At 42.3% G+C, this 72,089-nt stretch overlaps 4 protein-coding genes across 4 annotated transcripts; all 4 read right to left on the bottom strand.

The window, feature by feature from the left end:
• Positions 1–6,093: 6,093 nt before the first annotated feature.
• Positions 6,094–7,047, bottom strand: LOC105901037 (olfactory receptor 10G4-like). Its single transcript, XM_012828429.2, has one exon. It carries the CDS (start codon positions 7,045–7,047, stop codon positions 6,094–6,096), a length of 954 nt encoding a protein of 317 aa, XP_012683883.2.
• A 26,380-nt stretch (positions 7,048–33,427) lies between these two features.
• LOC105905381 (olfactory receptor 10G4-like) lies at positions 33,428–34,372 on the bottom strand. The gene has a single exon (XM_012833384.2). It carries the CDS (start codon positions 34,370–34,372, stop codon positions 33,428–33,430), a length of 945 nt encoding a protein of 314 aa, XP_012688838.2.
• An 18,683-nt stretch (positions 34,373–53,055) lies between these two features.
• LOC105905391 (olfactory receptor 10G4-like) lies at positions 53,056–59,554 on the bottom strand. Its single transcript, XM_031571788.2, has 2 exons — positions 58,605–59,554; positions 53,056–53,325 (listed from the first exon to the last, which is right to left on the bottom strand). The coding sequence occupies exons 1-2, from the start codon at positions 59,552–59,554 to the stop codon at positions 53,277–53,279; spliced, it is 999 nt and encodes a 332-aa protein (XP_031427648.1). The 3' UTR covers positions 53,056–53,276.
• An 8,766-nt stretch (positions 59,555–68,320) lies between these two features.
• On the bottom strand, positions 68,321–69,274 carry LOC105905370 (olfactory receptor 10G4-like). Its single transcript, XM_012833372.2, has one exon. It carries the CDS (start codon positions 69,272–69,274, stop codon positions 68,321–68,323), a length of 954 nt encoding a protein of 317 aa, XP_012688826.2.
• Between the last annotated feature and the right edge of the window lie 2,815 nt (positions 69,275–72,089).

Below are 72,089 nucleotides of genomic sequence, written 5' to 3'. Positions count from 1 at the left end.
TCTTCACTTGTTTTATGGGGTTTGTTGTAATGTAAGTTGAACAAAAATGGTCAAACGATGTGCATGGGGTAGATACAACACTTATACGAGGTATCATGAGAGGATAGGCAATGGGGTATATTTTATCCCTTTTCCCAAACTAAAACAAGGCAGAGCCAAATGTCTCCAGTGGAGAAGACCACAGTCAACTCTACGTTCATTAGCTATCTGCCATACTCTTGTTAGGTTGGAATTTTTCTCTGCTAAAGCAATCAACTAAGCCTACATGATCATAGGTATACCCATTATTCACATTATTGTCATTGACAGTACCGGCTTACTTTCACCACTGATGTTAGGCTTAGGCAAGTTATCTCTGGCTAAAACGGTTAAAACTAGCTAACGCTAACGTTAGCTATTTACTAGCTGCGCTAGCGTAGCTATGTCAGTTATCGAACAGTTTGTCAAAAATCAGCCATTCTATTAAACAATCGATATGCACACGTCAAGTATACATAAGTTTAATAATGAATTAACATGACAATGTGAACATTTGCCGATAACACACGCATGCCGGTTACGATAGCTAGCTAGACAGTTAGGACACTGTCCTGTCAGGGGCAGGTTAATGCTAGTTATAATAAACGTTGGTCTACATCTCAGTGCCTCTCCAGATTAGTTAAATTAACTGAAGGTAAATTCATTTAATCTTTCCATGCGGTGCATGAACAATGCTGGTACTGGATGTATTTATCTGCAATCGTGATGACCGTGAGATGAGGCTTCTCCCTCTTGCATAGTGATCTGTACATTTTCGCCTCAAATTTAAGCTTGTTATCCACCATATCTAGTTTTAAATTTTATACATATCCCTCCATTGCATAATGAAGTCCCTTTTGAAGGCTTCTAGACGAAATCAGGTTCTTTTGTCTCCAAAAGTTGTGTAGAGCCTCTTGGGATATCGTTTTAACACTGATAGCTGCCATTGTAAACTCTAGTCAGCTCTGATAACTTGTCCGAGTTAGCAACAGTAACTAAGGGGGGCGGGGCTTAGCCATAGGTCAAATTGGATACATCCAGAACCAATCAGAGCAACGTAGTATGACCATAACGTAGACCATGGGGCCAGCTGATACATTAAACTTTTACCGGATCCCGTAGGAAGGACGGCAAAAACATCTTTTCGATCGACAAATGCCTTGATCGCGTTTCTCTGTTCCTCTTTCAAAATGAATGTGCTGTCAATGTCTTCTAAAACAGACTCGAATTACCACATTTCAGCTCTCCAACGGCAGCCATGTTTGTTGAAAACGAATTCACCCCAAAAGCTCTTTGGTGACGTGGTTGATTATCTGTCCATCATCGTATAAAGCCCGCCTTGACAATTTGATCGGTACGGCAATGTCTGTACCGCAGATAATTTCTCCTCAATGGAGTAATGCCAGACCGAACTTCCCAACCAAAAAATGTGTGGGCGGGGCTAAGTTCGGTCTGGTATCCAGGCTAATGAAATGGGGTTGGTCAGAGCCAATGTGTGACCATGTAAAGTATTTTTGCATATTAATACTCTCATGATGCTCTCACTTATGTGAAATTGTACTTCAACGATTTATTACAATGTCAACATCATTCACAACAGAATTGGGTTTCTTTATTTAAGTATCTAATTAATTTAACTACTGTTTCACTGTCCTACTGTTTATTCAACTGTTGATCTTGCGTCTAGATGGCATTTCAAAATAAAAGCCCATTCATAAATCATGTATAGGGTAATTTGAGTGAGTAGAATTTCTGTGAAGTTTTCTTTAAACTACAGTACAGGATTAATCACCACTATTCCAAATGTTCTTGTTAATATTCAGAACAGTAGAGTTCAAAGGTTCAAACCAAGGCATGACTTTTTTTTCAATTTATTTTCAATAACATTCTAGTATGGATGAAATAACCATATAAGTATGATTGTGAGAGTTGTCAGAACTAAGAAATCAATCTTACTACAGTCTGACTACAATTCTATTCAGGAAATATTTACCTCAAACCACCTCCTATTGAATTGAAGCCATTTGTTTCCCCCCGAAAAAGTGTTTTGCTGTTTTAAAGACACGACCCCCGTGTTCACCTATCTCTATTTAGTCCCTAGCTGTGAGGATGTGTCCTTACTTTGTAGTCCACTTTTGACTTTGTAGTCCATTTTGAGTAATCACACCTACCAAATTCTGTCGGTAACGAACTACTCAAAGCTAGCTACTCAGTGCATACATCCAACGTCACTAGTAAATGGCTCTGAGACTGAGGGTTGCATGGCAATTATAATGTTAAATAGCTATTACTAGGTAAATAACTAATAACTAGGTAAGTACCCAGATAGCAAAGAGACACTGGGACGGACCTGGACCACACCTATCTTACCTGACCCAGGTCCACCAAACAGATCCGTTCTTCCCATATGGAAAAGTTTAGTAAAAAACACATGTGATTCTTATCTGTTCTAACAGAATACCGTAAAGGGCCATATATGGTGCTAAAACCACATACGCTATTTGCACAATATTAATGTATTGTCAATCATGTATGTCCTACATGCAACTAAAATGTTATAAATGTACATACTGCAAAAACATTGCCAAATAAGACTATGTACTTAGGTATGAATATTCTTCTCAGTCTCAGTCTTTACAGGTCCACCTCTTTCTTGGAAAGCATATTTATCATACGTAAGTATTTTTCTAATAAACAGATGATTATGGGATTCCTGACTCCTGTGTGGTGTGTTTCAACCTGTGTTTCAAAGGCTGGTGTGCCTAATTGGGCTGTAGTTTAATATTCTCTGGGTGAAATGCCCAGGGTGGCGTAGTCTGGCTATTTAGATAGTTAGTTGTGGGGCTCCCCCTTACAGCTTATGTCACATAGACATACAACTGATTGATGGATTCTTAGAAATTATAGGGTAACATTCTGTATTTGATTTCACAGTAGGAGTGTGTAACGGGACCGAGCTGTGTCACCGTGTGCGGGTGGGTCTGACCAAAACCCAGAGGCAGAGTAGGTTTAAAGAGCTTTGTATTTAATTAAAGCTGGACAAAAATAATCAACATTACCAATTCATTTTTTCACCAGTGAAGACAAAGAAAATAACAAGATTCACAAATGTAGAAAAAAATCATCAACTGTACTCAAGATACCAATCTGCTTAGCCTCACCCAACTAGAGGACAAAAATCAGCAATTATTCTGACACCTTTCTCTATCAGAGTAAACCAAGACTCCTTACATTGGACAAGACACAAACATAGACACCAGGGACCAACACCATATACACCAGGGACCAACACCATTACAGACACATATACACCAGGGACCAACACCATTACAGACACATATATACCAGGGACCAACACCATTACAGACACATATACACCAGGGACCAACACCATTACAGACACATATACACCAGGGACCAACACAATTTACAAACAGGGGGTAGGCCTACACTTAACAAATCAACACACAAATGACAGGACAGAATCTGATATAAAAATATGATATAATGCCCGGATGGTGTACTGCAAACGGTAAAAAAAATGCATTGTAAAACGATGGAGACTACTCGCCCTAAACGGGCGCCATCTTGGCTACGTAGCAGAAGAGGAGGAGCCGTTTCGGCAGCTTTTCAGTTTGGAAAGTTGGCTGACTGACGCCTCGCAAATCACTTCAACCATTATTGCTGGTTACAATAACTGTGTTATCTGATAGTACAGTGTCTATTTCTTGGTAACTTTAAAAAATCTAAGTGAGAAAACGCCAAAAAGATGTACATTTACATACAAAACACGGCCGTCAGCTGAGTTTGGTCCGCCATCTTTGTTTAAAATGTCCAGTTGGCCGGCGGAAGCTGGTGCAAGATTTATGGGTAAAAGGCTTGCACATTTTCGTCAGTCAGTGTTCCATTTGAGACAACACTAATCAGCGACTGAACGCACTACAGATGTAAGTGCACTGTATTGCAGTGCACTGTATTGCAGTGTACTTCGTAAAGTGTTCGGTAATAGACACACCTATGGATAACAACGACAGGAAGCTGCCGGTAACTCCTTATGCTATCTAATTTATCTTGTTATCAGTTGGTGCACCAACCGTCCCACACAATAAATGTCTTTACAACATAACAAAATAGTCTCCGGTATGTCTATGTCTGTTGCAATACGTTGGAATTTGAATGTCTGTGTATGGTGTGTTTGTGTATAGTTAGCAGTTCACAATGGCTAGTTTGTACCGGAATGGCACCGTTTCTGTGCGGTCTCACCCAGACCGTCACAGAGTGACTGTGCTATATAGGTGAACCATAGTCAGTTTGGAGGAAAAAGTCTTTCCAGGGACTTCTATGGTAACTTTTTTACTACATTATTTCTAGGTAGTCATAAACATATAGTTTCATTGTTTGAAGGTGTGGTATTAATGGTCTGTCTGACATTTCTCTGTGGAAAGGAGTTTTGGGGCAATCTGTTTTGGAGGGTTTGTAAGCTTGTCAAAAAGAGTGCAGGTATTGATGATGTTCCTTTTAATCATCTTAGAGAAATGTAGCTGTCCAGCCCTGCATAACGAAAAAGTTCTACAAAAGTCTATTTGTTTATAGAGGTCATAGTGGATTTGAAGTTCAGTTTTTATCCATTTGCGTTCAGCTTTCCTGCATTTTCTTTTCAGGGGTTTTACCGGCATGGAGGTTCCCCATGGTGCTTTCTGTTTCCTGAAAGATTTCTTGACATTTACTGGTTCAACAACATCCTTGACATTCTGAATTTTCAAGTTAAAGCAACTGTCTCTGCACTCACGCTTGATGACATGGCTATGGCCTCCATAAACTGAGCACTAGGACTCTCATTTATGTACCTTTTCTTAACAGAAACAGAGCTTATTTGAGTATGCTCAAAGAAGACAGAAATAATCAGAAAGGGCCAAGTCCTTAACCATAACAGAAGAAATGTCGAGGCCTTTAGAAATAACCAGATCTAGAGGATGGCATTGAGTGTGCTTAGGCTCATTAACATACTGCGAGAGACCAATAGTGGAAAAAGTTATTTTCCATTATTGTCCATGTTATTATTTATATGGATAATAAAATCCCATATTAGGATAAAAAAAAAAAAACAGTTGTAATAAATGGAGACAGCTGATACAATTTGCAGAGTATCTTGGAGGGCTGTAAATGGCTAAACATATTTTTTTTAGGAGCACCCTTCAATATGAAATGTAGGTATTCAAAAGAAATAAAATTAGCAAGTGTAATCTCTGATGTGATGCTGGGAACAAATTGGACTGGTTTACCCCATTAACTGAATGCACTCGACTTGATTATTTCTGACTTCTTCACCAGATAAGAAAGCCTACTTTCATTAGTAAGTGGCCTGACACACTAATTCACCATCTAAAGGTTGTCAGCTATGACTACATAGAACACTACACATGTACATTTTCCCTTATCTTCTTTTCTGTGGTTTTGTTTACAAAGACAAATGTATCGCGTGTTTTTGTGGTTTGTTTAAAAAAAAAAAAGAATCTGATGACAGATTTGTCTTAGTTAAATTAATCAGATACTTAAATAAAAAGAAGCCCAGTTCCCAGGTCCAGATCGATCGATTCATCACTGATATTATTTATTACTTAGTGTCTGTGTGGTACAGATAAACAAGCTGGACAATCACTGATAACTAGCCATTCTAGACAGTATTTCAGATAACTGAGAACATCATGAGATGTACTTTCACACAGTCACACACATTTTTCAGTCAACAGGTTTATCAGCCGTGTCCTCAGTTTTATATAAAAAGAATTTAGGAGGATTCTATTGATTCATCACTTATATTATGTATTACTATGTGTCTGTATGGTACAGATAAACAAGCTGGACAGTCATTGGTAACTAGTCATTCTGGACAGTCAGGTACACATGTTGTTTTTCACGTATTTGTTTAAAAAATGCAATAAATGAAATCTTATGTGTTAGTATGAATGATGTTGACATTGAAATGAATCACTGAAGTATAATTTCAGATAATTGAGAGCATCATAAGAGTATTAAGTTACTCTGTGTGCAAAAATACAATATGCTTTCACTCAGTCACTTAATCGCCACACGGTGTTTAGTCAACAGGTTTATCAGCCGTGTTCTCAGTTCTTTTGTTGTCAGACAGTAAGTTACAGAGTTGATGAGAGGTGGCACCACTGAAGCCACAATAAGCAAAGCATTTCTTTCAGTCAGGTTAAGTTGCACACCTATTCTAGTGAGCAGCACAGATACTAATTTAGGTGCGAAGTAAGTGGAAACCACAATGATATGTGAAATACAAGTACTAAACATTTTCTTCCTGCTTCCTTTTTCTTTGAGTCTCAGAACAGTGAAGATAATAACAACATATGTCAAGAAAATCAGCGTAAAATGTCCAACCAAAAACCACAGCCACTTGAACACGGTTATAGGAATCTGAAAATAAGGCCCAGGGTCCACACATGCAGCTCTTATCATTGCAGGATAGTCACAAAACACATATCTTATTATGGGTTGACAGTATGGAATGCTCTCTGCTAGTACTGTATCATAAACCATTGATCCCAATCCTATTATCCAGGCAGCCATAATGAGCATGATACAGCGTGTGTTTGTGAGGATGCTGTTGTACCTCAGAGGCAGGCTAATTGCAATCATTCGATCCAAAGCCATCAAGGTTATCGCTAGACAAGAAGTGACATCCCCAAGATGGTAGATAAACATACTAGTGATGCACGAATTGTAGGAAATGGTTTTCATTTCTGCAAGAAGCGCAGCTATCATTGTTATGCAAGAGCTGGTGCTAAACATGATGTCCACAATGGCTAAGTTGCAAATGAATATGTACATTGGTGAGTGCAAACGTCTGTCTGCAACCACTATACTCAGATTTATGCTGCAAAAAAACAGTATGAGAACATAAGCAATAAGGATGATGGAGCCAAGCAGTTTCTGATATGAAAGGTGATCAAAGCCTGTTATGATGAACTCAGACACCCTCACAGCTGTGTTATTTTCTGCTCCCATGTCTGGATGAAGGCATAATGAAGAAATTACATTCAAGGATGCTAAAATGGTATCCTTTCATTTCATCTCACCACCTCTGTCAGAAGCCAGTAAGTCCTCAGTATGGTGTGTGGTTAAGTCTTGAGTTCTCTTAGCCGTTGTGAGTAGTGTTGAGTGTTCTCTTCTGTCTGCAGACCAGACAGTTTGGTGGCTTTTATATCACTTGGCCCACAGGGTTTACCACTGGGATTTGAACCAAGAGGTATTCAATGGTAGCAAAGGTAGCAGCCATAATTGACTCAGTGTTATCCATCAGTTATTATATAAAAACATTGATAAAACCCACAAAAAACAATCCACAAATGTGTACCATGATCCACAAGTATTTAACTTACCACAAACAGGTATTTTTTTTATTTGTGTAAAATCATATCCCCAAAACTAACGTGCAGTTTTTACATGTCAATCCAGTTTAGCACATTTGTGGATCGCTTCCTGTGAATTTGTGGGTCATGTGACTTTCCTTCTATTAATTTGCAGGTTTTTGTCCAATTTGTACCGCAGAAATATCCACAATCCACAAAGGTGTATTTTTTTTTTGTGTTGTGTAAAGTCCTATCCACAAAAATACAGAGTGATTGCAAATATCATAATTTATTCTGTAAAAACGTATTTTAATTTCACATGTTAAGTGATATTTATGCATTTGTAGATGCATTTCTATACGTGAAACAGGTTTTGCTCGTTTGTGGATGGCTTTCTGTTTTATGGGCCACGTCACATCTGTGACTTCCCAGCTATTTATTCCACTGGAGGGATGAAATGGGGTTGGTCAGAGCCTATGTGTGACCATATAAAGTATTTTTGCATATTAATACTCTCATGATGCTCTCACTTATCTGAAATTGTACTTCAAAGATTAATTACAATGTCAACATCATTCACACTAATACACATGTTTTAACTTATTGCATGTTTACATTTCTACTGTCCACTGGCTGCGGTCATTTTTGGACATATCTTACATGGAACTGTCATCTGCCAGAGTTAATAATGCTCAGCCACATACACTAGCAATATGGGAGAATTTGATATCCAAGCTGAAGGATCTACTGTTGATGTAGACATGATTTGTCTGTGACTGACTCAATGCTCTGTTTGGTGGTGTGGGGGGCTGGAGGGGTTGTGTATTTCTATATCTATATAACATGTTTCCTGATGTGTTTGGTTGTATGTCTGTGATATGGAAATAAAAAATGAATGAGAAAAAAAAACTTATTGCATGTTTTAAACAAATATATGCAAACTACATGTGTACCTGACAGAATATATGTACCATATAGACATTCATAAATATTAGTGATAAATAAAGAAACCCAATTCTGTTGGATTTTATTGATTCAAGTATCTAATTAATTTAACTACTGTTTCACTGTCCTACTGTTTATTCAACCGTTGATCTTGCGTCTAGATGGCATTTTAAAATAAAAGCCCATTCCTAAATCATGTATAGGGTAATTTGAGTGAGTAGAATTTCTGTAAAGTTTTCTTTAAACAACAGTACAGGATTAATCACCACTATTCCAAATGTTCTTGTTAATATTCAGAACAGTTCACAGGTTCAAACCAAGGCATGACTTTCTTTTCAACTTATTTTTAATAACATTCTAGTATGGATGAAATGACCATAAAAGTATGATTGTGAGAGTTCTCAGAACTAAGAATCCAGTCCTACTACAGTCTATATAAAAAATACCCAGGGTGGCGTAGTCTGGCTATTTGGATAGTTAGTTGTGGGGCTCCCCCTTACAGCTCATGTCACATAGACACACAACTGATTGATGGATTTTTAGAAATTATAGGCTAACATTCTGTATTTGATTTCACAGTAGGAGTGACTGTGCTATAGGCCTTTATTATACGGCTCTTCAGAATGTTCCAAAAAGTTCCGTTGATTTGAATGGGCCATCCCAACGTTCGCCAGTGAATATTTCCTGATATTCACCGCTGCGAAAAGATATTGACCGCTGTCATTGGCAACGGGTTTTTTTGCTTCTAATTCACATCTTTCATATCATTCCGCAAGTAGTCCAGTCATTTAACGTAACAGACTCATTGTAATTACGTCCGGTCATTATCCAAAAATAAATCCCTTCAGGACGAAATAACACCCCTCCGCTGCGCGTCGGGGTGTTGTTCGCCCCGTCGGGATTTATTTTTGGATAATGACCTCCGGACAATACATTATCCCTTACATAACTCTGAGAATCCATCAAATTCACCTTGCGACATTTCATTCCCACAAATTTGCTAACCATGTCATCCAAGTAAAATATTTGCAGCTTGTTGTAAGTTGTGAGTTGTTGTTTCTTTTGTTGTTGATGCAGCACAGTGCAGTAACGAATCACGTGGAACATACTCCGGATTCAGCTGTGCAGATCTGAACAACAAGCATCTCCAACTCTAGCCATATATAGGATTTAAGATACCTCCTAGGCTTTTAATGTTAATGAGCTAGGCTTTTAATGCAAACAGGTCTGGCAACCTTATGTTGTTCGGTATGATAATCAGGTTTCTATGACCTGCTACCTGAGATGGTTCTCAATGGCCTACCCCCATGCCCATACTATGATTAGTTGCAGTCACTCACACCTCAGTTTGCTTCCTGACCCCAGGTGTCTCAGCAACACCAGTGTGGCAGCCTGGTCTCAATCAGCCGTCGTACATATGTATACGAAAATCTTGAAGATACAAATTCGTAGTGATACATACTAAATAAATACGGACTGGTTGTTCCATGCAGGATACCTTTATAGGATCGATTTTATAGAAGAAGTTGGAAAGAATAAGATATCCTAATTGTTTGAACAACAAAGTGAACCTAGCCTATGAAACTATTCACGATTACATCCAATAGCACCATAGATAGCACGTTGAAACATGTATATCTGTAGTGATTACAGACCACAAAATAGGATAAGGTAATAATGTTAGAATAGCTTTCCCGGCCGTTTCTGGCTAAACATATCACAAGGTATTATATTGTATTAATTGGTTGTTAATACATCCCTCTGATCATTTATTTCAAAACCAAAATCCCTCAACCTACTGGTTAATGCTAACGCATACCGCAGCTGTAGAAAATGCTTGAAAGCAAATGACTTACTATTTCAAATAATAACTTTATCTCCGATTTAAGTTGGCCTCCCCTGTTTTTGTTAACTGGGGCTTTTTCATGTAATAAACGAAACCCATCTTACGTTGTATTTTTTTAATCCGTACCTAAAGTATGCAAATATAAATTACAAATACAGCAAATGCTGCAAGGAATGGCGTTACCTTTGAATTTACATAATAGGGCCAGAAGGTGGCGTTGTTTACCCATGAGGACGTGACATATTCTACGGGGCTTTTCACATTTTCACATCGAAGAGGAGAGGTAAGACTTGTTAACTTTTGCCCGTTCGATTCTTAAATAAATGTACAATGCATGTATGGTACCATTTGCAAGACTTGGTTGGAGAAGTCATTTTCTTGTTTAGGTCCCCGGAAAAAAGACTAAACAAACGGAACAAAATGGCAAAACCAAAGCTAAAAGATAAATCCAAATGAACTAGCTGATGTTAGCAAGCGCTTGCAAGCAGCACAATTGCTAATATTTAGTGGTTTACCAGTAGTATAATACAATGACAATTAGCATATCTAATATCTAATCCTTTGCCGGAAAGATCGTACCTAATGTAGGTCTTTGCTTTTTAAATGAACACAAGTGGCATTAGCATAGAAGCGAACAATGGATATTGCCGCGACTTTTGCTTGATTTCATCATTATAGCATGCTATTCATGTATATGTAGTGGAAGAGAATGAACTTATTGCATTTGGCACGCTATCATAACTACTTACTAACTGAGAGTGAGGTCATGCTGGGAAATATCAGAGGCTTTAACTAGGGTGACCAGATTTGAGTTTTTGTCCGGGTAAAACAGGACGTCTGGTCACCCTACTTTAACATATCAACCAAGCGATAGCGATGCCAACATTTTACATTTCCCGGCATTACCGAACCGTCGAGGTTAGTAAGTAGTTTATTATATAAGATTTTTCTCTCCTTTCATTTTGTAAATGAAAAGAAATGGTAATTGTTAATAGAAAACATGTCGTTTTGTTCAGCTCTCAAGTCTTGTGTTGCGTAGCTACCAATTACTTGCTAACTTCAAGTTACAATAATTAATAGAAAACGGACAACACGGCTCAGCTAAAATGGCTTTAATTTACAGTAAAGTAACAACACAAGTGATTCAAACTATAGTTTCTAGTCTTAATCATCACTTTAAATAACACATTTTCGCTGCTTCTGAATGTTCTCATGGCTGTGGATGTCTATCAATATCGCTCATTTTGAAGATGAGGTCAGAGGGCAATAAGGATCCGTATCAGACCGGCGATGAGAGCAATATGCTCGCATGGCACACAAACACAATGTTAATAACATGACACATTATATGATCATGACACACCTTGTAAATTATTACACAATTGAAACATCAATATAGTCATATAAGGAACTCCAAGACACAGATTGGCTAAATGTACAGACATATTTGAATTTTGTACATAGCCCATACTGAAAACCACCCTCAAACACATTCAAGATGCTCTTGAATATATTATGCTTGGAAGACCGATACAATGTATTGTTAATGTAAATGTATGAGTGTAATATAATTGTGCCACATGTCATCTGCTTCCTCCATACACAGTTACAATCATGCCAGGATCAACTTTTAAAATTTGCATTTCATGCAAAACACGCATCTGGGTGGCATGCAAGAAGTGCAAGGTTTGTGGTGCTCAACAGCCAATGAAGGTTGCCCTGGAAAAGGTGAAGGCCAGGGCCACAAAGCAGTGGGCGCAGAAGACCATACAAGGCCACAATGTCCCCAAGATCCTTGACAAGGCATCAGCCCTGGTGAGTTTGTAAGCAACTGATTAACAAGGGTTAAAATGTGTTTTAAAAATACACTCATGTAGGTTGTGAATAGGAAGTTCAACAACAAGTGTTTGAAATGACTAAACCGTAAGAAACAATAAGAAATGTCTATCACATACACAATGTAGTGCTTACTCTTTCAGTCACTTAGGAAGTGACTCTAGCTTTCAACCAAGAGAAGATGTCATCAGGTGGTGTCCAGCTTTCATTGGGCATTTGAGCCCTGAACCACAGCGCCCTTGAGAAGATGTCATCAGGTGGTGTCCAGCTTTCATTGGGCATTTGGGCCCTGAACCACAACGCCCTTGAGATGGCGGGTCGGCAGTGATGGCCAGTACTGGGAATAGCCAGGCCTGCCGTCCCTTGTCCCTGCACTTTTGGACCAGGTCCTGGTACTTGGTGGCTTTCCTCTCTGAGGCTTCGCCGCATCCGTCTTCCCACGGGACGGTCAGTTCGATCAGGATGATCTTCTTGGCCTCTTCTGACCAAATGACCATTTTAGGCCTCAGGGAAGTTTGGACGACCTGGGGAATGTGTGGTTTCCTTCCCAGGTCTACCCTCATCTCCCATGCTGGTGCTGTCTGAAGGAGGCTCTTCTTGGTCCTCTTGGAGGATGATGGTTTCTCCCCCTCCCTATGGCCTGGATGGATGGTGTTGGTCTCGATTGAGGTTGGTGCTTTTTCCGTCTTTCCTGCTCCAAGAAGTCTGCTAGTGCACTTCAGCAGGCTTTCTGCCCGTTCCACTTCTGTGACTGCTGCCCATTTGTGACCGGATCTTGTGGGGACGCATGCGCCTCTAACCATCTTGTCGGTGGAATCTCTGAGCATCATCACAACCCTGCACTTTGCCACCTTGAACTCCTCAACCACCGATGATAGGGGTAGCTGTAGCTGTCCCGACCTGATATAGAGCCCTACTGACATGAAGCTTGGTGGAATACCAAGCCACTTGCGGAGATTTTTGTCAGCACTGTCAGCAGCCACAGGAGTCTTGGTAGCAGGCCATGTTGGAACAGCCAGGTCTTGAACTTGCCTGGTAGGTCTGAGCTCTCTATCTTTTGCGTCCACTCTTCAGCTTGCTTCTCGGTCCTGGAAACACTGCCTCTGTCCTTGAGCGATGAATCGAACCACTTGCCATGGCATTTATTGGGTTCTCCTCAATCGATGGTATGGCTTCCCCCTGGATTTGAAGCTGGAACCTGTTTGTAACTTTACCATTACTGATCACCATGCTTCTTGACTTCTTTGGCTTGCACTTCATTCGAGCCCACGTTGCTACATCGTAGAGTGCCTTCAGGATCCACCTTGTTTGCACATGGGTTGCTGTTGTAATGGTGAGGTCATCCATAAAGCCTCTTAGTGGAGGTTGGCGAATACCAGACTCCATTATTGGCCCTCTGGATTCCATCACTGCCGCTGTAATAAGTAGGTTTATTCCCATAATGGGACAAGATGGGGGAGATGGTGCGATCCCCATTTCCAGGTCCTCCTACTGATTTGTAAAGTGGGTGGTCTGGAACCGTAACTTGAATCCACTGAAGTAGGTGGCTCATTCCCCTGATGTGTTGGGGGATATGGTAATGCTCCATGGTATGTGGAAGTATTTTTGTGTCAATGAGACATTTTCATGAAGGGTTTGTAAAACATTAAATATTTTGTGTTCTTGTATTACAGGAGCTCTAAAAATACAGTGCCTTGCAACCTACCCCGCTACATGTTATCTTGCAATATTGTGTAGATTATTCTGTTCATTCTAGTTTCAATTCCTAGAACTCAAGAACATTTTAAATAATAACTATTTTTCAGTTTTTAATGTATTCATTTTTAATGATAGAAGACAAATCACTTATTATACTGTTGGACCCAATAACATTGTGATGCCTTTCAGGGGGGGTTGAATACTTTTGCCTGGGCGCTGTAGTTGAAAAAAGCTATGAAGAAAGCTTTGCATGGAAATGTTTACTAAACAATTTAAAACATATCCAGTGCAGTCAATCCAACTGATGGGATTTCAGAGATTTCCTGAGCAACTGTAACATTTATTCTACAGGTGTTCCAAATGCAGCAAGTGGGCTTGTGCCCACTCCTGTTGTTCTGCCGCATTAAAGGCACAACCGTTAAAGCGGATGTTTCGACAACGATGATATTCGAAACAGCTGAAGAAAGAAAGGCTCTTGATCACATTAAGACCATATTCGAGCGTCTTGTGACAACAGGTTTGAGCCTTGACCATATGTTTTATCATGTACCATTCTCAGACAAGCACTGTAATTCATTGAAGTGCATAATTGACATTAACCATTAAATGTTAAAATACACACTATGCTTAATCTGTCATGGAAACACGATATATGTTTCACTTTTTTATTGTAGTGGTAGCTCGATCCGCTACACCTGGGACATCCGCACCACCTCCCACCGCTACACCTGGGACATCCGCACCACCTCCCACCGCTACACCTGGGACATCCGCACCACCTCCCACCGCTACACCTGGGACATCCGCACCACCTCCCACCGCTACACCTGGGACGTCCGCACCACCTCCCACCGCTACACCTGGGACATCCGCACCACCTCCCTCTGCTTCACCGGGGACGTCCGCACCACCTCCCACCGCTACACCTGGGACATCCGCACCACCTCCCACCGCTACACCTGGGACATCCGCACCACCTCCCACTGCTACACCTGGGACATCCGCACCACCTCCCACCGCTACACCTGGGACATCCGCACCACCTCCCACCGCTACACCTGGGACATCTGCACCACCTCCCTCTGCTTCACCGGGGACATCCTCCAAAGTTATGAGTTGGTGTCTGAAAAACATGATCATAAGATGGAAAGCACAATTAGTATTTATTTTGTTCTCACCAATGAAACATTTCATCACATCTTTACATTTATCAGATGTTCTGAAGTGAGGAAATGCAATGCATACAACATTACCAGACGTAAACAATACCTACCATTCTGTCTATAGAGACGATTTGTTCTTTGTTTTACTCCAAGTGCCAGCTCCTCAATTCTCCTCCTTAGTGGCAGCAAAGAGGAATCAGCACTGGTGGGTTCTGCTGAGGAGTAAATCATTGCTTTTCATCTACAGCCCAGTACATATAAAAGCAATAGTGTCTATGCCTATTGTTATATAAAATAGTAATTACGTACAGTGTGTTTACATTTTTTTTCAAATGGAACAGCAAATGATTTGCATGCGACAACCTCTACACACCAGTGTCTTTTGCCCAAGTCTGGACATCCAGGACAAACTGCTCTAACATCTCTTCATCAATCCCAAGTTCTGCCTTAAGGGTGGCAAGGCTTTCCAGTTCTTTTGTGTGGTTCTTCTTGGTCTGAAGTATGCAGATAGGTCATTCCCACGCATCAAACAAACATTGCATTCAATACATGAGCAGCTGACAGAAAATGTGATTTGTCACCTTGAAATATCTGGCACACAGAGCATGGCACAAATTGTGCACTTTAAGATTATTCCAGGCCATGCTTTGGAGGGTCAGTGTGTTGGTTCGTCCTACAAATGACAATAAATTCAGTTCTTTGGAAGTATAACATACAACAGCTTGATTTCAACACATTCATAAAGAATTCGATGCAATGTTTTTTTTATTATTTAACTGAAGTACTCAATGTAAATATTTTAATGAATTTCTATATCAAATAATGTCAAAAGCAATAACAAGTATGGAACAAGATAGCATGTGCAAAACTGTCAACTGAGACATTTTATGTAGCATTTGAAGAAATGTATTTACAGCTCAGACACAAGAAAATAAGGGTCCTGGGCAATGCTTTCCCACCTGCTTTGGACATGAATTTTGTGTTGCACGCCAGCCTGGACAGGAAGCTGTTTACTTGCTCCACCTCTTCACCTAGGGTGGAGCCTGCACCAGTTTGGTAGCCACCACCATAAAGGATCTGTTTAAGTTTGTTAGTTAATTATCAAACACAGTCTGAGATTAAGCGACATAGTGTGTAGGTGAAATTGATAGCTTACCTCACATTTAAGCCCATGTGCTTTGGCATGAAGCACTGACAGGAATGGTTTCATCTCAAGTAGATGCCTGTACTCAGGGCATGCTTTGCCAATTTTGTGCAGGTAGGGCATATATTTGCACACCACATCCATACAGAAGAATATAGCTCTTTGATTGGAAGCTATTTCTTTCTGCAGGAACATAGGGTATGCAAAAATTTCACCTCTGTATAAAGGATAAACAATTAAACATGTTATTATTGAAGATGAACCATGGTATGATCCAGTCCTTTGAAAATAGCACAGTAATTACCTGAACATGTTAAGTGCTCGTAAAAGCACCCCGTGGCGGCACACAGCAACTTCCAGCCCCTCCTCATCCAGACTTGCACCAGATTTTCTGGATCTCTCCTTTGCTGCTGTGAACTCAGCACTACCACAGGAGCCCTTTCCTGTATTCTGATTTCAAGGAAAAAAAAAATTTAAGAGAAGAGAAGGGAGATCAAAATACTAAATACTACAAAGCAGGTAATATGTGTAGTAAGGTTGATAGAGCAGCCTCAAGCTTACATGCTCAGTTCTGGAGTGGATGTAATCCACAAAGGACGCCACATCCCCATCTTTACACAGAAAGATGCCCTCAAAAAATCCACTGTCATCAGAACTAGATGAAAAGAGCATGACATGGCACAATTGAATACATTTTACAAAAAGCATGTAATGCATAGTAGTTCAGCTTTAAAAGTAGGGGAACATCTATTGAGGTTTTCTTACTTTCCAGCTTTTTTAAAACGATACTGCTTGCGGTTGCCATCCACTGCCACAGCGAGCATCTGAGGTGTGCAAGCTGGACAAGTGAATGGCTCCTCTTTACACATTTCAGAGAGTTTATACTGGCAAATAGCCCACTCAGTATAACTTCTGTTTAATGTGTCGCTGCACACAGTACCAGTCTGAAAGAGAAAATGCCATGTGAAGATAAAACAAGACACCTGGTGATATTGGATTGACCCAAAATCCAATATATTCTTCACACAACAGAAAACAATATTAACTACTTTTTTCATCAAGGATGTTGGAAGCACATGTTTCAAGCACTCACCCTGCCATAAGACGTGGTCTTCATATTTAACATCTTCACCATAGCTAGCCTTGAACTGCCTGGGGAAGCCAGTTTGAAATCCTCGAAGGCCTTGAACACCTCACAGTCATAAAGAACTGAAGATTGGATGGTGGCTGGCCAATAACCACTTTGTTGAACATCCACCAATCCTGGAGTCCAAGTGGTACCACCGCCTCCACAATAAAGCTCTGGCATAGTCAGATGGTAGCGTCCTGTTGAGAAAAAGAATAAAGAATTCCTTGTAGCATACAGACTGAAAAGTGTGGACCATCTCTAATTAAGCTGCATGAAAAATGGCTCTTGAATTAACGCTAACATTTCAAATAAACACTTACCATTTATATTGATAAGAACTACAGGTTTCCCACTAACCAATGACGGCGCTAATGGACATTGGCAGATGTGTGCTGGGAGTTCCACTGGTAGGAATCTCACTGAAGAAAATGTTAAGAGCTTACACAATTGATAATGGAATATAGCCAGGACAAGTAAAGAGACTAGATGTATCACTTACTATGGTGTTGGTGTGAATATTCTTCCCCCAACCGTTCAACCACAGTGGTTGGCGGTACAGGACTGAAGAATCCTCGAATCATTGATGATCTATTGTGTAAAACATACTTGCTGTGACATGTTATGTCACAATCCTCACAAAAGTAGGGGCAAGGAAGGCAGTCCTTGCAGCGTATGACTGCATCTTTCAGATGGCATTGCTGACAATGGCGAGGCACACAACTCTCTGATAGCAGAAAATTGCTCAAGAGCTGTGGCCTCGCATCTTGCCACTTCTGCGCAGAGATGCTCTGCCTAGTTGCCCAGTCCTGATTTGGGTTAGGGTCGGATTGAATAGGCTCACACACAGGCTCCTGAAGAAGCTGTCGCAAATCTTCCAGTGTTGTAGCTATTTAACCCTCCTATTATGTTCAAATTTTACCCACATCTATTATGCTTGGGGTCAATTTGACCCCAGCAATTTAAACCTCCGAAAAATTATTATAATAATTTTTTTTTACCCAAGTTTATGTGTCAGGTACTTTAGGTTTGTTTGTTCACTACCTAAATAGCCCTTAAAAATAAAACAATATCCCCACCCACTCCCTTTATACATCCAGAATACATGTTACTATGGAGAAATATGCAGATCCCCATAAAATCTCACTGATTGACCTAAAATTGGAAAGAGATATCCTTCTGGTGTTTTTATGGCTTCATATTATTTCTAAGTACATATTGTTGTTATCTATAACATTTGGAATAAAAAACTATTTCTTTTATCAAGAAAAGTAACAATGTGATGAAAAAAGTTGATATTTCTTATATATTTTATACAATTAAAACAGCCTGGGGTCAAATTGACCCCAAACAACACCTATGCGTAAAGTATGTGTACAGGACATTGAAAACATATCATCATGTTAATTTTGTGTTTACCCAGTTGTCCCCATTAACTTAGGGAAAGTCATTAAATATGAAGCAAAACAAATGATGTCAAACATTTATTTAGAGACGTTAAACATCGAATGGGGTCAAATTGACCCCAAACATAATAGGAGGGTTAATAAAAGACATATAATTAACTTGTAGCATACACACTTCTTGTGCACATTTAATCAATACCATTCTTTATATGATAGAATCATTACATGACACTGCTATATATATATATTTTTTTTAAACGATCATAACACTCAACACTACATTTTCCCAAACCTTGGCTATGGCTTGGTATTGGAATTTTCATATGTGACCATATTACACCGTACAACATACATACATACTCACTCACCAAGATCTATTTCTGGCATACATGGTGGATCCACAGTCTCTCTCTCCCGAGTTTCCCTAATCCCTGAAGCTGAATAAAACCAACTGCAGTTTAAGACATGTTATACTGTATGGCATTAAGATAATAGTGTCATTTGAATGTGGAGTCAATGTAAATTTGTAGAATAAAAGGTTTTCATTATGTCACAACTAAATTATTGTACCTTTACTGGTAGATGGCCTGGTGGTCTGGGGTATGATTCTACCCCTACTGTCTCTCTGTCTCCAGGTAAATTTTAGTTCTTGGTGGTGCTTTTTTGCCCTTTTTTTCTTAGGCTGGAAATCAATCATATCACATGATAAAGAAGCTCAGATTTAAATCTGATAGAGTACTTCACAGTGGTGTAACTGTTGTAGACAGTCTCTATGTAAGGCACATTACCTGTGGCGGGTTAAATTTCTCCAGAAAAGCTGTGCTCTCCTCAAGAACATCATGAAGGTACCCAGTGGCGGCGCCAGAGATTTTTTTCTGCAGGTGCTATGGGGGTGCTCGGCGTTTTACCGAGGGTGCTATGAAATTAGGGTGATAGCATATGTGTCACATGGTTCTCTACTACAACACTTCCCCACCATATCGTCATATCTGTTTACATGTTTGCTCTCTGAAGCGTCTTTGTAGTCCATGAAAAGCGCCTTACAAATCGATCGTATTATTATTATCATTAGGCTGCTTCCGACGGACGCGCACATAGCCGTGTTCCTCTGCGACGGTCACTGACAAAATGCATGCAGCATGTTATAGATTCCGCAATCCCAAATACTTCACTTACTTCAGTGGGGGTTAAAGTTGGCGCCAGATGACTACCAGGTCACCACTACCATGTCTAACAAATTAAACTAAACATAAATAGTTCAATACATTCTAAACTAAAGAGGATAAATTAGAATAGCAGATAGAATTAACTAAAACAGTCAAAGAGTCAGAAATGCTTTCAAAAAGTATATATTATTTCAGGTCACAATCAATAAAAAACATAGAAGCTTATACCTGGCTAGCACAGACAGACTGCTCGTCCTAGGCTAGAATCTGATTTTTTAAGGCGGATCCAGAAAAATCCCAAAAAGAGACCGCATTCATTAATGTTACACATCTAACAAGACCGTTCCACCTTAAATCTTAAACGGTGTAAAGATGCAGGCCCCTTTTAAAAGTGAATGAAACAAAACGGTAGGCACTCAAAACCACAATAATCAGAGCTTGATCATTGTATCATTGTACAATAAAACTCTTAAAGAACAGGCAAAAATGCAAACAAAACTATGCTGGAAAAGCCATAAGCAAAACCAAAATCCGGCCAAGCCAGCAGACCAGGTGTAGCATGGCTAGCACCCTCAGTAGAGGTGTAGGGTTGATCTCTTTGACCACGACGTTCCTCTTCTTCTAAATCAGATTCAGATACCCCTTGCATTTCTTCTTCTTCTTCAATGTCACATGATTCTTCTACTCGTGGAATTGTGGGTATCAAAAACCGATCCATTATTGTGAATTTGTTGATACTTCAACAACGACTTTGACAGTGCACTAGCTCTCTTTCTCCTTCAATCGTCAGGAAACGTTAACGTTCACGCATGCGAGTGCGACGTGTCTGTGTCATGCTACGTGAACAATCTGTTCATTTCAATCTGTTATTATTTTCTTTTGTGATTGAAATATTATTATCACACAATAAATTAAATTGAGAACGCAGAATTAAATTAAATAACAATAATAAATAAACCATTATTTTCTTGGGGGTGCTATGGGGGTGCTATGGCTAATCCAGGGGGAGCTATAGCACCCCCTAGCCCCCCCCTGGCGCCGCCCCTGAAGGTACCCCTTTTCTGAAGACATTGCGCTTGTTGAACTGTGTTTGGATAGATAGATAGATACTTTACTGATAAAGTAGTTTACTGATCTCCAAAGGGAAATTTCAGTGTTGCAGTAGGAATTCCCGTAAAAGGTGAAGTAAAAAATAACAAAAAGAATCGCTTTTATTGTGGAGACGACTTTCTCACGTTGCCTACAGTCAGTTGTAGAACGTGGTCATCAATGGAGAGATTGATCTTTCATTATTAAGTGATAAGAATATTAAAAGAGATTACTGACGGTAACTATTTTGATATAACTGAAGGACTAATGTAGTATGCTGATACAGTGGATACATGGAATGGGTTAGATAGCAGACAGATGTGGATAATTACAACATTCGATGGAATAGCAGATACTAGTTACTATTGGCACTAAACCGACTCGCTAATTCATACAAATAATTAAAGAAGACTTACCCCCTTAAGGTTCCGGTCTGCGAATTGTCTGATTCTCTGCTCGAGCTAACTTTTGGTTCTCGGTGGTGCTTTTTTCCCCTTTTTTTCTTAGGCTAGAAATCAATGATAAAGAAGCTCAGATTTAAATCTGAGTACTTCACAGTGGTGTAACTGTTGTAGACAGTCTCTATGTAAGGCACATTACCTGTGGTGGGTTACATTTCTCCAGAGAAGATGTGCTCTCCTCATCGACAGCATCAAGGCGCTCCTTTTCTGAAGACATTGCGCTTGTTGAACTGTGTTTGGATAGATATATAGATAGATACTGATAAAGCAGTTTACTGATCTCCAAAGGGATGTTTCGGTGTCAGTAAGAAAAGTCAGTGCTTGGGTGAAAGAAAAAACAAAACAAAATGTGGTGGAGAATGCTCAATGCAACTGTGCTTTGTGGCAAAATATATCTTATATTATTTGATATGCAAAGTAGTGATTCAATTGTGAATGTGTGTGTGTTAATTAACTAGACTCACAAGCATTATAGTGCTGTTTTGGAGTTATTTGATTCTTGTGTGTTTCTGTGTTTGTGCTTGCTCTGTGGAATGCTGCCTGCTCTACTCTGCCCCTCCCCCTCTGGGCAGCGCTGCAAACATAAGACTGTTGCTATGGAAACAACATGTGACCATGAGCGACACAGGCCAACATTTACATTGGGGGATGGGGCAGTTTTAGATGGGCCCCTTGAATTCTGCCTAGCCCGTGAACAGCCTTCGTGTTGCAATTTGCAGCCTGAAATAATTTTGGTTTATAAGACAACATTTGAACTAAGTTTCGTGAATTTAGCAGCATGATTTGTTGCTGTTTCAGTTGTTCCTTTCGCTTCATGTTGTATGCGTGTGCCACAAGCTTGATAAAGCAAGTTATTTGAACCATGTGTCTATATAATAATATAGGTTAATTGCTTATATAATAATCAGCTAGCTCTAGTATTGTGTACAAAATTGCCCCACCAGAAATGTAAGGCTAAATCGCCACTGATTAAGTGATAAGTACATTAAAAGAGATTACTGACGAAAACTTTTTTGATATAACGGAATGACTAACGAAGTATGATGATACATGGAATGGTGTAGTGGCTAAAGTTCCTTTCTTGTTATCAGTAAATATTTCTTAACATAATTATTCATTTAACCACTCTTGGACGGAAAGAACGAGTCTACGCGTGTAATGTGTTTCAACAACGGTAGAAAAACTGTGTTCGCTCCGTCTTTTACTGAATTCTGAAACAATGAAACCAATCTGACCGTTGATACGTCAAATCTGACAGTTGATACATAAATGCGCGAGCTCACTACGTCACAGCTCACCTCTGATTATTCCAAGCAATGCAATGCATGTGCACTAAACATATTCTAAACTGAAATGAGAACTATAAATACAATTATGCAATCACTATAATGAACAATCACTGAATATCAATTTAAATAGTATAATATCTAAATCTGGATAACAATATGGAAAATGGCACTAACATTCCGGCCCCTAATTGCTCATCATGGGGATGACAATTACCTAACTAAAACTAAAAACCAATTTCTACATTGTAAAACCAATTTCTACATTGTAAAACCTTTCTCTACTCTTTCACTAAGGCCTAAGCCAACATAAACATCCTAGACTAGTCTAGGTGAGGCCTACAAGATAGACAACTGTAGAAAATAATAAAGTCCTAAATAATAATGTCCTTTATTGTCCATGAGATTCTTCCATCTCGAGCAGGAGACACAACTTATTTATGGGTCTCTCTAAGGTGTTGGTCTTCGTTTTGACAAGGACCCGATGGACGAACCCTTTGGCGTTGGGGATTGTCTTGTCCACTTTTCCCATTAACCAGGATCCTCTTGGAGCCCTCTCATCCAGGAAACCGCCTTCTTCAGGCTGTGCCAGTCAGAGTAGTGATGAATCAGCTTGAAGAAAGGGTCTGTGCTTGTGTCTACGGTCTTGATGATGTTCACGCTGATTGTACGCTTCACTTCAGCGTCGTCTTCACTTATCTCTCTTGAGAACTCTGATAGAACTCCACTGTGCTGGCCTCGTGTTCTCTCTGATTGTCGATACTCTGTTTGCTACGAATGTTTTAAAACGAGCGCCGTCGTTGTCGATGTACTGGAGGACGGTGGTGCTATCTGTCCATAGCACAGACTCTTTGAGGTCCATCCGAAGCTCTCCCTTCATGAGATTATCCATTTTCACTGCAATGGTAGCCGTGTTGAGCTCGAGGCGTGGGATTGTGACTGGTTTAAGATTCTTGATCTCTTTTGCTCTTTCTTGTTCGGGAAGTGATGACAGCACTTTGCGGATGTTGCTTGACCACTTAGTCAAGCGGAATCCTCCACTCTCACACAGTGCAATGAGGTCCTTGGTCTTTCTTTTCAGGTTTGATGCCCGTTGCTCGGCAACAGATTTTTTTTTTGACATCACCACATTTTTGTTTCTGAGAGGCATCCCAATGCTGTAGTGCCCATTGACTTTCTTAATTGTCTCAGTCACAGACTTCATGAACTGAACGTCTTCTCGCAACATTTCTGACTTCTCTTCGCAGGCTTGCTCCGGAAAGTCATGGTTGTATTGCTGCAGCAGCATGTTGTCCACGCCACTGACTGAGATTCTGTTGACTGAAGCCCTTTGCCTGCAGTGGCTTGACTTATCTTGTCTTGACTCCTGGTGATCGTCATGTTTCTTGAGAGGGCCATTAACGACCCACCCGAGAGTCGTCTTTATTGCGTAAGGCCCGTCATCTTGGCTGTGGATTATCTTCCACGGCTCCATCGCAGAGTGAGCATTCATTCCAATTAGTATATCAACATCTGCGTCGATCTGTGGTAACCGTACATCTTTACGCAGATACGGCCATCTTTCCAAGTCCTTTTCAACAGGAACATTGTCCTTTGTTACAGGTATGTCTGTGTGAGTGTAGACATCTGGCAGGCTTATGTACTTGTTCTCTGTCAGACCGCACACTTCCAGATCTGAGAGCACGTAGCAGGACACAGGCTTCTCCTGTCCCATAGTACGGAGTAGCACTTGAGTTTTCTTACCATGGACGCCAAGCTGTCTCATCAACTTTTCGGAGCAAAACGTAGCGGAACTTCCTGAGTCCATGAACGCATACGTCTCTATTGTCGTGTTGCTCCTCTTGGATTTGATGCGCACGGGCACGATAGACAGGATACAGTCATTGCCTCCGGCCCCGGTGACTGCCGTGACTTCACTCTTGGCTAGCACATCTTCTTGTGAAGCTGAGTGTCCGCTGGTAGAGCTTTGACCTTTCTCAGGCTTGACGTTCTCTTGGTCGGTGTTCTCGTCCCTTTTGCTGTGAAGCAGGCTTGGGTGTTTCTTGCTGCAGATTTCACAAGTGGCTCTCTTTTTACAGTCTTTTGCCATGTGCCCTTGGGTCAGACACCCGAAACAAAGTCCTTTACCTTTAATGAACTGGTTTATGGTTTAGATGGCAGACAGATGTGGATAATTACAACATTCGATGGAATAGCAAATACTAGTTACTAAACAGACTCGCTAATTCACACAAATAATAACAGTACTCACTCTGTTTAAGTTCCGGTCTGCACATTTCTGTTTCTCTGCTCCAGCTTCTTACAACTCTGGCGGTTATCCGTCTGGCTTATTTAGATGTAACAGGACGACATTAGGGACAGGTCAAGGGGCATTCTGATAGGCTATTGATTATCAGTGCGATCTGGGGGAGCCGTGAGACTGCATTGGGGGAACTGAAAACCGTCTTGTCACCTTCTGTGCACGTGAACCCCATGCCAGAACACGGACCACTGGGAACACAGGATTGGTTGACCTCTCTGGCCTGCACAACTGGACACCGCACATCTACGCTACACTACATCTAAAAAAAAGTCTAAATAAACTGATACTTTTTCTAACTTTAGCCTTAATTGGCTGCTATTAGCATATGTATAACATTAGATGTAATTTATAATGGTTTGTTTGTATCTACCGGTTATGTCTTGCTTGACGGAAGTTGGAGGGCGTTAATTGGCGCATGGGGTAGTGACGGAGATGTTTTTAGTGAGATTGACAGGTCCACAACACCAATCACCTCGCAAATCCCCAGACGCAATTTTCAGTTACAATAATGAGCTTTTTACATTGTGCAGTGTCTATTTCTCGGTACATTTTTAAAAATCTAAGCAAAAAAGTGAAACAAACAACTTTTATGCACAAATACGAACATCATACTTGCCTCAAGTGTCGGCGCAAGCAATGCAAAATAAATTATAAAACAATTGGGTTCTATTGAATTATTTGGCTGTTTCTGATTGGACGAGAGACGTTCCATGAGTTGGAATATCCCAGGACATCCCAACTCGGACTTTTCACAGCTAATAATAAATCACTCCGCGATGAAACATTCTATAGCACGTTGATACAATTAAGCGATAACCGTTAATTCAAAGTTCTTATAATTCCAAAAGACGTTGACAATGGAACAATTTTTTTGTTGCGGAGAAACAATGGCGAAATAAACATGTTTTAATCAATAACTTCGTGTTTAAATGTTAATTGGTTGACTATAAAATTGTTTTATAAAAGCAATATAGTACTCGTGCGAGTGGGGTAGGTAAGGGATATTCCCACGGGTGTTGTTGCCTGCGCCACTCGGCCTCCGGCCTCGTGGCTACGGCCGAACACCACCCGTGGGAATATCCCTTACCTACCCCACTCGCACTCGTACTATATTGCTTAAATAACCCCCGTAGTTCGGCAACTGATTACGTCGCCCCATTCAAAATGAATGTGGACCTGCACCACGTAAACACACTTCGTGAAGTCTAACGATGTAAAATAAACGTGTTATGATTGCATTTTTAACGAGAAATCAATGTTAAATTGTAAGAATATAACAGAAAAACTGTATTTCATGAAGCAGAACACAAGTTATTACACACATTTTGGTACAATGGAAATGAATGGGGAACTCTCAATCGAATATGGCGGAGACAGACGTTCACTCACGGTCTATTTTGGGCGTGGTTAATAATCACGATACATACCAGTCATACCAGCCAGACGCAAGCAACGCAAAAAAAAAAAAAAACACAGTTCGGCAACTGATGACGTCACCCTATTCAAAGTGAATGGGGACCTGCACCCCGTAAACACATTTCGTGAAGTCTAACGATGTAAAATAAACGTGTTATGATTGCATTTTTAATGAGAAATCAATGTTAAATTGTAAGAATATAACAGAAAAACTGTATTTCATGAAGCAGAACACAAGTTATTACACACATCTTGGTACAATGGAAATGAATGGGAGCTCAAAAAATCCAACATGGCGGAGAGACGTTCACTCAAGTTTTATTATGGGCGTGGTTAATAATGCCATACCACCGCCAGTTAGTATGTACTGTTACGAATTTCTATGTCAAATATTTCGTTGGCACTTTTACTAACAGGTTTTGGAGATCACGTTGCAGCAGTGTGGGGACCTTTCCTTTGTGACCATGATAAGATTACCATTTTGGATATTATACTGGCCAACTTGTGGTGGTCACAGCAGCTGTTTGATCATGAATCTCATGTTCACTCACAGGATATACTGTAATTTCTTAAAAGGCGCTCTTCGCCCATGGTGGCAGGCAAGTCCGTTTTTGATAGTGTAAAGTGACTGAAAGAAATGTTTGCCTGTGCGCTACTCAAAGGAATTGTGAGATATATTTTGTAAAGGGTTCCAGATTCATGTAATTGCCTATAAGAAAGGCTAAAAGCTGGCCTGTGGAGACCTCATCCATCTACAGACTTCTGCACATCTCGGAAAAGGAGAACATTGAGGAACTTGATCAAATACACCAGAAACTGGTTAACACGTTTGTGGTGAACACATCTTTGAAAGTGATCATACTAGCTAACCCTACTTCTGTTTTTGCACTCATTTTTGGTCGGCGATATACTTAGACTTCACCAATCCACATGAAATGGCATGGTTGTAGCTCCGCATGGCTGATATGGAATATAGGGTTTGTGTTCCTAGGTGTGCGGTTCCCTTCGTGCTGGTTCCCCCTGAAGTGGGGTACGCTCAAAGCATTTTTTGGGCAATAGCTCCAAAACAGTTTTGGCAAAAAAATTAAGATTTTTAAAGCAAGCTGGCTGGCTAGGAGGTGCATTTGCCTATGTTTGACTTTTTTATTCTGAATTTAATGATGCAACATAATATTTTTTATTCCTTATGTCAGACAGTCCAAATTATGTCTGTTTCATACATTTTTAATAGGTGAACCATAGTCAGTTTGGAGGAAAACGTCTTTCCAGGGACTTCTACGGTGACTTTTTTACTACATTATTTCTAGGTAGTCATAAATATATAGTTTCATTGTTTGACTGTGTGGTGTTAATGGTCTGTCTGACATTTCTCTGTGGAAAGGAGTTTTGGGGCAATCTGTTTTGGAGGGTTTGTAAGCTTGTCAACCATGACAAATAGAGTGCAGGTATTGATGATGCTCCTTTTCAGAATCAGAATCAGAATCAGAATCAGGTTTTATTGACCAAGTAAGTTTGCACAAACAAGGAATTTGACTTGGTAAAGTGACTCTCAGTGTGCTTACACAAAATATACAACACAATGCAATACAAACAAACAAACAGTGCAACAGTGCAATGGACTAAGGAGTTTAAAAAAGTATGTACAAGGCGGAATGGCTATATACAGTAGCTGTGAAATGTTGCACAACAGTAGTGCAAAGAAGAAGTGGAGAGTGCGAGAAGTGCAGGGATAAATATATAAATATAAATATATATGCTACAGTGGGTTAGTTGTTCAGTAGTGAGACGGCGAGGGGGAAGAAACTGTTTTTGTGTCTGGAGGTTTTGGCGAACAGTGATCTGTAGCGTCTACCAGAGGGGAGGAGTTTGAATAATTTGTGTCCGGGGTGTGAGGGGTCTGCAGTGATTTTTCCTGCCCGTTTCCTGACTCTGGAGGTGTACAGGTCTTGGATGGTGGGCAGGTTGGCACCAATGATCTTTTCTGCAGACCTGACTGACCGTTGGAGTCTGTTCTTGTCCAGTTTGGTGGCCGATCCAAACCAGACAGTGATTGAAGTGCACAGAACAGACTCTATGACTGCGGTGTAGAACATGATCAGCAGATCCTGAGGCAGGTTGTACTTCCTAAGCTGGCGCAGGAAGTACATCCTCTGCTGGGCCTTCTTGATGATGGTGTTGATGTTGGGTTCCCACTTCAGATTCCGGGAGATTGTGGATCCCAGAAACCTGAAGGATTCCACAGCCAACACAGTACTGTTGTGTATGATGAGGGGGGGCAGTGCTGGGGGGCTCCTCCTGAAGTCCACTGTCATCTCCACGGTTTTAAGCGTGTTCAGCTCTAGGTTGTTGCGACCGCACCACAGGACCAGCTGTTCAACTTCCCGCCTATATGCAGACTCATCATCATCACGGATGAGGCCGATGACTGATGTGTCGTCTGCAAATTTTAGGAGTTTAACAGATGGGTCTCCTGAGGTGCAGTCGTTTGTGTAGAGGGAGAAGAGCAGTGGGGAGAGCACGCATCCCTGAGGTGCACCAGTGCTGACTGACCGGGTGCTGGATGTTGTTTCACCCAGCCTCACCTGCTGCTTCCTGTCGATCAGGAAGTTTGTGATCCACTGACAGGTGGAGGCAGGCACAGTGAGCTGGGTGAGTTTGGTGAGGAGGACTTCTGGAATGATGGTGTTGAACGCCGAGCTGAAGTCCACGAACAGCATCCTTGCATAGGTCCCTGGGGAGTCGAGATGTTGCAGGATGTAGTGCAGCCCCATGTTGACTGCATCATCCACTGACCTGTTTGCTCTGTAGGCAAACTGCAGAGGGTCCAGCAGGGGGCCTGTGATGCCCTTCAGATGGGTCAATACCAGTCTCTCAAAGGATTTCATGACCACAGACGTCAGGGCGACGGGCCTGTAGTCATTCAGCCCAGTGATTGAGGATTTCTTGGGAACCGGGATGATGGTGGAGCGTTTGAAGCAGGAGGGGACTTCACACAGCTCCAGAGATCTGTTGAAGATCCGTGTGAAGATGGGGGCCAGCTGATCAGCGCAGGCTTTCAGGCAGGAGGGTGACACCGTCTGGGCCTGCTGCCTTCCTTGTCTTCTGTCTCTGAAAGAGCTGACACACATCCTCTTCACAGACCGTCAATGCCGGTGGGGAGTCAGGGGAGGTGATAACAGGGGGTGCAGATGATTGTGTGAAGTCTGAGTTGGAGCGGGTGAGGGGTGTGAATGTGGGGTGATCAAACCTGCAGTAAAACACATTCAGGTTGTCAGCCAGTTGAGGGTTCTCCATGGGGTTGGGGGAGGATTTCCTGTAGTTGGTGATGTCCTGCAGGCCTCTCCACACTGACGCAAGGTCGTTAGCTGAAAACCTGTTTTTCAGCTTTTCAGAGTAGCTTCTCTTTGCTACTCTGATCTCCTTAGTCAATGTGTTTCTGGCCTGGTTGTACAGGATCCTGTCCCCACTCATGAAGGCCTCCTCTTTGGCTTGACGAAGCTGCTTGAGCTTTGCTGTGAACCACGGTTTATTGTTATTAAAGATGCGGTACGTTTTGGTGGGTACACACATGTCTTCACAGAAACTAATGTATGACGTCACAGTGTCAGTGAGTTCGTCTAGTGATGTAGATGCAGCCTCAAAAACACTCCAGTCAGTGCAGTCAAAGCAGGCCTGTAGCTCCAGCTTTGACTCGTTGGTCCATTTCCTCACAGTTTTCACCACAGGCTTTGCAGATTTAAGTTTCTGCCTGTAGCTTGGGAGGAGATGAACCAGGCAGTGATCGGAGAGTCCCAAAGCTGCACGCGAAACAGAGCGGTATGCATTCTTCAGTGTTGTGTAGCAATGGTCGAGTGTGTTTTTGTCCCTGGTGGGACACTTAATGTGCTGCCTGTATTTCGGAAGTTCGCGGCTGAGTTTTGCTTGGTTGAAATCCCCAAGTATAATCAGAAGAGAGTCTGGGTATTTTCGCTCCGTGCTGGTTATCTGGTCAGCCAGGTGCCGTAGTGCCTCGCTAACGCAGGCTTGAGGTGGTATGCAGACACCGACCAGCAGGGCCGGAGTGGGGCCACTTTTCAGCCGGGGAATTTCAGGCCCAAGACCGGCCCACTTTTTTCACGGTAGTGGAAATTGGATAAATGAAGCAACAGTTCAGCTCTTACTATCCTGTAGTTTTTTTTAAATTAATACCATGGTTCAACAAATAATGTAAAGGTTAAATAATAATCCACTTAGGCTGAGAAGTTAACAAAAAATATTCCACAAGGATAGGTTGATAAATTAACAAAAGCAGAAATAAATAAATAAAGCATTTGAAACGTATCCCACTCTTCAACAAAGGCATATTGAACTAATGTTTACAGTTCAACTCACAGTACAGTTTACAGTTACATTGCGAATAGCACCAACAGCATCTACAGCATCAGTAACCGCCTAAGCAGTGCACTGGTTTCAGCCACTTTATCTATAACTGTGTCGTTGCTTATAGACATGAGGATTTCCTTCTCTGTGCACATTAACATGAAAGCCTCCAAGTTGTCCTGACTCAATGAGCTTCGTAACCTATTCTTCACAAATGTTAAGGTTGAGAAGCTTCTCTCACATGCAACCTGTGTGATGGACAAAGTCAACAGAAACGTATATGCTAACCCCAATGACATGATAAGCATCCGTGAGGAGGTTGTACTGTGAGAGTATTAAATCGACACAAATGGCACTGTTTTTGCAGGAGGAACAGGTCCTGCTTTCAAGCTCCATCTCTGGTAATATTTTGCTTGCGAATAGGTTGACAACGCTACAACGATATTAACCAACGCGGGGACGGCCCAGTGTTCCGAAAGCCCGATATTCCCAAATCTCAATATTCCGAAAAATAGTCCCCCTGGCATAATTTAGAAATATTTTAAGTGGCACAAAACACACACAGCATTTAGTTTGCGCAGCGGAGCGGTGACGCTCACCGGGCTATCACGCATATAACTTTTCCTAGGAAATATTTGTTAACTTAGCCTACTCTGCTTTTGAATATGGGGTACCACTTGTGCGAAGGAAATCACCAGCAGATTGTCGCAGGACATTACGCAGATCTAGTCAAGCACTGACAAAGCATGCATGCGTTGGCTATCATAAAAGTATTTTTGTATCATCGCGATGCAAATGCCATGTGTGTATAATAATATTCTGAATTAAAGTTCATGCTTGTGTAATAAATGCATTCATATGTTTATGATTGTGTGAATCATTGGGATGTGCATGTGGGCTACAGTGGTTCACGTTGCTGTGCTGACAATTTCGGAACAGCGGGCTGTCGGAATAATGGGCTTTCGGAACATTGCCATTGAACCAACCAACGCTACAACGTTAGCCAAATAGTTACGTTGCTAATCAGTAGGCCTATGTCTCTCTTTACCAGTTGCCACTTGTGTTTGTCCTCTTGAAAATAAATCGGTAAGCTTGGCACATTTGGCAGCATCCTCCTCCAATGCCTTTCTTTTTTTCAACCTGGATTTTTCAGCCCCTCTTCCTCCCATCCATCCTCCCTGACACGTATCGTTGCAGTAGGGCCGGCCCAGCTATCGGCAGTCTTTCTGAGAAAACGTTTTGGTAAAGACGGGCTATGGGCCCAACCAACTCTATTTGGGAGGGGATAACTCCATCGCATGGTACAACCCATGCCTAGGCTGAGGTGTCAGAATGCGGAACGTGTGTAGCCTACTTTAAGAGAAAATGGACTAACGTGACAAATGTCAAAAAATGTTATTCTCGACCGGCCCAGAAGTGAAGCGGCCCACTGGGAACTCTCCCGATTCTCCCGATTACCCACCCCGGGCCTGCCGACCAGAATGAAAGAGGAAAACTCCCGCGGTGAATAAAATGGCTTGCAGTTAATGAATATGGATTCTAGGTGAGGAGTGCATATTTTCCATAGCACTGTGGCATCTGTACACCAACTTTCATTGATATAAAAGCAGATTCCTCCTCCCCTTGTTTTCCCCGTTAATTCCTTAACGCGGTCCGCGCGGTGGAGTTGGAAGCCCGGCAGATGGAGGATGCTGTCAGGGATGTACTCACCAAGCCATGTTTCAGTGAAACACAGGGCGGAAGATCCTGATATATCCCTGTTTATTTTGTTGAGGAGCAGCAGTTCTTCCATTTTGTTGGGCAGAGAGCGGACATTTGCCAGATGTAACGAGGGGAGCGGAGTTCGGAACAAAAAGGAATAAAAAGCACAAGAGAGCGCACCACCGTGTCGACCATCCGCGGCGCCATCTTGGTAGTATTTTTAATCATCTTAGAGAAATGTAGCTGTAGCCCTGCATAACTTAAAAGTTCTACAAAAGTCTATTTGTTTATAGAGGTCATAGTGGATTTGAAGTTCAGTTTTTCTCCATTTGAGTTCAGCTTTCCTGCATTCTCTTTTCAGGGGTTTTACCGGCATGGAAGTTCCCCATGGAGCTTTCTGTTTCCTGAAAGACTTCTTGACATTTACTGGTTCAACAACATCCATGACATTCAGAAATGTCAAGTTAAAGCAACTGTCTCAGCACTCATGGTTGGTAACATGGCTATGGCCTCCATAAACTGAGCATTAGGAATCTCATTTGTGTACCTTTTCTTAACAGAAACAGAGCACCCTTCAATATGAAATGTAGGTATTCAAAAGAAATACAATTACCAAGTGTAATCTCTGATGTGATGCTGGAAACAAAATAGACTTGTTTACCCCATTAACTGAATGCACTCGACTCGATTGTTTCTGACATATACTTCTTCACCAGATAAGAAAGCCTACTTTCATTAGTTAGTGGCTTGACACACTAATTCACCATCTAAAGGTTGTCAGCCATGACTACATAGAACACTACACATGTACATTTTCCCTTATCTTCTTTTCTGTGGTTTTGTTTACAATGAAAATGTATCGTGTGTTTTTGTGGTTTGTTTAAAAAAAAATCTGATGAATTCTACAGATGCGTTTTAGTTAAAAGAAGCCCAGTTTCCAGGTCCAGATTCTATTGATTCATCACTGATATTATTTATTATTAAGTGTCTGTGTGGTACAGATAAACAAGCTGGACAGTCACTGGTAACTAGTCATTCTAGACACTATTTCAGATAACTGAGAACATCATGAGATTATGTACTTTCACACAGTCACACACGTTTTTCAGTCAACAGGTTTATCAGCCGTGTTCTCAGTTCTTTTGTTGTTAGACAGTAAGTTACAGGGTTGATGAGAGGTGGCAGCACCGAAGCCACAATAATCACAGCATTTCTTTCAGTCAGGTTAAGTTTCACACCTATTCTAGTGAGCAAAATAGATACTATTTTGGGTGCGTAGTAAGTGGAAACCACAATGACATGTGAACTACAAGTACTAAACATTTTCTTCCTGCTTCCCTTGTCTTTGAGTCTCAGAACAGTGTAGATAATAACAACATATGTCAAGAAAATCAGCGTAAAATGTCCAGCCAAAAGCCACAGCCACTTGCCTATGAGTACTGGAATCTGAAAATAAGGCTCAGGGTCCACACATGCAGCTCTTATCATTGCAGGATAGTCACAAAACACATATCTTATTACGGGTTGACAGTATGGAACGCTGTCTGCTGTTAATGTAATAGGAACCATTGATCCCATTGCTATTATCCAGGCAGCCACAATGAGCATGATACTGCGTGTGTTTGTGAGGATGCTGTTGTACCTCAGAGGCAGGCTAATTGCAATCATTCGGTCCACAGCCATCAAGGTTATCGCTAGACAAGAAGTGACATCCCCAAGATGGTAGATGTGCATACTAGTGATGCAAGAATTATAGGAAATGGTTTTCATTTCTGCAAGAACCACAGCTATCATTGTTACGCTACAGCTGGTACTAAACATGATGTCCACAATGGCTAAGTTGCAAATGAATATGTACATTGGTGAGTGCAAACGTCTGTCTGCAACTACTATACCCACATTTATGCTGCAGAAAAACAGTATGAGAACATACGTAATAAGGATGATGGAGCCAAGCAGTTTCTGATGTGAAAGGTGATCAAAGCCTGTTATGATGAACTCAGACACCCTCACAGTTGTATTATTTGTTGCTCCCATGTCTGGATGAAGGTGTAATGAAAAAATTACATTCAAGGATGCTAAAATTGTATCCTGACATATTTCATGTCACCACCTCTGTCAGAAGCCAGTAAGTCCTCAGTATGGTGTCTGGTTTAGTCTTGAATTCTCTTAGTTGTTGTGTGTAGTGTTGAGTGTTCTCTTCTGTCTGCAGACCAGACAGTTTGGCAGGTTTTATATCACCTGGCCCACAGGGTTTACCACTGGGATTTGAACCAAGAGGTATTCAATTGGAAGCAAAGGTAGCAGCCATAATTCTCTCAGGGCTATCCATCAGTTATTATTTCACATGTTTTGAAAGAATTCCCCACAAAACTCATGCAATATCACATTTTAAATATGAATTTTTCAAAACTAAAATAAATAAACAAATAATTCTTCAGCATGCAAAAGATAAATGAGAGAGACCACTGCAATGATAAGAGCTGGATGTATGGACCCTGAGCCTTATTTTCGGATTCCAATAATAGTAGCCAAGTGGCTGTGGCTTTTGGTTGGAGATTTTACACTGATTTTCTTGACATACGTTGTTATTATCTACACTGTTCTGAGACTTAAAGACAAGGGAAGCAGGAAGAAAAATGTTTTGTACTTGTATTTCACATATCATTGTGGTTTCCACTTACTACGCACCCAAATTAGTATCAGAGAAGCTACAGGTCTTGAGGATTGTGTGTATACTGTATGTATTTGTACTGCCTTGCTACTTAGATTGTATTTTAGGTTACTGTAACAGTGCGGTTGCCCGTTACCTCAACGGCAATACATTCAGAGAAGAAATAAAACACACTAGACAGCGCAGGGGACGATCACACCATTTATTCACACACAAACACCATAAGCAGATTTCACCGCGATCAGGACGGCATACGCGAAGTTACGCGTGTACGGTGGCGTGTGGACTTCAATCTGCAGGACGGGGGAACCACCCGAGTTTGAGTTGGGAGGGACCTTTGAACTGTGGGTGCACAGCACGTCAGACGGGAACATGCCAAGTGGGTGTGATAAACGGGGTTGTGATAGAGTGTCTGATCAGTGGTGATTAGTTAGGGTATAAAGAAAGTATATTAAGTTATGGTCTTTGGGTGAACCCGTGTGTAGTGCTCTAGAGAAGATATTTAGTGATATTTAGGTTGACTATGTTAAGTGCTAATGATAATTGATTTATTGCGATGTGTGTATTGGTTCAGGCCGGAGTAATAAAATACCGGCACAGAACAGGTCTCGAGAGGAAAGTCTTAGGGGAACAACTTCCTACCCCTGTTTGAGACAAAGGTAACATGTGAGCTTGGAGAGCTACCAAGTGTCGAGTTGACTCACGATTGTGGAGAGTGACTTGTGCAGTTTGGAGCCGAATTGTTTAGGGCTTTATTTATTTATTGAAAGTTATTGTTTCTTTGCATTTTGTTTTCTCCATTCTGGCGTGTTTTTCCTGCTACCACTGGAAATAAACATTGCCCATTTTCTAAGAACGTCTGAGACACTGCCTCCACTTCATTTTTACATCGCCGCGTGGCCGGCCATCCTACAGTTACTCTGAATCTGAATTCCTTTTTGCCAAGCTGGTTTCACTCAAGGACACTAATTGCTGGGTGAGAGTCCAAGCCACTCCCACAGCAATCAATACACCTTTTGTCTAAACAGGATCTGGGTGTGCCTTCAGCCGGATGCAATCAGTGAGCATGTTGCTGTTGCTGAAGCGTCAGCAATTTATTTTTCTAATTACTAAGTATTTGATTTTCTCTCTTTTGTTTTATTTAATATTTTCATTATTAATTCTGCGCTTTTGGGTCTTCTTTTTGGGAAAATAAAAATTCCCATCAAACAAACTACATCTCCAAGTCCTCCTGAGAGTTTTTCTACCTAGCTCAACCGCTCTTCTATTCTACCCTTAACACCTTGTGTTCAGCCCTTTTCGTGTGAAGACCTTTTTGGGTAAAGACATGCAAGTCTACCGAAGCAAGGACCACGAACAAGGTAAACCTTTTGAATCTGCCATAGCCATGTGTCACAGCAGCATCTCTGTTGTCACTGGTTGTCACAGAAGATCTCAGCGCAGCAGAAGGCAGCGCAACCTGGGTAACCTTGGCTCACTTCAACAAACCTCATCTGCTGTAACGTCTCGGTTACTTACGTAACCTCCGTTCCTTAAGCAGGAACCAGATATAACAGTATGGTACATGACACTAATCATGGGCCTAAATCGAAGCATTTATCCATTCACGCCTGAAAGGCCGCGAGATCTGTCTGCGCTTACTCCTGAGCCCGCCCCCTCAGGAGTCTATAAATTGAATCGCGCAGCACAGATCACCCTTGGAAAGAAAAACTGAGCAAGAATATCAAACCAAGGTAACACTGTACACGCCAACTTTGTTATATCTGGTTCCTGCTTAAGGAACCGAGGTTACGTAAGTAACCGAGATGTTCCTTATCGCAGTTCACTGCGATATAACAGTATGGGACCCTATACATTCCCGCGTGATAATACAGTGGCAGCCAATCACACACACCAGCTCTATTGAAGCCTTTGCCCTCATAGAGGTTCATACGGCAGCTGGCGGTGAACATATTAACAGGGCAACCTTTATCATAGGCGGCATGGATCCGTGATCCTGCGCCCGTAGGAAACCACCCTGGAATGTTTCATGTGCAACATAAGTGTGTTCATTGGTGTCTACATGTTATCATATACATCGTTCTCAGGCCAGGGGATTCAGAGATCGCTCGCCTGCAGAACGCCATGTAGAAAACTAGGTTCAGCCATATCTAACATATAAAATCTAATGAAAGTGTGGCGAGAACGTCTCGATTACGTACGTAACCTCGGTTCCTTGAGCAGGAACCAGACATAACAGTATGGTACATGACGTCAGTCATGGGTACAAAACGAAGCATTTATCTATTCACGCCTGAAAGGCCGCGAGATCTGTCAGCGCGCGCTCCTGAGCCCGCCCCTCAGGAGTCCTTATCTTATTACGCGCCCTCAGATCTGCCTCGGAAAGAAACTGAGCAAGACAATCAATCCAAGGTAACACTGCACACGCCAACTTTGTTATGTCTGGTTCCTGCTCAGGGAACCGAGGTTACGTACGTAACCGAGACGTTCCTTGTCGTAGTTCACTGCGACATAACAGTATGGGACCCTATACATTCCCGCGTGATAATACAGTGGCAGCCAATCACACACACCAGCTTTATTGAAGCCTTTGCCCCCATAGAGGTTCATACGGCTGCCGGCGGTGAACATATTAACAGGGCAACCTTTGTCATAGGCGGCAAGGATCGCGATCCTGCGCCTGTAGGAAACCACCCTGGAGTGTTTCATGTGCAACAAACATGTAGACACCGATGAACACACATCATATACATCGTTCTCAGGTCAGGGGATTCAGAGATCGCTTGCCTGCAGAACACCATGAATTTAACAGGGCCACCTTTATCATAGGCGACAGGGATCCGTGATCCCGCGCCCGTAGGAAAACCCTGGGATGTTTCATGTGCAACATAACATGTAGACACTAATGAACACACTTATCATATATATCGTTCTCAGGCCAGGGGATTCAGAGATCGCTTGCCCACAGAACGCTATGAAGAAAACTAGGTTCAGCCACATCTAACATATAGAATCTAATGAAAGTGTGGCGAGAACTCCAGCTTGCAGCTTTGCAAATACCTTCCACTGAGACGCCCTTTAGCAAGGCCCAGGAAGACGAGACCCCCCACGTAGAGTGCGCATGCAACTTCTCCGGGGGATCTAAAGACAAGCTCTTATAAGACAACACGATAGCCTCTACTATCCAACGGGAGAGGCTCGGTTTTGATAGAGGTCTGCCTTTTGCGCGTGCACCGAAGCACACGAATAGCTGATCTGACTGTCTGAAAGCTCTAGTGCGCTCTGCGTAACAGCGGAGAGCGCGCACTGGACAGAGCTTATTCAAACGTTCCTCCTCTGCTGACGCAAAGGGAGGAGGCGAGAAAACTGCTAATTCAATCACCTGATTGCGGAATGGGGTTACCACCACTTTAGGTGTGTAAGCAGCATTAGGTCGCATAACCACTCTGTCACCAGCGATCGAGAACTGAAGGCACGATGGGCTGACTGACAGGGCTTGTATGTCACCAACGCGCTTTGCCGACGTTAACGCCAGCAGCAGCGCAGTCTTTAAAGAGACAAACTTTATGTCTACTGTCTCCAGGGGCTCGAACGGATCCCAAGAGGGTATGAGGTGTCTCTTTGGCACCCTGAGCCGTCTCACCTCCGCCATAAAGCGTGACGCTAGCGGGTGAATGCCAGGAGAGCTGCCAATAATGCCTGCGTGGCAGGCTGAAATGGCAGCCATGTACACTTTGAGAGTGGAAGCCGCCTTCCCCTCATCAAACAACTACTGTAGGAATTCTAGAATAACGCCCAGCGCGCAGTTAATGGGGTCGTGGTGACGCGCAGCACACCACCGCTCAAAACTGCGCCACTTCAGCGTATACAGAGCCCGTGTCGATACAGCTCGGGCGCTCTGTATTGTAGCCACCACCGCATCTGACAGGCCTGACGCTATGAGCCTGCACCTCTCAGGAGGTCTCTCCGCAGAGGCAGCTCCCAAGGCTGCTGCACTGACATATTGACCAGATCTGCCGCCCATGGCTGATTGGGCCAGTGGGGGGCTATCAATATCAATTCCCTGCCCTCGTCCGCTATCCTGCACAGCACCTGCTGGAGGAGCGGGATCGGGGGAAAAGCATATAGGCGTAGAGCTGGCCACTAGTGGCCCAGCGCGTCTATGCCTAGTGGGGGATCGTCGTCCCCTAGCGAGAACTGGAGCGGGCAGCAGGTGTTCTGCCTGTTTGCGAACAGGTCCACCTGCGCCCTGAAAAAGCGCACCTAGATCTGGTCTATCACTTTTGGGTGAAGACACCAGTCTGCTGCTCGAGGATCGCCCCTCGATAACAGGTCCGCACCGTAGTTGAGGTGACCTGGTATATGAACTGCCCTGAGGGAAGGACGTGCCTCGCTGCCCACAGGAGCAGGCGAGCCCATCGTGCCCGACGTGGCGAGAAACCAGGGGGTTCTCCAGATCGCCAGGGCTTTCCTGCATCTGGAGGACACCACTACTCTGTGATGCCTGTCTTTGACTGCGTTGAGCCTCTTAGACAGGTACCATATTTGGAATGGCCGTATACGCAGCATCCCCAACGGGAGCGCTATGACGGCTGACGCCATCATTCCTAACAGGCGTTAGCAGCACAGCGACGAGACTGACTGTCCCAGTCGGAACTGGCGCACGCATGTTTTGATGGCATTTATTCGTTCTTGAGACAGCCTGACCTCCATAGAGGAGGAGTCTAGAACCATGTCTAGGAAATGCGTAATTTGCTTTGGGCACAGAACGCTTTTTTCCCTGTTTATCACAAAGCCCAGTCGATACAGGTGCGCCACCACTAGATGGCCATCCTGCACCGCTGCGGCCTCTGAATGAGCTGCTATTAACCAATCGTCCAAATAATTGTATACGCGTAAGCCGCGTAGACGTAGTGGGGCGATGGCTGCTTCTACGCACTTTGTGAATACCCTCGGCGCCAGAGCTAAGCCAAATGGGAGTGCGTTGAATTGGTACGCTATTCCTCTGAATGCAAACCTCAGATATCTCCGATGTCTGTGGTGGATCGGAACGTGGAAATATGCGTCTTTTAAGTCTATCGTGATAAACCAATCGTTTGGCCTTATAAACTGCACAAGCCGGCGTGGGGTCAGCATTCTGAACCGTAGCGGCATGAGTGCTTTGTTTAACACACGTAGATCTAATATTGGCCGATAATTCCCGTCCTTTTTGGGGACCAGGAAGTAACGGCTGTAGAAGCCTGAAGCTTCCTCCTCGGGAGGAACTATGCTCATCGCTTCTTTTCTGAGCAGGGAGACTATCTCTTCCCGTAGGAATTGAGACTGCTCTCGCTGCACCACGGATTGGATCACTCCGCTGAATGGCGGAGGGGGACGGGCGAATTTTAGCACGTACCCCTTTGTGATCGTTCTCAGCACCCATGGTGAGACTGCGCATGCGCGCCAACTCGCCGCACAACCAGCCAGGTTGTGCTTTGAGTTGAATTGGTCGGGAACTAACCCGCTCATAGTCAATGAGTCTAAACCTAGATCTGCACCCACTCCGCCTAGGGAGGGGGACGAGATCTGGGGTTGCCCCCTCATGGTTTTGAAAAAAATTGGGGGGTGCGATTGCACTGTGTGCATCGCGGGGGGAGTCGCACAAGCATGTCTGGGCACTGCGCCATCTGGGACAAGTGTTAGGACGTATGAGTGTGGTGCTTGTGAGAACCTGCTTACCGTCCTGGACATGATTTTCACATGTGAGCGACGGGCTGATTTCTGTGGAGACGGTGTGGGCTCCACCGCTCCCCCCTGTGTGGCCACTGGGTGACTGTCACCATCAGGAAGCCTGAGGCTTACCTCTGCCCCGCCCGCGACGAGTGGTGTGCTGTCGCGGGGCGAGGGCTGCGCCCTGGGTAGGGCGCGCAGCTGGCTGCTGCTGTGCTGCAGGCTGAGCTGGAGGGCGGAAGGGGTGTCTCTGCCAGCTTCGCCTGGTGGGCACCTTCGCTGGAGGAGCTGGCGAGCGGAACCCGGTTCGCTTTTGGCCCTGTGTGGGCGTGGTGTGTCCTGAAGAGGACGTCTCACCCGGGCCGCTAGAGCGAGGCATCCAAGCCTGGAATACCTCCCTGCTCTTTTGCTGCTCCTCGAACCTGGCAGCCATTGTGACTACGGCTTCACCGAAGACGCCCTGGACAGAGACCGGGGCGTCGAGGAGCGGAGCTTTCTCCCTGTCAGAAAGCTTTGCTACTGACAACCACAGTGACCTGGGTAGCCACCGCGGTACCCATCACCCTCCCCAGTGCCTGTGAGGTGCACCGGGTCAGTCGGAGCGACAGAGCCCTGCCACCGACGGGTGATCCTCCCCCAGCGACAAGGCTAGCTCAGTCAGGAGCTTCGCCTGGTAGCGCTGCAGCAGCGCCGCCGTATTGGTCGTGCAGGCAGCCTGCCCTGCAGCCAAGTAGGCCTTTTCCGCCAGCTGAGCCTGGTGCCTGGCCACCCGCGTGGGCAGGAGAGGCTTCTGGCCGAGGCGCATCGTGGGGGAGGCGGGCGAGAGGTAGCCCGCTACTGCATCCTCCACCTTAGGGAAGGAGAGGTAGCCGCTCTCACTAGCCCTGTGAAGTTGCACGTAGGGCGCAAACCCCGGCCCGAGTAGGGGGTCGAGTAGGGGGTCGCCCATGTCGCCTGCAGTTCCTCGTGCACCTCCTCGAAGAAGGGGATGCAACTAGGAACTGGTGCGGCGGGGCCAGCGTAAAACTCCCCGTCCAGCAGCGAGGACCGCACACTGGGAGGGGGAGGGAGAGGGAGCCCGAGGCAGCTGGCTGCTCTCAGCGCAACCTCGTGGAGTTGCTGGCCCAGAATCCGTCTCCACCCGCGGCTTAACGTCCTGGCTAGTCTGCATGTCCTCCGCGACTGAGCTGTGCTCGTCGGAGTAGTCCAGCAGGCTATCATCATCTTGACCGAGATCCAGCTCCAGTTCGGGCAGGTCTACGGTCAGTGGTAGCTCCACCGCCTCGCCGCCTGCAGCCCTTGGGCTAGCAGGTGGTGGCGACGAGGAGAGGCTAAAGGGTGAAGCTGCGGCTGCAAAACGGCTGCTCACACTCACAGTGCCCACGGCTGGAGGCGCACTCGGTCCTACAGGGGCGTTAGCCCCGGATGGATCCGGTGCAGCCCCCTCGGCGTCCTTGCGCTCCCATAGCGCAAGGCGCCTGGTAGCCTTGGCTAGCGTCAAGCTAGCACAAATGCCACAGACAGGGTCAGCGCCTGAGAGCGCGACCTCCGCGTGGGTCCTGCCGAGGCAGGTCACGCACCGACGGTGGCGGTCATCCTTGACACGGGTGTGCCCGCAGTCGGGGTAGTGTCTGGACATTCTTAATCTGAAAGTAGAAGAAAGTATTAATATACAAGCACACTAATAGCAATGAACACGTTGTTAGCAAGCTAGCAGGCTAGTCAAAAACTTAGCCAGCTAGGCAGCTAGGATAGCGGCTACTACTTCCAAAATTAAGTTGAGTCAACGAATTTTGCAGCGCCCTGAGCTAGTGAGGGTTAAAGAACCCGAATAACTCACCAACCCGTAAGAAGGGAAAACAGCACACAAAACTCTTTGACCTGGTAGCGTAGAGGATGTACTCGGAGCTGGCACTTCGTCTTGCGAAGTTTTTCAAAGAGGGTGATCTGTGCTGCGCGATTCAATTCATAGACTCCTGAGGGGGGGGGGGGGGCTCAGACAGATCTCAGACAGACAGATCTCGCGGCCTTTCAGGCGTGAATGGATAAATGCTTCGATTTAGGCCCATGACTAGTGTCATGTACCATACTGTTATATCGCAGTGAACTGCGATAAGGAACCTCCTTCTCTGTTGGCCTGTGGAACTGTCAGTCTGCAGTCAACAAAGCTGATTTCATTTTATGCCAACCACCTCTCCCTAGGGCTCTTAGCTCTCACTGAGACATGGATCAAACCTTTTTTTATATATATATATATATTTTTTTTTAAACATAAAAACACAATGAGACAAATATTTACAAACATGTATGAGAACAACAACAAACAGTTGACAGAACACAACAAGGGATGGGGGAAGGGTGCAAGGATGACACCTTAAGACAGCAGACTATTGCATAGATATGACATTAAGCAGAAATAAATGAGTGAATATGATACATGAGACAGGAGAGCCTATGAATACCCCAGCAGAGAAGCTGCATGCTCCATGCTCAACAATTCCTTATAGTCCCTCAGCCATGATTCCTTGGTAAAGCAGGCTGGTTTACGTTCCTTCCAATTTAGGAGGATGAGCCTCTTTGTGGCCAAACAGTCCATTGTCCAGCGCTAAACAGCAGTCCTTCCAACAACACTATTCGGCTTAAGGCCCAGTAGGCATATGTTGGGACCAACTGGAAGGTTTACATTTATAGATTCTGACATAAATGCTATTACCTCCGACCAGAGTGTTTTTACAGCTGGGCATTCCCAAAGCAGGTGTAATAATGTACCTCGCTTGCCACATTCATGCCAGCATAGATCTGTGTGTTTTTTGTCCATCTTGGATTGTGTGACAGGGATGATGTATGCCCTATTAAGAATTTAAAATTGTATAATCCTTAATCTGACACATTTAGAGGAGAATAAAGCCGAATTCCAAACGGAGTACCATTGTGAAGCAGACATAGGGATATTCAAGTCATTCTCCCAGACCAGCTGGACAGGAGAATAGGCAGTCCCCCCAGGATTTCGCGGGCCTTTTTTGTGATAGTTGCGGCCTAAAATTACTGATTTTGCGGGGGCTTTTCCAACAAGTTGCGGTGAAAGTTGCAGTGTTTTTTAGGTGTTTGTTGCGATGAAATTGCAGGAGCAAGTGAAAGTTGCGATAAAAGTTGCGAATTTCACTCTTTGTAATTATAATTGAGTTATTTGTTGAAAAATAAAGAATTAATAAAGAAACATTCTTTAAAAAAAAAAAAAACATTGAGAAATGGTCCTCTAAATAACCTTACCAACATGCCAAACTAAAGATTACCAGGACTACAAAAATGTAGCATAACAGGCTGTTCTGCCCTCTGCTTATTTAGGTCAGAAAATGTATATTGCTTGAATTGTTATGGAAACGAACACAGTATAGTATAGGACTTTTACTTTGACATCATTCATTTGTTCGTCTCGTGGGAATGGCAACAGCTGTTAGACAGTTATCTAGAAACATAGCTAGTTATGCTATGTTATGCTAAACACGTAGGGGGAACAGTACATAGGATTTACTTATCCACAACGAAGTGCACCTGTTAGTATTACAAAAGGACCACAAGTAAGACTGAATAAAATGTTATGAATATCTCAGCCTTCACATACAACGAAAAAAAAAAAAACAGCCTATGTCACTGTGATCTGTTTCGTCACCTGACGTCCTGCCTGCGTTTCTGCCGTTCTCATTCTATGCTTATCAATCTGTTTTGCTATCCTTGTTGATTTATTTTATCCGTACAGGTGTTTATGTTGTTCAATTTCATATATTAATTTAAAGTCGTCCAATTTCAAGTAATCCATTCTTCTACACTAGCTGCTACCTTATCTTCAATCCAAAAGTAATGTTAAATCTCCATAGCAACAGCTCTCGAGGGTTTGGGAAATAATCGGATGTATTGCTTCCTTTATTATTCACAGCAAAATAAATAATGTTCATTACATTTCATAGATCTATTACCAGACTCTATGTAAAAAGGGCCAAGCACACCTTGCGGAAAATTATAAAAAATTGAAGCCAGATCTATTTCGGAATCTTCAGTGTGGACATGGGCTGTGTTCAATATACATGTCTGGTGTAGCCATTCTCATTGTTTACAATGGATTAGAACTCTGCTAGTGTCTGCACCGTGTCCACAGGGCAGAATTTCCGCCCTTGGAGTAGCGGAAGGGATAAAGTTGTGGGAGACGACAATGATTTGTCAAATTTGCGGGAAAGTTGCGGTGATGTGTTAAAATTGCAACGTCACGCTGAATTCGCGGGGAATCGTTGAATTTGCGTGAATTGGTGCGATCGCAACATCGCAACTTCCTGGAGGGTCTGAATAGGCATTAGGGGCAGTCTTACATAAGTGTGAGAGATCATATTGATTTTTAAGTTGTTGGAATGGAAGGGTTTGGTCTCTATATATCTGTCCAACTGTAATTATACCCTCTGCCAGATCTTATTACTTAAGGTACGTCCTCCTGCAGAGAGGCTAGGGTTACCCCAAATAGGACAAGATGGTAGAGAGAGCCCCTCAATGCTGAGTCTCCTGTGCAGTTGCTTTACAACAAAGCACGAATTATATTATTCAGTGAGGGTGGTGGTTTTGGGCAGTACCACATTGATGACAGGGATATGTTTTCATTTACAGGCATGATAGATTGCTCCAGCCATTGCCAACTACCTATCGGAAAGTCACTCTTGTATGCCCACGATAAGGGGTACTTTGCATTGAAAGACAGATAATACTGATATATATCCGGGACTCCCAAGCCTCCCATTGATCTTGGGATAATTAATTTGTTGTACGCAATTCTGGGCTTTTTATTATTCTAAAGGAACTGAGTGAAGAGGGATTTGATATCTTTAAACCATTTTGGTGGGAATTTAAGAGGAATAGAGGAGATAATATGGGAGAGCCTTGGGAGAACATTCATTTTCAAGGTTTCTGCTCTACCCCATAAAGAAAGTGGTATGGCCATCCATCTATCGATGTCCTCTTTAATGGACTGGAAAATGCCAGGGCCGTTAAGGCTGAAGATTTTCGTAATAGGGGAGACAATGTTAATTCCTAAATATTTCATTCCATTTGTTTTCCACATAAAGGGAGTATCCATTAGATCATGCTTAAATGTATTTGAGTTAAGTGGAATTGCCTCACTTTTGTTCCAATTTATCTTATATCCAGAGAAGCTACCAAATAAGTTAATTAAATTAAGAACTGCGGGTATAGAGATAGCTGGCTTGCTCAGGGTTAGAAGAATATCATCAGCATACATATTTAATTTGAAATCATGTCCATGAATATTTACTCCGTGTATGTCGCCATTCGAGCGAATTGCACATGCTAATGGTTCTAAAGCCATAATGAAAAGTAGGGGACTGACCGGGCAGCCCTGCCTCACACCTCGGTGTAAAGGGAACGGTTCTGAGATTAATCCATTAGTTCTGACAGAGGAGAACAGAGCACTGTACAAAGCCTTTACCCAGCTAATAAGCTTGGGTCCAAAACCAAATATGCCCATTCTATTTGATCAAAGGCTTTCTCCGCATCTAAAGATGCTGCAATCACTGGCGCCTTACTAGAACTTGCTTTTAACATAATCTGAAAAACCCTCCTCATGTTGTTCGAAGACTGGCGGCCTGGGATAAAGCCTACTTGGTCTAGATGCACTACAGATGGTACCACCTTTTCCAGGCAGAGTGCTAGTACCTTGGCCAATATTTTATAATCACAGTTTAGAAGGCTTAAAGGGCGATGGTTACCCATCAAGGCAGGATCTTTACCCGGTTTAGGCAGCAATGAAATAATGGCCCGGCTCATAGAAGGAGGCATGCATTCAGATTCTAATATTTCATTAAATAACAACAGTAAATATGGTGAAAGCTGTTCTTTAAAACATTTATAGAACTCTATTCCCAGGCCGTCGTCCCCTGGAGTTTTTCCTGATGCCATCTTCATGATTGCGATCTTAATTTCGCTTTGCGTAACAGGTGCCTCCATAATAGCTCTATCAGCAGAACTAACAGTGGGGAGGTTAAAACCTCCAAAAAAGCAATCCAAGGCTTCTTCATTATAGTTATTCTCTGTGCTATATAATTTGGAATAATAATTCTTAAAAGATTAATTGATTATAGCTGCATCACACTGTAGCATGCCATGCTCATCTCTTATAGCGGGAATAATCTGTCTGTTTTCAATTTGTTTCAGTCTATTAGCTAGCATTTTCCCTGCTTTGTCTCCTGATTCAAAATATGTTCTTCGTAAACGGAAAAGGGCAAAAGCTGTCTCCTCATGTACAAGTTTCTGCAAATTCGCCCTAGCAGTGAGGAGTGAGTTCCTTAGATCTAAATTGGATGGGTCTCACATATGCAGCTCTTCTAGAGTCTTGAGCTCGAAGTTTACTTTCGCCTCTCTACGTTTTTTATTCTCTCCCGAGGAGAAACTAATTAACCAGCCCCTGCATGTTGCTTTAAAAGCCTCCCAGACAGTGGCGATACTTGATACAGAATATAAATTGATCTAAAAAAAATCCTTCATTTTATCTTTAAGGAGGCCGGTACAATTTTCATTTTTGAGTAGCATTGTATTAAGTCGCCACTGTTTGGATTTGCACGGGTTGGTTGGGGGGAAAAATGTGACAGACACTGCAGCATGATCACTTACTAACATACTATTCATTTTGATCTCAATAACATTCTGGATCAGATTTGACCACATCATTATGTAATCTATCCTTGAATAGGAATTATGCGCCCCGGAATAGAAAGAGTACTCTCTGGCGTCTGGGTGGACTAGGCGCCATACCTCTGTTATACCAAGCTCAGCTTGGAAGTTCCTCAAGGCTGCGGACATGTTTTTATCTGAAGGGAGAGGGTGACTGGATCGATCCACTTTAGGGTCACAGACAGAGTTGAAATCACCACCTATAATAAGAGGACTTTCCATAGACTGTGATATCTTTGGGCATAGCGAGGCAAAGAATTTCGATTGTAAAATATTTGGCGCATACACATTCACTAATGTTACCATTTCATTCTGTAGCCAACCTGATACAATTATATATCTTCCCTCTTGATCAACATGTACACTGGAAGATTTAAAAGGCATGTTCTTAGAAATTAAGATACTAACTCCTCTACTAGCTTTTCCTCCAGGGGAAGAGAAGGACTGCCCTACCCAATTCTGTTTTAGCTTTTTAGATTCCGTCGCATTCAAATGAGTCTCCTGTAGCATAGCGATATCACAATTTAGAGATTTTAAGTACAGCAAAATCGTGTGTCTTTTAATTTTATTCTTGATGCCATTTACATTCAGACTAATCAAAATGATTTTTGTTCAATCGAGTATCCATCTACAATAGGGCAGCAAACATATTAGACTCATAACTGGTACAAGTGTGCTTCCGAGGGGGGTGTAGGCACAGGGCACGCACCAACCCCACTGGGGGATTAAGCATAGAATAATCAGGTGTCGTCGTTGCATCAAGGGAGGGCAGGGGGGACATATAATCAACAACACAAGACTGCACAAAATACAACACAAGCTTGTTTAAAACAAAACACAAACATGTAACATAAAGGCTGACATTGCGAGGGTGAGGAGTATTCGCCCTCATCGCCAGCGCGTGAAGATTGTAAGGCTTCGTTCAGTCCGGCCCCAATTTCATAATATATTTCTAATCTACACATTCAGTTGAACCCACGCCCCCCCAAAAAGAAACGGCCTTCTTGTCATCGAGGAGAAAAATAAGAATAAATAAAGGGGGGCGGTTTCGCCATCCCACATCATAATGTATATTGGCCCAAGGCCAGATAGCCACAGTATGAATGCCCACGGCAGGCGCAGACGAAAACTCATTCGTTCACTCTTGGATGAAATCTTTAGTAAAAATTAGTGAATAAAGAAAAATAAATAAATAGACACCTTACAAGAGTGTATTTAATCAAATAAACAACGCCCTGTCTGGACCTATTAGACATTATTTATATAATTAGCCAGCGCACTTTTCTTTTTCTTTCTTTCTTTAAATTAGCCATTCAACTCCAACTGAGGTTTTGACATTATAGCCAATACAACAATGATAAAGGGAAACCATGAAGACAAAACAATCTTATAATATTAGTTTATTCAACGTCTCTTTCAATAGACCAAAAGGCTACCTTGGGTTCTTGCGCTCAGGGCAGGAGAGGCATTACAGCCCGTTAACACCGCTTTCACTTGGCAGGGTAGGTTTAATGTTCTTGTTGAAGTGGGCCTCGGCATCTGTGGAGCTGGAAAAAGTCTTGGTCTCTCCTTTGAAGGTGATCAGGAGTGTCGCCGGATGTCTAATACCATGATGTACCTTCGCTTCACGGAGTTTCTTTCTCACATCGTTGAACATGGCTCTTTTCCGATTTTCCTCTGATGTTAAATCCGGGTAAATCCACACCCTCATCCCACGAAAGTTCATGGATCCCTTCTGTTTGGAAAGATTTATAATGGCTTGTTTCACTTGGAGACGCTGCATTCTGACAATCATGGTTCGACGTGTGTTCTTATCTGGGCCTACGCGGTGCGCGTTATCTACTTCGGGATCCCCGGGAAGTTCATCCGATCTAAACATTTCCTTAAAAACAGAAGTCATAAATGCAGTGGGATTTCCCTTTTCTATGCCGTTGTCTAACCCAAATACACGTGTAATGGGTAGCCTTTGTAAACTTAACAGTGTGCAGTAATCACGAGTGTTGTGAATGTAAACAGTGTTGTAGTGGCATAATATAAGGGTGCTTGTGTGTACAAAACGTAACCAATGAGCTGTAGTGTTACCGTAGTTCACAGGTGTTTGATGTGACGTGTAGTAGGACTGCCCCATTGCCTTGTTTTCTTTCTCTCTCGGCCTGCTGTCCACTGATTGCTGTCCTCTCCCTCCGTTTTAGCTCCACCAATCCGTGAACCTCGGACGTAATTGAATGCAGTATTTAATGCAGACGGGAACTTATCCATGGGGGCGTTTTGTGAAGGGAGCACCGGAATCCACGAGCGGCCTGGTTGCAATTGAGTGGCTACATCTTTAGATGTTGGTATAAAGGAGTTTTCCTCCGTGGCGATTGCGCCTCCCAAGCCAGCTCTGCTACAGACTTGTATTCCGCCTGGAGAGTTTCTCTATCAGGCACGCAAGGTTCCTGTGCTTCCTCGCCTGTTGCAGGCTTCGACCTCCGTAGGTACTTTGTATGTGTGTAACTGAGCATCGGAACCGGCCTAGCTATTGCTATTCGGGCGTCATTGACGCTGCCGGTTGCCGTGAGTAGCTTGTGTGGTTGCCAGTTTTGTGACCGATCCTCGTAGTCACATTGGCAGTTTACCAATGGTTGCCAGACATTGTGTTTTAGCTGCTATTTAGAACACCTGTTATTTATACTATTTATTGCCTGTACCTATTTATTGGGGTTTAGTGGACTGCCCACTGTCCCTTGTTGGTATGTTTGTATCTGTTTTTACTATTGTCACATTAAATTGCAATGTATTGTACTCTTGCCTATTGTGTGTGTTTTAACCAGCCACAAGCTTGAACGAACCTGTGCTAAACTTAGTTCATTATAATTACTGCCCTTCTGGGCTGGCGTAGTCGGCTACTTCACTATTCCCTAGTGGTAAATCTTAGTATAGGCCTTTTCGGCCCTTACACACGCATGTTAAATTTCCTGCTGTGCATCTCCAAGCGCTCAATCTTATCCTTCAGTTTGGTGTTTTCTATTTGTAGTCCAGTGGTAGATTCCTCGAGGTCAATAATTCGACTGTCCATACTAGACAGAATCCCGTCTACTTCGGCGGACTTTTCTTTGCATTGAGTGATGGTCATATCCATGGCGTTCAATTGTGTCTGCACCTTCTCCATTGCAATATTAATCTCCTCTCGTATTGCGGATCGAAGCACAAGGCGTTCAGCTTGATTTTCTTCTCGAATAACATTGCGGATAAGATCCACAAGCTCCGATTGATTTAATTGAGCTGCCATTTCGATGGTCCGATTTCTCAAAGTTCTGGTTGCAGTTCTCGTGATGTGAACACTCTTTCCTTTAACTTTCTTCGGTGACATTAGCAACTACCGCACATTCAATGCATTTAGCCGGGGTTTTGGCTCAAGAGATTCTGTAGATTAGAATATCTAATTCATCCTAAATTGTTTGTCAAGGGGCCCTGTGTTCCGTGCTCACTCCATGCCACCGGAACCGGAAGCCTGCCCACCGGAACCGGAAGCCATGGATCAAGACATGGATCAAACTTGAAAACAATGCTACCCCGGCAGCACTCTCCACCAACTATGCATTCTCCCATACTTTCAGGCCATCTGGTCGTGGAGGTGGGACGGGGCTGCTAATTTCCGACAACTGGAAATTCACTCCACTTCTGCCTTCAAACAGGTATGCCCCCTAGCTTATGTGGTCGTTATCTAACGTCCACCAGGACAACTGGGTGACTTCGTCCATGAGCTGGACACCCTGCTGTCATCCATTCCTGAGCATGAGTGTCCAATACTCATCCTTGGCAACATAAACATCCACCTAGACAATCCCAACTCAGCTGACTTTCGGACCCTGGTTCACTCTTTCGACCTACAACAGGTCCCCACTCCTCCAACTCACAAAGCAGGGAAAGAGCTTGACCTCATCCTTGCTCGGAACTGGCACACGGACAACCTAACGGTTACCCCTCTGCACCTCTCGGACCACTTCTTCATTCGCTTCGATGTTCGGTTCGTTGAGCAACCCTCTGTCCCCCCTCCATTGGTCTCGTTCTGGCGCAACCTCCGCAACCTCTCTCCCACCCACTTTTCATCACTGCTGCTAAGAAGACTTTTTCAATCACAAGATCAACGGTGCAACTGACGCTCGGAAACTATTCTCCACCTTCAAAACTACCCTCCTCCTCCTCCCCCAGCTACCAACCCCACTGCTGATACCTTTGCTTCCTTTTTCACAGAGAAAGTGGCAACCATCGGGAAACAATTCAACCAACTGTCTCCCCCCCCCCCTAAGGGCACAACCGTCAATGGCTCATCGTTTCCTTCTTCCATCCCTCTCACTGAGAGTGAGGTCTCCAAAATCCTAACAGCTAGCCGTCCAACTACATGCCCGCTGGACCCCATCCCATCCAACATCCTTCAAGCCATATCGCCTGCCGTCTTACCGGCAATCGCACAGGTGATTAATGCTTCATTTAATTCTGGAACATTTCCTTCTCTATTCAGAGTGGCTCGGGTAACGCCGCTGCTCAAGAAGCCGTCTCTCGATCCCACTCAGGTGGAAAACTATCGACCGGTCTCACACTCCTATCTAAAACCATTGAGAGGGCAGCTTCCAAACAGGTCGCAGAGTTCCTGTCAAGGAACAATCTCCTCGATTCCACCGAAACAGCCCTGTTGTCGTTGACAGAGGCCTTAAAAACAGCTAGAGCAGCAGCTCAATCCTCGGCTCTTGTCCTGCTTGACTTATCAGCTGTGTTTGATACAGTCAACCACTGCACCCTTCTGTCCATACTGTCAAGTATGGGCATTTCTGGCAAGGCGCACTCCTGCCTGGTTTGAAAATGTGTGTTCTTGTGGTGGTCTCTTAAAAGACACTAATGAAATGTGTTTTTCCCACATTAACTTCACGTATTCTGTATCAACAAAGATGTTAACTGGTAGTGTGTCACAGAACTTGTTATTATTTAGATTATTCAGATCTCCCTCCCTCACTTTGACATTGCTTGGATTTAATTACATGTTTTACTGAAATTGTATTTTGAATCTTTTTGTTTGTTTCTTAAATCACTTTTGGTATAGTAATACCTAAAAACCAATTCCAAAGATCCTGGAGTCTGGGCCTGATCTGTATGTTCATAGTTCCAGCTGATTTTCACACTGAATATAGAAATGCAATGTATTCAGTTGCCTCAATGGCCTTAACATTTTCTATACGGGTAAAACCTACCCCTGTCACCCATCTGTGCAGACTAGTCACTTATCAGCCAATTATTATTGTAAGATTCGTGATCAAGCAGCTGCTGTGACCACCAAAAGTTGGCCAGCAGAATATCCCAAATGGTTATCTTATCATGGTCACAAAGGAAAGGTCCCCACACTGGATTTGCACAGACACCTGGGGTCAGGAAGCAAACTGAGGTGTGAGTGACTGCAATTAATCATAGTATGGGAATGGGGGAGGCCATTGAGAACCATCTCAGTCAGAGAAACCAGATTATCATACAGAACAACAAAAGATTGCCAGACCTGTTTGCATTACAAGCCTAGCTCATTTACATTACTAGGAGGTGTCTTAAAACAGTATATATGGCTAGAATTGGAGATGCTTGTTGTTCAGACCTACACCGCTGAATCCGGAGTATGTTCTACGTGCTTCGTTACTGCACTTTACTGGAATAAAGATTGCTGCATCAGAAACAAAGAAACTTCCTTCATTTCTTACAATTGGCGAGCCACCCATCTTGCAAATTTCCACAAAAAAAAAAAAAAAAAAAAGAAGAGGGGAATTGGTAAGTATTCTATTATTCTTCTGTTTCAGGAAATGTGCACGTTTAAAACAACCTAGAAAGGAGGTTTAAGGATAGAGATAATCTTTCATGTCTTTGTTCCATTAGTAAGCAGGAGGTGTTATGGGTTAACTCTTCTAAAGATTCTAAAGTAACTGAATCAGCCCGAAGTAGTGTGGTAGTAGAATTGTATTAGAATATGTTTCTAAAGTAACTGAAACAAAGAGGCCCAGACCGGGGAAAAGTTTCTAAAGTAACTGAAACAAGTAGATGAAAACCGAAGTAGTGTGATTAAGGCCCGAAGTACTGTGGCCCAAAGAAATTACTGTAGTTGTGCCCGACGGACAGTGGCATAATTATTAACTGGTGTATTGGTGAGTGTGACAAAGAAGTGTAGTCAGGGCGACGAATTGTGGCATAAATTGACTGGATAATAGCCAGTATTTGAACATGAAGCATTATAGATCAGATTTTTACGGCAAAAAATCCATAAGCTTGTGATAGGATCTGACGTAACGGGAAAGAGAAATCATTTGAATTTAAATTGTGTACGCGGTTGACTGTTGAAAGACGCTATTTCATTGTTTAGGACGGATACTTCATAGCCTAGCCAATACGTGACATACGAAGCATAATATCAAGATTGAATGATATAAAAGGAGATTGTTGTTGTTGTTTTTTTTTTAACTTAAGAATGGAAGATATTATTGTTCAATACATCTCCAAACATGGTTCGCATGGAATGTTTGACGGAATAGAGAACACAGAGGATAAGCCCTACGAGTGGGCAGGGTCCCGGTTCGAAAATTATTCCAAGATACCAAAACACAAAAAAGGGAAAGTTGCAAATGCCCTTCAAGGACTTCTTGCCACATACAAAGTGACCAAGAAAAGATTAGACGAGGTAGAAGCAGAGAGAGGCCTACTGAAAGAAGAGAATAATTCACTCTTATCACGACTTAATGACGGGGCAGCACACATAGAAAATCTTCAGATTACTGAAACGCTTTTGAAAATGGAAAATATGCAGTTGCAGAAAGAAATGGGAATTCTCAAGGCTAATAACAACTTGTTGAAATCAACAGTGGAAGTGTTGTCAGGTGAGTTAGATAAGGTGATACATAGGGTTAGCCAGTTCTCCAATTGCACATCTGATATTAGCAGCAGCAACGCCGGCAATGAGGAATGTTGGAAGAAACATTCAGATTCACGGGATAGTCAGAGACAATATTCAGGTGTCACGGTTAAATACCCAATGGCACCAATTCACTCCACCATTGTGCGAAATGGAGCAAGTGGAGAGGAGGTTATGTCAAACACTATCAAATGCCTTACCCCCTCAGAGTTAGAAGTAGTGGTAAAGAGTGTGGGAAAATTTGAACCTGGGAGACAGGATCCTGTAGAATTTCTCTCCAGTCTGGAGACCTGCGTGAACATTTACAGATTGACAGATTTTGATGCTTGTGTTGTGTTGAGCCTGTGCCTTCCGTCTACATTATCTAGAGCCTTGACAGACAAAGTAAAGAATAGGATGGGAAATAATCAGGACCGAAAAAAAGCACTACTGGAGGTCTTGGGGATTGCATCTGTCAATCCAGAAAAATTAGCAGAAGTGTCAATGAGACAAGGGGAACATCCAGCAGCTTTTGCAGATAGGTTACTGGAAGCTTTCACGACATACAGTGGGTACCCTGACATCATGACAGAGGATATTAACTATAAATTTGCTTTGATCAACAAAAGTGATCCCCAGACCCGCTCTGCCATAGAAATGTTTGTGACTCATCTCTCAGGCTTTGACGAAATTATTGCTAAAATGACACAATTTTACAATAATCAAGCCACTTCTAAGAAATCACACCCTATTGCAGCTATAGGTAGTAAGCTTTCCCAACAGAACAGGAGACAAAGAGGGCCAGAATCCTCCAGTTCTTCTAATTGGCAACACAGAGGTAACAGCTTCAGGAGAAGCAATCCAGTGGGTGTTATCATATGCTATACATGTGGAGAAGATGGGCACATTGCGAGACACTGCCCAGGTAGTGGGGGAAGGTATGAATACTTTGTTTGCTATGCATGTGGAGAAGAGGGTCACATCGCAAGACATTGCCAAGACAGAGGGGGAAGACATCAAGGCATTGTCTGTCATTCATGTGGTAAAGAGGGACACATAGCAAGGAACTGTGAAGACAACAGATCAGAAAAGCAGAACTCTGTTTGTTTTTCTTGTGGAAAGAGGGGACACAAAGCCAGAAGGTGTAACTCTCCAAAGACAAAAAGAAAAAGCTATCAAGTGCTGCTTCAGAAAATACATAGTCTACAGACTCAATTGACATTGCCTCAAGACAAAAGACCCAAAGAGGAAACTATTAACACCTGGCCGGACAAATCACTGCTTGGAGAGAATGACTGTAGCTCAGACACAAGCAGCCAATACATTGGAATTTCAAATGATGTTGATAGTAGCACACATTGAACATGTGTGCTCTATAAAAAAGGGGGGAGTGTATATTTGGAAACCTGTTTTAAGGTTGTGTCTTGTTTATGTTTGTGTTGTCGATGCATGTTGGATATGTGGAAATTCTTGTGGGGAAAGGGGGGGCAATATTATTTTTTGTATATACAATTTCAGACACGAGATAACCAACCCAATGGAAAGGGGTACCACTTGTGGCAATGGAACATGTGGGACCAGAGTCCACTTGGGAGACCAGAGGGAGATGTGGACAAGGGCCACCACAAAGCAGAACAGGGACCAACAAGAAAAATCCAGACGGCGACCACACAACAGAATTCTACAGACTAGGAATCCAAAGAACCTGAGAACATACATGGATCTGAGATCCACAAGCCCAGATTCACCTTAAGAGATTGACTTATAGAACTAAATAGACCACAAACGATGAAGACCATAACGAAAACAACCCAATGAACAACAAAAGATCTTGAAACTTTTCAGAGCTTCATCTGCTGAAAGGTGAAAGGCAGAAAGACACACTCAATAGAGTGCATGGACAAGAAAGACAAAGAGAGAATCAGGGAGCGTTTTCTCTGAAATTTTAGAAAGCGATTTCCCCAGAGACCAATATGCATATCCACAACTGGTGTGCATATCCTTACCCGAACGAACACACGAACACGAACACAAACACACACAACACACACACACACACACACACACACACACACACACACACACACACACACACAGAGATGAAAAGAAGATGCATGCTATGATGTTTGATAACAATTTGGCCCATTTACATTTATATTTACTTGTGTTTTAGATGTCAGATGCCCTTATGTTTTGCTCAATTATCTCAGACTGTCTCCTTGGCTGTGGTGGTTCTCAAATGCTTCTCCAAACCTGATAAAAGATTTTTATATTATAGTTTCAAATTACAGAATGACCCCCTGATAAGTTACCTATTGAGACTGGGAGATGACCAGTGTACGCGAGGGTGATGAATCCAATGACGGGTAAGACTCCCTAATGGCCACAGAGGGAGCAACCTAAAGCAGGACATCACCGCCACTGGGCACCTCTATGAAAGGTGTGACTCTGAGAAAGAAAGTTTATGTGATGCTATGTATGGCTTCATAGCATCAAAGGGTGGACTGTAAGATTCGTGATCAAGCAGCTGCTGTGACCACCAAAAGTTGGCCAGCAGAATATCCCAAATGGTTATCTTATCATGGTCACAAAGGAAAGGTCCCCACACTGGATTTGCACAGACACCTGGGGTCAGGAAGCAAACTGAGGTGTGAGTGACTGCAATTAATCATAGTATGGGAATGGGGGAGGCCATTGAGAACCATCTCAGTCAGAGAAACCAGATTATCATACAGAACAACAAAAGATTGCCAGACCTGTTTGCATTACAAGCCTAGCTCATTTACATTACTAGGAGGTGTCTTAAAACAGTATATATGGCTAGAATTGGAGATGCTTGTTGTTCAGACCTACACCGCTGAATCCGGAGTATGTTCTACGTGCTTCGTTACTGCACTTTACTGGAATAAAGATTGCTGCATCAGAAACAAAGAAACTTCCTTCATTTCTTACATTATCTATTAACTTATTATCTGGCAAAAGGTTGTTACCTTTACTACACTTCATTTCAGCCACTTTGTGATTCGTTTTAAGAAGAATACTCTTTGTTTGACACTCCCTTTACGATTTATGACAACAAGTGTAAGATAAACTGCTGTATGAATAAGGGCCCAGTCAGTGTCCCTGTTTTTTATTTACAAAGATAAAAACCATTACATGTTTTGGAGGTGTTTACGTGTCAGAAATCTGGTCACCTTATTTTAGTATGTTTTACATAGGAAAGTTGAGTGTTTTCTTTTCTATTCTGAGCTCTGAGAACTCTCACAACCATACCTATATGGTAATTTCACCCATACTAGAATGTTATTGAAATTAAGCTGAAATGACCCAAACCCTGTGGTAATCTTTTGGAGACCAAACTAAAAAAGTTTTACATTGCATGTGTGTACTATTTGATTGGATAGTTAAACATAACACAGATGAAAAGTGTGCAAAGACTTTAAAATGTTATGAATACAAATGTAGCAATATTGATGTATCAATATGAACCAGTTTATTAAGTAAATTGCATGCCCTTAGTTAATGTAACAGTTGATGGAAATTGAGCAAAAATCTAATTTGATTGATGTTCCACACACACAAACACAGCAGTAACTCGCTGATACTTAGAGATTATGCAGAACAGTCACAGGAGATAGCCTATCAGTACAGAAAAGTGTACAGTATATTACTGTTTTTAGATTTTTAGATATATTCAGTACACATAATACGAAACGTTTATTGTGTGTTTATGTGATTTGTAAAAAAAAAAAATGATGACATCTATAGATCCATTTTAGTTAAACTAATAAGATGCTTATATAAAAATAATGTATTTAGGAGGATTCTATTGATTGATTACTAATATTATTGATTACTAAGTGTCTGTATGGTACTGATAAACAAGCTGGACAATCATTGGTCTTTGTGGGTTTATGTGATTTGTTTAAAGAAAAAGAGATGACATTGATAGAATGTTAAACTAATAAGATGCTTAAATAAAAAAAAATGTATTTAGGAGGAATCTATTGATTCATCACTAATGACAACAATGACTACAAATAAACAAGCTGGACAATCATTGGTAACTAGTCATTCTGGACAGTCGGGTACACATGTATATTGCATATATTTGCTTAAATAAAGCAATACATTAAATGTTATGTGTTAGTGGTTAATTTCAATGTCAACATCAAAGTATAATTTCAGATAATTGAGAGTGTCATGAGAGTATTAAGTTACTCTGTGTGCAAAAATAGAATATGCTTTCACTCAGTCACTTAATCGCCACACGGTGTTTAGTCAACAGGTTTATCAGCCGTGTTCTCAGTTCTTTTGTTGTTAGACAGTAAGTTACAGGGTTTATGAGAGATGGCAGTATTGAAGGCACAATAATCACAGCATTTCTTTCAGTCAGGTTAAGTTTCACACCTATTCTAGTGAGCAGCACAGATACTAATTTGGGTGCATAGTAAGTGGAAACCACAATGATATGTGAACTACAAGTACTAAACATTTTCTTCCTGCTTCCCTTGTCTTTGAGTCTCAGAACAGTGTAGATAATAACAACATATGCTAAGAAAATCAGAGTAAAATGTCCACCCAAAATCCACAGCCACAAGGCCATGAGTAATGGAATCTGAAAATAAGGCTCAGGGTCCATACATCCAGCTCTTATCATTGCAGGATAGTCACAAAACACATATCTTATTACGGGTTGACAGTATGAAACGCTGTCTGCTGTTAATGTAATAGGAACCATTGATCCCATTGCTATTATCCAGGCAGCCACAATGAGCATGATACTGCGTGTGTTTGTGAGGATGCTGTTGTACCTCAGAGGCAGGCTAATTGCAATCATTCGATCCACAGCCATCAAGGTTATCGCTAGACACGAAGTGACATCCCCAAGATGGTAGATGAACATACTTGTGATGCACGAATTGTAGGAAATGGTTTTCATTTCTGCAAGAACCACAGCTATCATTGTTATGCTAGAGCTGGTACTAAACATGATGTCCACAATGGCTAAGTTGCAAATGAATATGTACATTGGTGAGTGCAAACGTCTGTCTGCAACCACTATCCTCAGATTTATGCTGCAGAAAAACAGTATGAGAACATAAGCAATAAGTATGATGGAGCCAAGCAGTTTCTGATGTGAAAGGTGATCAAAGCCTGTTATGATAAATTCAGACACCCTCACAGCTGTGTTATTTTTTGCTCCCATGAAGGGTAATGAAGAAATTACATTCAAGGTCGTAAAATGGTAACCTGTCATATTTCATGTCAACACCACCTCTGTCAGAAGCCAGTAAGTCCTCAGTATGGTGTGTGGTTTAGTCTTGAATTCTCTTAGTTGTTGTGAGTAGTGTTGAGTGTTCTCTTCTGTCTGCAGACGAGACAGTTTGGTGGCTTTTATATCACCTGGCCCACAGGGTTTAACACTGGGATTTGAACCAAGAGGTATTCAAATGGTAGCAAAGGTAGCAGCCATAATTGACTCAGTGCTATCCATCTAGGGCCGGCCCTTCCTATAGGTGACATAGGCGGTTGCCTAGAGCGCTACCCAGAGGGGGGCATCAAAAACTGCGCCCAGCAAAAAAAAAGTATATACAGTGGGGAAAATAAGTATTTGAACCCCTGCCGATTTCGCAAGTTTGGCCACTTGCAAAGAAATGTGTGACAAAGAAATGTGTGACCTATATATAGGTGTATTTTAACAGTGAGAAACAGAATATCAACAAAAAAATCCAGAAAACTGCATTTTATAACATTTATGACTTAATTTGCATTTGATGCAGAAAATAAGTATTTGAACCCCTAGCAAAACATGACTTAGTACTTGGTGGAATAACCCTTGTTGGCAAGCACAGACGTCAGACTTTTCTTAGTTGGTCACAACTCAGGAGGGATTTTGGTCCACTCCTCTTTGCAGATCCTCTCCAAATCCTTGCGTTTTCAATGGGAGGGAATGAGGTTCAAGCCCAATATTCCACATTACATGGTCCCATCCATAGTCCCCTCGATGCAGTGGAGTTATCCTGTACCCTTGGCAGAGAAACAGCCCCAAAGCATAATGTTTCCACCTCCATGCTTGACAGTGGGGATGGTGTCATATTCAGCATTCTTCCCCCTCCAAACGCGGCAAGTCGAGTTGATGCCAAAGAGCTTGATTTTGGTCTTATCTGACCACATCCTGTCTCCCAATCCTCCTTAGAATCATTCAAGTGTTCATTGGCAAACTTCAGACGGCCCTGTACATGTGCTTCCTTGAGCAGGGGGACCTTTGAAGTTCTGCAGTACTTCAAACCATTACGGCGTAGTGTGTTGCCAATGGTTTTCTTGGTGACTGTGGTCCCAGCTGCCTTGAAATCCTTCACAAGCTCCCCCTGTGTAGTTCTGGGGTTATTCTGCACCTTTCGGATGATCACCGATACCGCACGAGGGGATATCTTGCATGGAGCCCTAGACCTAGAGCGATGGACAGTTGTTTGGTGTTGCTTCCATTTACGAATAATCGCACCAATAGTTGTCTGCTTCTCACCAAGCTGCTTGCCGATGGTTTTGTAACCCATTCCAGCCTTGTGCAGGTCTACAATCTTATCTCTGACGTCCTTGGTCAACTCTTTGGTCTTGCCCATGGTGGTGAGGTTGAAGGTGTGAAGTATGATTCTTTGGACAGGTTTCTTTTATACACGTCACCAGTTGAGATCAGGTGTACCTTGTTAGGCCTAATGAGGACTAATCTGTGTGCTTCTTGGGCACATAACTGGTCATTGGGAGTCAGAATTCTTGCTGTTTGCTTGGGGGTTCAAATACTTATTTTCTGCATCAAATACAAATAAAGTCATAAATGTTATAAAATGCAGCTTTCTGGATTTGTTTGTTGATATTCTATTTCTCACTGTTAAAATACACCTACCATTACAATTATAGATCACACATTTCTTTGCAAGTGGCCAAACTTGCGAAATCGGCAGGGGTTCAAATACTTATTTTCCCCACTATATATTATTTAAAAAAAAATGTTTTTGCTGGGCAGAATTTTTTTTTGCCTCATTCTATATCTCCAACCAATATTTTGACATTAAAAAATGAATCTAACAGCAGGGAAAAATTAGCCAAAAATCGATAGAGGTAGGGGTACCACCTTGGTTTTGTCAGAATATGCTTGCACATTGATGGGTATGGGTTGAGTGTGTGTGTCCAAGCTAGCGTCGAGGACAGAGACTATGTAGATGCAAAAGCCATCCGGGGCACAATACAAAAAGAAAATAAAGATAGAGAAGAAGAGAAATGTGCAAAGGAGGAAGGTATTCAATTGTGATTGTATTGTCAACTTAACAAATGGATCATAATGTCATGTAAACTTGCTAGTTAGCTAACGTTAGCTAGCCAGTGAAGGGGTGTGACGTTCATTATCGGTATTCAGTCGAAACTGTCATCAGGCTATTTTTTAGCAAAACATAGCACAAGTTCATCTGTATCGCAATTTGTGTCATTTTAGTTTTGTCATGAAATTTATATCTTGAGTAATAATAACAATGTTAGTTTTGGTGTAGCGAGCTAGCCAGTTTAATCAGACCTGATTCAACTAATCAAGAGCTACACCTATCTTGGAATGAAAAAAGTATGTCAGGCTGCCCAAATACATCAAAAAATTATTTAATTTAAAACTACATTTGCATATATTATTTTATTGTTTTTATTATTATTATTGTTTGTTAGCTAAGTCGTTTATTTGTTTTGATTCTTTAGTGTGCACTTTGCATTTCTTCTTAGCTCTTGTTCTTGTAATAAATAAAGGTGCAGAACTTTACTGTAGAACTGTGAAGAGCTTGCCTAGGGCCCCAAATATGCTAGGTCCGTATCCATCAGTTATTATTTAACATGTTACGAAAGTATTCCCCAAAAAACCCATGCAATAGCACATTTTAAAGTAACATTATGTAGCAATTCTACCTTAAAATAACAGCTTAAAAAATGTTTTGCCGCTACAATGACGTTTAATATGGAGAATGGCCTTTGTGCCATTGCCATACCAGGGTCCGTAGGCATATTACTGCGCTATGTACGTTTCTGGAGCCGCCAGGTAGGAGACACAAGGGGATACAAGTCAAATTCAGAGCTGGCTGTCTTTCTGCTGGACTAGTAAGTAACTTGTGTTGCACTTGCTTGATGTTTTGACTGTGTTAGGAAAGTTGTTGACTCGTTAGTTTGTCATAAACAAAGTAAGCAAATTTCACCGATTTCGCCAGGTTTAGCCGCTAGCAAGACATCTCGTTAGCGATGTTAGCAAGCTTGTTGTAACACGCTTGGACATCGAAGCTAGTAATAAGTGCTCTCGCGTTGGCTTCTTTGTAGGGCTGTCAGCGTTAACGCGTTAATCTATGCGATTAATGCTGCCGCGATTAACGCGATAAAATATTTTAACGCAATTAACGCAACTTTAAAAAAAAAATATATTATTATTATTATTTTTTTTTAAATGCCTTTATTTGGATAGGACATGAAGTTATGACAGGAAGCGAGGCGGAGAAGAGGTGGGGAGAGGATTGGGAATTACATCAGGCCAGACTTGGTCTACCATTTTATGGGAGCGATGAGGGACAGGTGGGGCTTGAATAGCCCCCCTTGTTCAAAGTGGGGAATGACAGAAAAAGTTTGAGAACCACTGCGGTAGTTGAAGATGGAGAGAGCTGAGGGATTGTTGGGCGGAAAGTCTCTGTTTAAGAGCCAAAATGACGGAACAATCGACAAAACTAAAGTTGTATGTAGCATTTGTCAAGCTGAATTTAGCTATCACAGAAGCAGCTCGTCTTGAAGTTATCACCTTAATGCAAAGCACCTGACAGAAAGCAGTCCCAGGTTAGATGATCGCCAACCCACACTCCATGACTTCTCTAGGAAAATAACTAGACGACTCCGTGAAAAGGTTGCCATTTGGGTTGCCGGTGACTGTCGGCCCATCAACATAGTTGAGGACAGTGGGCTGATTGAGGTGATTCGAATTGCTTCAGGGGAAATTCTTACGATTTACCGTCGAGGGGCACCTTTGTGTTTAAAAAAAAAATACAATTAAACAACAGTGTCTAAAATACACGCTGTATGAAGTGATTACTCGTTAATTTATAAGATTTAGTCTTAAGAAGAAAAAATACTTTTAATCGCGATTAATCGCGATTAATTCATTTCAAAATGTGCGATTAATTAGTTAATTTTTTTTAATCTATTGACAGCCCTACTTCTTTGTAATGTTATTGTGATAGCTATGTTAGCTAGCTTGCCACCTAAATTCCACTAGTGTCAAGATATTCCAGGATTTGTAAGGAATTTAGCGATTGACTAGCTGTGCTTTGTCCGTTAGCATTCCCTTACATCCAGGTGTTAGCAGCATATTGTCTCTGGTTCAGGTTTCGTTAGCTTAGCATGCTACTTGTTATGGTTTTATTACTAAACACTAAACACAAACACAATTCAAAATGGCACGGGCTTTATGCCCTGGTACAGATGGTCTCGAACAGTCTGCATTACCGCCACCCACCTTTATAAACTCGGTCGGTCCCAATACAGAATAACGACATGCAATTGGAACAGCAACTGGCTTGGTAAAAGAACATCGTTGGGCGCTAGTGCATCACACACAGAACAGTAGGCGCCCGTCGCATGGCATTATGGGAGCGACTATGCCGGCACGCTACAATACTGAATTGGTCCTTTTTCCAGCTATCAAAAGCGGCAGGTAACATCTACGACAGCGGCGTAAATGTTAACTACTTTAACTACCTTAAGGGGAGCTCCATGCCAATTCCTCCGCTGTGGATATAAGCTTTAAATATGAATTTTTCAAAAAAAAAAAAAAATGAATTAATAATTCTTAAGCATGCAAAAGACCAATTGCTAAACACGTTGATAAGGGCATGCTTTATGTCAAATTAAGCTTTTCTTAGCAGATTGTTGTACCGCAGAAATGTCCACAATCCACAAACATTTCTTTATTTGTGTTGTGTAAAGTCATATCTGCAAAAATAGAGTGTCAAGATTCTTCTGCCCTGCGACTCATCTGAGAGATTTAGATATCTGATATTATTTGATCATCTTAAGGCCAAAGATGCAGTTGATTGTCGATTCATACAGCAATTCAAAGCATCCATATACAGATACGATTGCCACTCTTGATCTTCATTATGGGCAACCACACCAACTGGCCCTGCAGAACACAGTGGAACTAATGGATGGCCCCAGTGTAGCAGGTAGTGACATCAAGGCCTTCTGGATGTGCGTCCAGTTCCGCTCATTGGCTCCGACCAACCCCATTTAATCACTTCGGTATAGCCCGTGCGTCTAAAGCCAACTGCAGCAACAGCAAACAAATAGAATCAACACCCCAATACTCTGACTGTCTATTAGGTACTTACAACTTAATAGATGCATACTAACCCAGGACAACATTAGCACACCATCCATGAACCTCAGTTGTTTCACCTTAACTAAGGAGATTATAGAGTGTGGGAGTGACCGTTGTCATTTTGTATGTGGCGGATTAGCATTTTTGCACATTGCTTGTTTAAAAAAAAAAATGAATGAGGTTTGGGAAATTCGAAAACTAACACCTAACTACAGTAACTGTAGTAACTAACTAACTACAGTTATTTTAACAGTTATTATAAGTGCTGAGTAGTTTTGCGTAACCCAGCTGCAGGGATAATAATTGGATTTGTGTTAGTGTTCCAACAGCGTGCAATGATTGGGCATCCCCATCTATTCCACTTCATGTAGCAGTCAGTGCCTGTGCTTGGACAGCTTGGTAAAAAAGCCTACTTTAGCTACTTTAGCGTTTTACATTCAAGCTATCCTATGAAATAAAAAATATTGTCTAAAGTGACATGTCTGTATTTCTGTGTAAAGTGTTTTTGTTATCTGTTTGGCTATCTACATTAGCCTACAATTTGAGCTATTGGAAAAATGTAACGTTATTACTTGGCCAACATAGTGATTTAAAATGCCAATGGTGAGGCCGGATGAGCTGTCTGAGACCTCGTAAGCAGATCCGTGCCGCATTTGGAATGTGGAGGACCATATTTACACAGAGCTGGGCCAGTCCCTGTCCAAAACTGTCCACATGTCTTCTTTATTTAAATCAGATACAGTTACATTCTGTGTTTCATACATTTTATATATATGTCTTTTTTGTGTATGATTATGGCCACATTCATTCAAAAAAAGCATACAAACAATTTGTATTATTATGGATCATATATGAATACCGTCAAAAGTCTTGTATAAGTTTAATGTTGAGAGTATACAATAACATATATTACTGGAAGATGTAGGAAAGAACTATGAAATTTGACTTTTTCTAAATAAATCATTTAAAGTCTCTAGGTGGATTCATATAGTAGTCTTATCAAGTCATGAATTATAAAGTATAAAGTATGATTTTTTCACATTTTCTGTCCTTTCTTATTATGGTTTTTGTACAGTATCAATATGTTTTACATAGGAAAGTTGAGTGTTTTCTTTTCTACTCTGAGCTCTGAGAACTCTCACAACCATACTTATATGGTAATTTCACCCATACTAGAATGTTATTGAAATTAAGCTGAAATGACCCAAACCCTGTGGTAATCTTTTGGAGACCAAACTAAAAAAGTTCTACATTGGCATGTATGGACTATTTGATTGGATAATTAAACATAACACAGATGAGAAGTGTGCAAAGACTTTAAAATGTTATGAATGCAAATTTAGCAATATTGATGTATCAATACAGTGTCCTCCACAATTATTGGCACCCCTAGTAAATATGAGCAAAACAGGCTATAAAAAAATATGTCTTTGCTGTTTATCTTCTTGGTCTTTCACTCAAATTATTCACAAAAATCTTACCTTTTCATTGAAGTAAAACTATTGAAAGAAAAAAAAACTGTTGACATTAAATAAATATTTTTCCCCAAAACATGTGTGCCACAATTATTGGCACCCCTACAAAAATCTTATAATTAAAATCTAACTGAAGTATATTTCCAGTCATGTTTTACATTTTTAAGTTCACCTGTTTGATAAGGAACTCTTAAGAGGTCAACCATGACTTCCTGTTCCACTGGCGTACAAATATGAGGTGACACAGGCCAAATTCCATTAGTCATTCATCACTATGGGAAAGACCCAAGAACACAGTGACGATGTGCGACGGAAAGTTGTGGAGCTGCACAAATAAAAAAATGGACACAAGAAAATCTCTAAAGAGTTGAAAATACCCATTTCCACTATCATGGAAATAATTAAGAAGTTTAAAGCGACAGGAGATGTTAAGAATCAGCCTGGAAGAGGACGTGTGTGTACATTGACCCCAAGCACCGTGAGGAGGATGGTTCGACTGGCAAAAGAATCTCCAAGGATCACAGCTGGAGAATTGTAGAGGTGAGTTGAGTCTTGGGGTCAGAAAGTCTCCAAAACTACCATCAGACGCCACCTACATCACTACAAGTTGTTTTGGAGGGTTGCCAGAAAAAGCCTCTGCTGTCAATCAACTACAAACTAAAGCGCCTACAGTTTGCCAAATGTAAGTCAGACCTTCAATGGGGCCGAGTTATATGGTCAGATGAGACCAAAATAAAGCTTTTTGGCAACAAACATCAAAGGTGGGTTTGGCGTAGACAGAAAGATAGCCATACAGAAAAGACCCCCATACCCAATGTGAAGAATGGTGGCGGATCTTTGATGTTGTGGAGCTGTTTTTCTTCCAAAGACCCTGGACATCTTGTTAGGATACATGGTATCATGGACTCCATCAAATACCAGCAGATATTAAATGAAAACCTAACAGCCCCCTCCAGTAAGCTTAAAATGGGCTGTGGTTGGACCTTCCAGCAGGTCAATGATCCGAAGCACACCTCAAAATCAACACAAAAATGGTTCACCGACCGCAGAATAAAGGTTTTGCCATGGCCATCACAGTCCCCCGACCTAAACCCCATAGAAAATCTGTGGGATGAGCTGAAGCCGAGTCTACAAACGTTGACCTCAGAATCTGAAGGATCTAGAGAGATACTGCATGTAGGAATGGTCTCAGATCCCGTGCCATGTGTTCACCAACCTCATCACGCATTATAGGAGGACTCAGAGCTGTTATCTTGGCAAAGGGAGGCTGCACAAAACATTAAATTAAGGGGTGCCAATAATTGTGGCACACATGTTTTGGGGAAAAATATTTATTTAATGTCAACAGTTTTTTTTTCTTTCAATAGTTTTACTTCAATGAAAAGGTAGGATTTTCTTAAATATTTTGAGTGAAAGACCAAGAGGATAAACAGCAAAGACATATTTTTTTATAGCCTGTTTTGCTCATATTCACTAGGGGTGCCAATAATTGTGGAGGGCACTGTATGTTCCAGGTTATTGACTAAATTGCATGCCCTTAGTTAATGTAACAGTTAATGGAAATTTAACCCAAAATAAATCTAATATGATTTATGTTCCCCACACACAAACACAGCAGTACCTCACTGACACTGAGAGATTATGCAGAACAGTCACAGGTGATAGCCTGTCAGTACAGAAAAGTGTACAGTATATTAATTTTTTTTAATTTTTAGATATATTCAGTAGACATATTACAAAACATTGGGTTGTTTGTGGGTTTATGTGATTTGTTTAAAAGAAAAAGAGATGACATTGATAGATTCGTCTTAGTTAAACTAATAAGATGCTTAAATAAAAATAATGTATTTAGGAGGAATCTATTGATTCATCACTAATGACAACAATGACTAGAAATAAACAAGCTGGACAATCATTGGTAACTAGTCATTCTGGACAGTCGGGTACACATGTATATTGCATATATTTGCTTAAATAAAGCAATAAATTAAATGTTATGTATTATTGGTTAATTTCAATGTCAACATCAAAGTATAATTTCAGATAATTGAGAGCATCATAAGAGTATTAAGTCACTCTGTGTGCAAAAATAGAATATGCTTTCACTCAGTCACTTAATCGCCACACGGTGTTTAGTCAACATGTTTATCAGCCGTGTTCTCAGTTCTTTTGTTGTTAGACAGTAAGTTACAGGGTTGATGAGAGGTGGCAGCACTGAAGCCACAATAATCACAGCATTTCTTTCAGTCAGGTTAAGTTTCACACCTATTCTAGTGAGCAGCACAGATACTAATTTGGGTGCGTAGTAAGTGGAAACCACAATGATATGTGAAATACAAGTACTAAACATTTTCTTCTTGCTTCCCTTGTCTTTGAGTCTCAGAACAGTGTAGATAATAACAACATATGTCAAGAGGATCAGTGTGAAATGTCCACCCAAAATCCACAGCCACATGGCAACGATTATTGGAATCTGAAAATAAGGCACAGGGTCCACACATCCAGCTCTTATCATTGCAGGATAGTCACAAAACACATATCTTATTATGGGTTGACAGTATGGAACGCTGTCTGCTGTTACTGTAGTAGGACCCATTGATACCAATCCTATTATCCAGGCAGCCATAATGAGCATGATACTGCGTGTGTTTGTGAGGATGCTGTTGTACCTCAGAGGCAGGCTAATTGCAATCATTCGATCCACAGCCATCAAGGTTATCGCTAGACACGAAGTGACATCCCCAAGATGGTAGAAGTACATACTGGTGATGCACGAATTGTAGGAAATGGTTTTCATTTCTGCAAGAAGCGCAGCTATCATTGTTATGCAAGAGCTGGTGCTAAACATGATGTCCACAATGGCTAAGTTGCAAATGAATATGTACATTGGTGAGTGCAAACGTCTGTCTGCAACCACTATACTCAGATTTATGCTGCAGAAAAACAGTATGAGAACATAAGCAATAAGTATGATGGAGCCAAGCAGTTTCTGATATGAAAGGTGATCAAAGCCTGTTATGATAAACTCATACACCCTCACAGCTGTGTTATTTTTTGCTCCCATGTCTGGATGAAGGCATAATGAAGAAATTACATTCAAGGATGCTAAAATGGTATCCTATCATATTTCATCTCACCACCTCTGTCAGAAGCCATTAAGTCCTCAGTATGGTGTCTGGTTTAGTCTTGAGTAGTGTTGAGTGTTCTCTTCTGTCTGCAGACGAGACAGTTTGGTGGCTTTTATATCACCTGGCCCACAGAGTTTAACATTGGGAGTTGAAGCAATAGGTATTCAAATGAGGTAGCAGCCATAATCCTAAAGAGTCAGTGCTCTCCACCAGTTATTATTTCAGGATTTCTATGTCAAATAAAACATGTTATGAAATAATTCCCTACAGAACCCATGCAATATCAAATTGAAATATAAACTTTTCATTTTTTTTTCAATAAATAAGTAATTCTTCAGCATGCAAAAGACCAATTGCAAAAATTTTTAGTAAGGGCATGCTTTGTGTCAAATTATGCTTTTCTTTGCAGATTTTTGTCCAAAATGTACCGCAGAAATGTCCACGATCCAGAAACATTCATATTTTTATTTGTGTTGTGTAAAGTCATATCTACAAAAATACGGAGTGATTTGCAAATACGCATAACTTACTCTGTTAAATTTTAATTTAACATGTAAAGTGATATTTACGCATTTGTGGATGCATTTCTATACATGAAATGGGTTTTGCACATTTGTGGATCACTTTCTGTGAATTTGTGGGCCACGCCATGAAGAACTTCCCACCTATTTATTTGCGGATTTTTGTCCTTTCAAACTTTCACAGCTGCTGGGCCCCTAGGGTGTGTGACCAACCAAAGGATTTAGACATTTCACATTTCATTTAAGCTTATACGTATGTCAATACCACCCTAGTATTGATGAAAAAAAAACATGAAAATAGAGTTTTGAATCACGTGAAAAAAGCGCTTCTATGTCGTTTGTCTACATCATGGCCTGCTGCCAATAGTAAATTAATGGAACACAGAACTTTGCTTCGCTTACATGTATTTTGCCCATGTGCCCAAGAGACCATTGGGGCCCAAGGAAATCTGACTGCTGTTAATTTCAGAGTATTCATCTGAGGTACTGATGGAGATCATTTCCAAACACTGTTAATGACTTAAGAATATAATAATCAAGTGCCTTGTACAGAAACCTTAACCTTGCTAATGCTTAAAAAGATTCAGCTTGAAACTGAATCTGGGCTGGCTGACATGCCAGAGATTTTGCGGCCCTGACATCGCTTGGCCCAGCTCGGGTTACTACCAACCCCAAGTGCCCAGTCAGGGAGTGCCATAAGACGGACACCCTTGTGTGCTGTTCTTACAATGCAGCCGCACGTAATGCACGCTCTGGTAATGCGCTGGCCATCTTGTTGGCAGCGATTATAAAGACGCTTGGTCCAGAAGATCAGGATACAATGTCGTTGGTGGACTCAGCTCTTATCACCCACTCCCAGCTTACCATGGCCGTTGGCGCTGCAATGTTCTCTGCGGTGTTGGCACGTAGGCAAGTCTGGCTGGCACAGACCTCCCTTCCGGAAGGTGTTAGGAAGGACCTCATTAAAATGGCGATAGTGCCAGGTAAGGTGTTTCATCCTGACTCTCAGGGTGTGTTTGACTCCGCTGAGCAGTCGCTACGTACAAGAGAGCCCGTTCGTTGGACTTTTGGCAGGGCTGCCCCTTCGTCGTACCAGCACAGAGCTCCTGGCCCTGTGCCATTTCGATCCGGTGCTAGCGGGGCGGGCAGGGGCCAGAGCGTGGAGCATGCCGTCTCTAGGGGCAGAAGACCCCCACATCGTCAGCCAGCACATCAGCGCGTTTTTTCCCCAGGGCATCCCCCCAAACGCAGTACCCCCCCAGAGCTGCAGGCTCTCGGGGTAGAGCCACCTAGCGGTGTGAAGCCGCCTGCCGAAGTCGTCTCCCAGCTACGCCTGAGCAGCTGGGTAGAGTGTGTGTCAGACCAATGGGTGCTGGCTACAGTGGCGAACAGCTACAGAACTCAATTTCGGCGGCGCCACCCTCCTTTTTCTGGAGTTCAGATGACCATCGTCAAAGACCCAGTTCAGGCGGAAGTTTTAAACAGAGAGATTTTAACCCTTCTAGAAAAGGAGGCTGTCGAGAGGCTAGGCTCCGACGAACAGCTTGCTGGGTTTTACTCCAAATATTTTATCATTCCAAAAAAAGACAGCGGTCTGCGTCCTATCCTGGACCTAAGGCGTCTAAACGCATTTGTAAAAGTGCTACCGTTCAAAATGCTGAACACACAGCAGATTTTAATGTCCGTCGAGAGAGGAGAGTGGTTCACATCCCTGGACTTGAAGGACGCATACTTTCATGTCCCCATGTGCCCAGTCCACAGACCTTTTCTGAGGTTTGCATTCCAAGGACAGGCTTACCAGTTCAGGGTGCTGCCCTTTGGCCTGTCTCTCTCGCCAAGAGTTTTTACAAGGGTGGTGGCAGCGGCCCTGTCCCCCCTTCAAGCAGCAGGCTTGAAGATCCTGCCTTACTTGGACGATTGGCTAATCTGTGCCCCAGATTGTGTCCAAGTCATAAAAGACACAGAGAGAGTAATTCATCACGTACAGAGCTTAGGGTTCAGGATGAATCTGGAGAAGAGCAACCTCATCCCCACACAGAATACAATGTTTGTGGGGCTACAATTAAATTCAGTCACAATGCGTGGCTCGCTTACCCCACACAGGGTGTCCAAGCTCCTAGTGCTGGTGAGCCAGTTCCGTCTTGGCAGACGACTGGAGTTGGTGCAATATCAGAGGTTGCGAGGCACAATATCAGCAGCAGCTGCAGTGGTCCCACTAGGCCTCCTCAGG

The sequence above is a fragment of the Clupea harengus genome, chromosome 8 (assembly GCF_900700415.2).
Source record: "Clupea harengus chromosome 8, Ch_v2.0.2, whole genome shotgun sequence".
NCBI lineage: Eukaryota > Metazoa > Chordata > Actinopteri > Clupeiformes > Clupeidae > Clupea > Clupea harengus.
Note: the sequence above shows the minus strand (reverse complement) of the source record. Positions and strands in the feature narration are given on the sequence as shown.

What these genes read in the sequence shown, in the direction of transcription:
- LOC105901037 (XM_012828429.2), bottom strand. Translation starts at nt 7,047, where the DNA reads ATGGGAGCAGAAAATAACACAGCTGTGAGGGTGTCTGAGTTCATCATA.
- LOC105905381 (XM_012833384.2), bottom strand. Translation starts at nt 34,372, where the DNA reads ATGGGAGCAACAAATAATACAACTGTGAGGGTGTCTGAGTTCATCATA.
- LOC105905391 (XM_031571788.2), bottom strand. Translation starts at nt 59,554, where the DNA reads ATGGGAGCAAAAAATAACACAGCTGTGAGGGTGTCTGAATTTATCATA. An exon ending in AAACACCGTGTGGCGATTAA is followed by an intron (nt 53,326 to 58,604) that starts GTGACTGAGTGA and finishes AATGGAACAAAG; the next exon opens with ACATGAAAGATTATCTCTAT.
- LOC105905370 (XM_012833372.2), bottom strand. Translation starts at nt 69,274, where the DNA reads ATGGGAGCAAAAAATAACACAGCTGTGAGGGTGTATGAGTTTATCATA.